Raw genomic sequence first — 62,157 nt, 5'->3', positions numbered from 1 at the left:
TTTGGAATCCCTGGTAAAGAGGAAGGTCAGCTGTATATGCCAAATGGTGTATGTCTTGACTCGGACAGATATGTGTATATCAGTGATAGCAATCATCGCATTCAGAAATTTGACAACAGTGGAAGATTCATATGCCGTGTTGACAGAAAGGAAGATGGGTTGAAATCACCTGAAGGCTTAGTGATAACTGACAGTGTTCCAATGAAGATGATTGTTGCAGACAAATACAATCACTGCATTAAAGTGTTTGTACAGTGAATACCTACAACAGTTGTGACTCTAACACAGTGAACAACACTGAAGAAAACAAACGATCCCAATGAATCAAAGCCATGTCAAAATACAATAGGTTATAGGGAACAAATTTAGACATATATCTTAATTGGCACTAAATGATAAGTCAGAATAGATTGAACCTCATAACACAAAGTTCTAGGACTTTGAATCTCCTAAACAAAACCTCCAATAAGAGAAAATGATGTTCTTAAACAACAGACGCTATAAAAGATATCACATATGCATGCATTATTCCTAATTCTTGCAATTCAGCAACATGACAAAGTTTGTTTGTCTTGCTGTTCTCCTTTCACTCTGGCTGAAAAGTGCCCAATACCACACTGAGTGGCACAGTTTTGAGTAACATGTATTGAATTCAATATTTTCACAGTATCACATGCAACTTTCAATTTATTCAAAGCTGTAAATTGTGGAGATTTTTGTGTTGATAGTTATTACATCAGTTGGAAACATTTCAGTTTATTTTTTAGCACAATGAGACTGAAAACTTTAATATAAGAATCACTTACCCAAACTTGTTATATTTGTTTGTCAAACTACTTGTGTCCATTTTAATGGTCACTATGCATACATGGCATCTCCATGGTGTCTTTGGTTTGTTTCTTCTAAGGTAAATTGATGTTTAGAGATAAACACTTTGCCAGATACCTAGTAAGGGGCAAGCCATTTGATATCAGGGAAGGATAGCCAGTGGATATAAAGCAATATTGTACAATATTTGTGAAAGCAGCTGCTTTTCCCCACTTTTACTACATAGATAAATGTTTTTCCTAGTTTAAGCAAAGAAATTTTTTCAGCAAAACAAACTCTTCAAATTAACACAGTAAATGGTTCAATTAAGCATCTTAACACTGATTAATACTGCTTTCACATAAACATATAAATGATAATACCTATATTAGCATACTTGTGAAAGCTAATTGGAACCAAAAATGTTTGCGTTTTTATTTTGAAATTTAGCAGATAAGGTACAGTGTAGATTTTATGACTATTTCAAGTCAGGATGATGATGTTTTATGTCAAGTTGGACTCCCCTTCCAAGGCATTGTGTACAGGAGCAGTCTATCAGTAAACATACCTGTACTTCCAATTTTACAAGTCTGTATGAGCATCTGCAAAATTCCAGTGTGTAATTATGGATTTTCAGCTGTCTTCTCAAATCAATGTTGATACCCATCATGTTTTTAATCACACGTGTGTATTTTCTCTATGCATTTTCAAACATATTAAGAATAGATATTGGCTCTTATTCAGCTTAATCTCCAGATTGCTAGCTTAATTGAACTTTATCAAACAGACATGAATATTGTTTTCTTATACCTGTATTATTATGTAATAGACTTTACTGTTCAGCACAACACATGATGGCTCACATTTATTGGTGAAAGACTATTTATTTGCTCTGCTAGAAATGCCAAAAGTAAATGTCCTAGATATTATCCACTGCATTATTGCTCTGATTCTCAGTTCAATCAGATATTGTTTTAATATTGATAATACAAACAATTCTGTTAACATAATTAATGATACCAATGATGTTTGATGTAAACAAATTAATCACTTACGCTGTGTTCAAAACACCAGAAGGAGGAGATTTGAAGGGGGCTAGGAAAAAAATAAGGATACATTAAGGGGGACTTTAAAAAAATCGGCGACTGAAAGGGAGACCCCAAAAAATACTACTGGTGATTGGAAGTATCATCATGGACAAATTTTCAACAAAAAGTAACTGAAATATAATGTTAGTAACCGAAAAATAATGTTTTACAAAAGTGTACTATTGTTCACACATATTCATGTATATTAAGAACAGGTACTTTCTCACACTCATACAAATCAGCACAAATAATGTGAAACTTTTCCAGCCACTTTCTTGTATCAAGAGAATGTGGCTTGTCTAGTGTGAACATGGTGATCCAGATTACAGTGACCCTGTTGTTTATTCATGGACATGTACAAACATTCTAAGCTATCACTGGGCAATGGAACCACCAAAATTTACCATGAGTTTACAGAGCGTACAAAACAGATGGCAGCCTACACGTGGTGCTCTCTAAGCCAAACAGATTTGTAAAAAAGCCAGTCACAAGTTACACAACCTCCAATGTATTCATCAATATTTGAATCAAGATGCTACTGAAATTCTTGTTCAGCTCTCATTTGCTCCCATTCAATCTTATATGGCATTCCAAATCAGCTTTTTAGCTCACATTTGGTATACCAACGTGAGGTTAAAATATAAGCTGAAGTCGGTGGCGTCTGTATGTATGTATGTATGTGTATGTATGTATGTGTGTATGTATAGTATGTATGTCAGCATCAAAAACTCCCAAACTGTTGAACTTTTTAGCTTGGTATTTGGTGTGTGGATGCATCCTAGGCTATAGATGGATTTTGTTCAAATGAAGTTTGCATTGCCAAAATTATGCAAATAAGCTTACAAAATGTGAAAATGGTCAAGAATTAATAACTCAAAAACTGCTATTTGGATTGCTTAGAAAATTTGTGTGCAAGTACCTTAGGTAAACATTATAAAGTTTTATGAATATTGTGAAGATATCTTGAATTTTGTATTTTAGCTGAATTTTTTGGTTATTTTTCTGACTTAATAGTAAAAATTCTTCTTCTCTGAAATCGCCACCCCAATGGCTCTCAAATTTGGGATGGATGTTTGCAAGGGTGTTACCCTTCTAAATTGCTGAAATTATGACAAAATTGGAAAAATTACTGATTTGGGGCAATTTTTGTCATTTTTGGTCAACAAATCTCAGAAAATATTTTCTTTTCGGTATGCAGATGTCCAGGGATAACAATAGTTAGATATGTGGAAATTGTCCTGGAATATACAAATTTGCATTTCTTAAGACAATTTTAGTCCCCGCGGACGAAGTCCGGCGGGGACTTATAGATTGGGTCCCGTCCGTGTGTCCGTCCGTCCGTCCGTCCGTCCGTCCGTCCGTCATCAACAGTTTCTCAGACACTGCTGAACCAATTTTGTTCAAACTTGGCACAAAGGCATAGCACTACGACCTACAGATGCACATCGATTAATTTTGCGATACGATCCAATATTTTATTGCAATTTTTTCATGTACGGAGCCATAACTCAGACATGTTTCTACCGATTTTATTCAAAGTTGGTACAAGGACATTGACCAATGTCATAGATATGCATGTCAATTTGTTTTGTGATATGATCCAATATGGCCGCCAGGCGGCCATTTTATTACGATTTTTTCATGTACAGAGCCATAACTCAGGCATGTTTCAACCGATTTTATTCAAAGTTGGTACAAGGACAATGACCAATGTCATACATATGCACATTGATTCGTTTTGTGATACGATCCAATATGGCTGCCAGGCGGCCATTTTATTACGATTTTTTCATGTCCAGAGCCATAACTCAGGCATATCTCAACCGATTTTATTCAAAGTTGGTACAAGGACATTGACCTATGTCATATATATGCATGTCGATTTGTTTTGTGATACGATCCAATATGGCCTCCAGGCGGCCATTTTATTACGATTTTTTTCATGTACAGCGCCATAACTCAGACATGTTTCAACCGATTTTATTCAAAGTTGGTACAAGGACATGGACCAATATCATAGATATGCATGTCAATTTGTTTTGTGATATGATCCAATATGGCTGCTGTGCAGCCATTTTGTTATGATTTTTTCGTGTACAGAGCCATAATTCAGGCATATCTCAACTGATTTTATTCAAAGTTGGTACAAGGACATTGACCTATGTCATACATATACACATTGATTTGTTTTGTGATACGATCCAATATGGCTGCCTTGTGGCCGCTTTTGTTTATAATTTCTCATGTCCTGAACCATAACTCAGACATGTATCAAGCAAATTTATTCAAAGTTGGTACAAGGACATTGACTTATAGTATACATATGTACTTTGATATAAATATGTACTTTGATTTGTTTCTCGATAAGGTCCGATATGACCACATGGTGGCAATTTTGTTATGGTTTTTTTTTCATGTCGAGAGCCATAACTCTGGCAAGTCTCAACTTATTTTATTCAAAGTTTGTAACTGGACATTGAATTATGTCATACATATACATGTTGATTTTTTAAACGGTAAGATCAAATATCGCTGCGTAGCGGCGATTTTGTGACAATTTTCTTATACTGAGCCATAACTCAGATATATTTCCACCAGTATCATTCAAAGTTAGTACAAGGACATTGACATATTTCATACATGCTCGTCAATTTGTTTCACGTCATGTAGCAGTATCATGTCAATTATTGAAGTTTCATAATTAGGCTGATATGTCAAGAAATACTGCATCAAATTTCATGAAACTTTGTACAGATGTTAAGCTCACATTGCTTCAATAGTGAAAAAGACATTTATCAGTGTCATTTTAATTAATTTGTAATTGCATATGTAATGAACTTTCCTAATTAGAGTGATATATCCACAAATACAACGTCAAATTTGATGAAACTTGATACAGATGTTGATCTCATAGTGTTGTAAATACTGCATTAAACTTTATGAAATATGGTACCGGTGATAATCTATTAGTGTTAGGATAGTATGAAAAATGTTTTGCAACATCCTGTCAACTAATTCCCAGTTGACTCATTTAATGACCTTTAGGATAGTGGCCTACATTGGTTTTATGTTTTTCATCAACATGGAACTCATTCTTGGCCATTGAGTGCCATCTGTATCAAAGTATTTTTATCACAGGACCTGTAATCAAAGTACCCATTAGCAAGCGGGGACTGTGTCATCAACGATGACTTGTTGTCATTTTGGTCAAGACAACTCGTTTTCAAAATTACTTGTCTGATAGGTTTGTAATTTGGTATAAAAGTCTCGAGGGATGTTATTAGATAAATTTTCTGCTCAAAGTGTTGGGAAACCCCCAAATTTGTATATTTTAGGTAATTTTCTCGTTTGTTACCTTAAATGACCTACACCAACCCAGGATATGTTGTGAAACAGTTTCGAAGGCTGTGAACATAATTTTGTCATATTTGCTATCAATTTGTTGTAAAATTTGATCCAGAAAACAAAGCTGAGGTTAATTTTTTGCTCACGTGTTGACACACGTGAGCATATGTCGCAGCGATGTCTGTCTGTCTGTCTGTCTGTCTGTCTGTCTGTGTAATCGATATCTCAACCAGATATGAACTGTAAATGCTCACGTGTTTCATTATATATTGCAGTTATGTGTAAATTTGAACCTTTGCCACATGTTTGCAACTTCATTGAAAGTATTATGATCAACATTTATTATGAACAATATTCACCACAGATTAACTCTATAGGTCATTAAGTATTCAAATACGCAATTAGCTGAAATAGAAATAATTAATTTCTTTAACTGCTGTCATTGTATCACCTCTTTATATAGCAAGTGTAATTACCTCTTGTCAAGTCCTTGAAACTATATATTCCAAATTTTGAAATCTCATTAGATATGCAAACTATAAATTAGCTGACATGAAAACTTAAGTGCGAAATGACTTCCAATATTGGTATAACCTGGTATAATCATTAATGTACATAGCATGTTATGCCAGCTTTTATCAAATGAATCAAAGTATATATCCCTAATTAGGAAAGCTCATTAAACACACAAATTAGGAATTAGCTGAAGCAAAAATGCTTAATGCCTTTCAATAATGTTAGCCTACATAATGGTATCTTTAATGTACATAGCAAGTTTCATCAATTTTGGTCATGTACATTCAAATATATATCCCTAATTTCAAAATTCATTAAATATGCAAATTAGGGGCTGCATGAAGTACAAATGCTTAATGACTTTCAATAACGTCGTATCATAGTATCTTTAATGTACACAGCAAGTTTCGTCAACTTTGGTCTAGTCAATACAGATAAATATCCCTGATTATGAAAGTTCATTAAATATGCAAATAAGGAATTTGCTACAGTTCAAATGCTTAATGACTTTCAATAATGTTCTTTCATAGTATCTATAATGTACATAGCCAGTTTCATCAACTTTGGTCTCGTCAATTAAGATAAATACCCCTAATTAGGAAAGTTCATAAAATATGCAAATTGGGAATCGGCTGAAGTAAAAATGCTTAATGACATTTAATAATGTTCTATCATAGTATCTTTAATGTACAGAGCAAGTTTCATCAATTTTGGTTATGTAAATTCAAATATATATATCCTTAATTTCGAAAGGTCATTAAATATGCAAATTACGATTTTGATGAAGTAAAAATGCTTAATGACTTTCAATAATGTTAAATCATAGTATCTTCAATATGGATACCACGTTTCGTCAATTTTGATTGAGTAAATTCAGATATATACCCCTAATTAGGAAATTTCATTAAATATGCAAATTAGTGATTATCTTTCACGTCACCCCTTAATAACTTTCACAGCTGATATATCTTGATGTGATCAACATTAGTAGCAAATCTCATCAAATTGTGTGCAGTCGTTCTCAATATATATCCGTATTTTCTAAAATAATTAATTATGCAAATGAGCCAAAAGTAAGTAAGCCACATCCACAAAAAACTAATCAGTTCTTGCCATTTGCAAACTGAATCTATGTACCAGATTTGATTCTGATCTGACGAGCCAGTTTTGAGATATTGAGCACACAGACAGACAGACACACAGACAGACAGACACACAGACAGACAGACATCGCTGCGACATATGCTCACGTGTGAACACGTAAGCAAAAAACGGCTCATCAGATCAGAATCAAATCGGGTACATAGATTCAGTTTGCAAATGGCAAGAACTGATTAGTTTTTGGTGGGTGTGGCTTGCTTACTTATTGCTCATTTGCATAATTAATGATTTTAGAAAAAACGAATATATTGACAACAACTGCACACAATTTGATGAGATTCGCTACAAGTGTTGATCACATCAAGATATATCAGCTGTGAAAGGTATGAAGGGGTGACATAAAAGGCAATGGATAATTTGCATATTTAATGAACTTTCCTCATTAGGATATATTACAGATACTATGATTTAACATTACTGAAAGTCATTAAGCATTTTTACGTCATCAAATTCTTAATTTGCATATTTAATGAACTTTTGAAATTAGGGATATTGATTTGAATTGACTTGACCAAAATTGATGAAACTTGCTATGTACATTAAAGATACTATGATCTAACATTTTTGGAAGTCATGAAGAAGTTTTACTTAAGCCAAATACTTGTTTGCATATTTAATAAACTTTCCTAATTAGATATATATATCTGAATTGACTTGACCAAAGTTAATGAAACTTGCTATGTACATTGAAGATACTATGATATAACATTATTGAAAATCATTAAGAAGTTTTACTTCAGCCAATTCCCTATTTACATATTTAATGAACTTCACTAATTAGGGATATATATCTGAATGACTCGACTGAGGTTGATGAATCTTGCTACATATATTGAAGATACTATAAAAACAACATTATTGAAAGTCATTAAACTTTTTTACTTCAGCCAATTTCTAATTTGCATATTTAATGAACTTTCCTAATTAGGGATGTTTATCTGTATTGACTAGACCAAATTTGACGAAACTTGCTATGTACATTACAGATACTATGATACAACATTGAAAGTCATTAAGAATTTTTACTTTAGCCAATTCCTTATTTGCAAGTTTAATGAACTTTCCTAATTAAGGGTATTTATATGTCTTGACTAGACCAAAGTTGACGAATTGCTTTTTACATTAAAGATATTATGATACGAGATTATTGAGAGTCATTTAACATTTTTACTTCAGCCAATTCCTAATTTGCATTTTAATGAGAACATTTCAGTCAATTCCTAATTTGCATATTTTAATGAACTTTCCTGATTGGGGATATACTTGGTTTTATAATCTATCTGTCTGGAATATTGTCGTTCGCCCAGTTAAAGCGATGAAATTCGTTTCTTCGCTTCGATAAAATGTGTATGTGCGATGTATGATAGTGAGCAAGCGTGCGTGAGTGCTTCACGAACTCTACAACGTGTTGAGCGGTCTCAGTCAAAAAAATGTAACAAATTAGCCGGCTATTGAACCACTCTTTTTTGGGAGTGGAGATTTAGCCGAGCGGTTCTGTCTGTGGCCTCTCAGCTAGGCGACTGATGTCGTATGTTGTGGGTTCGAATCCGATTGAAAACTAGCCGTATTATTAATTATGTTGATCATAACACTTTAAATGAAGTTGCAAACATCTGGCGAAGGTTCAAATTTACACATAACTGCAATATATAATGAAACACGTGAGCATTTACAGTTCATATCTGGTTTCATTGCGGTTGAGTGACCACAAAGCTAGCACATACCGGTATGTAAAAATCATCCTTCGTGAACTTCCCCTTTAAAGGCATTTTTCGCGATCTCAGGGATTGGGCTTGGCTGGTTGCGTGGCAAATGCAAAATATCAGTCATGCTGAATCAAGGTGTAATCAAGTAATAGCTTATTTATAGATTGAGAAAATCCTAATCCTGACAGTAATGGTGGAATACAAACTTTGTAGAAAGTTGAGAAAATTTGCCATTTCTTTGATTTGCATGTTGTACAGTACTACCTGCATTATACATGAACAGTTTATACACTGGGCAAGTATTTTGTGCTGAAACTACAGAAACGGCCTCTTCTGCTTCATATCTGGACATTTTACTTGAATTTGACTCTAATGGTCACCTTTCTACTAAGCTATATGACAAGAGAAATGATTTCAACATTAGTATAATCAATTTTCCACACCTGATCAGTTATATTCCACTCTCACCAGCTTGTGGGGTTTACATTTCCCAGCTTATTCGATATGCAAGAGCATGCAGTTCATATGGTGATTTTGCAGAGAGACATGGCCATCTCTCTTACAAACTGTTAAATCAAGGTTACACCAGAGCAAGACTTGTCCCTACATTCAAACGCTTTTTTGGAAGGTATCGCAAGCTGGTATTATAAATAGATAAATACAATATCTCTCTTCGACAAATGATCGCTGATGGCATCGGTGACATTGGGCCTTAGTTAGTGACCACTACCTATCTGACTTACAGATTGATATATGGCGGGTGCCACATGTAGGGCAGGATGCGCGCACTATTTTCGAAACACCTGACATCACTTCTTGGTCTTTTGGCTAAAGGTCCATATATCTTTCTTTCATGAATTTGACTTTGTTCTGTTCTGTGCTATTTTGTGTCTATGTTTACTACTATTGTCTTACGAATTCTGACCTAGTGTTATTGGATTATGAATTAGTATGATTGCGATTATTTTGCATAGTTAGGTCCCCGCAGTCCGAGATAAGTCTTTCTAAAGTGTCAACCATTTTCTTCGATTTATACTGTAATCTACTCCAATAAATTGCCACTTAACTCATTTGTATGATTACACATGGAAGCCTATCTTTCACAATCAAAATTTGGGATATTTGACAAAAACATGTATGCAATTTTCATGTTTTTCATAAATAACACACAGGAGAAAGTCATACTCAATGTTTTGTCCAATTGAAAGTTAAATTTTCACCGAAACAAGTAGAGGTGGCCATCTGTAAGCCAAACGAGAATCAATATTAGCAAAGGTGGATATTAATTAGGCCGTACCATGTAGACTTCCCATTTCAGATCCCAGTTACTCATACAACGAGGGTATAAGGGAGATACAGTATCTCCATGACAGCAAAGAGTATCGAATGTGTTGAAACTCAAGTGGCCCCGATTCATTACCACGTAGCTTACAGGTACGCCTTAAAGGCATACTTACCAGGCCAAAATACCGAGTGTTGAATTCCTTCAAAAGTGGCAACACCTGGAAAGACACCGTGGCAACCAATTTGTCACTGTGATCTCTAACTATTTACCTCTACACCCAATAAAGCACCGGGACACAAGACAGTTGTACATCACAAAAATTAAGAAAGAGATGGAAGACACTCACTACACAGAACGCAGGATGGAAGACTGCAAAGACGATTCTTCAAATAGGCAAAAAAGAGGCTAAAAACAACCCAAAACACAAACATTCACAGCAACCACCATAGGTCGGGTTTTCTTCCTATACCACGGTACAAAACCAAACCAAAGGGCATTTCAAAGGCCATCGCACTTCCTTAAATAGCACTATACCGTAACACGATGGCAAAACATGACCACACACGAAATTGTGTTAAAAACTCAGAAACAGAAGGCGTAATAAAACTAAAATAGCAAAAATAACTGCACAAAATAATAAACAAAAGGTCTCAAACACAATATTACAACAAGCCAAACATAAACGAAACACAGTGACCAACAAAAAACGTGCATTTACTAAGAATCTTTCTTCACACAAATCTAACAATTAAAGAAATGAACGCTCTTTGCAAAGGCCTGACATTAATTCCAACACCAAAAGGTCCGAACAGAATCAATCTCCTAGAAGACACAAATAAATTCATACTGAGAATGAGACTCCGATACATAATACGACGAAAAAACTCAGAAAATAAATTCAAACACAAGTCCACACGGACTCCAAAAACAACACAGGAAGCACAAGACACAAAAATTACCTAGAAGCTGCAGTTAACACTAGTTAGCATTTTCTTCCTCAACGCAAGGCTAACTGTAAGTCTATTACAGAGAGGTATGTGACATACTACACATTAAGAAAACATGCTCATGCAGCTTCTAAATCCAAGATATACACTTTAAACAATGTTTTTCTTCTTTATTGCATTAAGTTCTTTAAAACACTATATAAATACCTTGTAAAATTGTTTGGGGGAACATGAACTTAATTATTGGGTTTGAAATTAGGCAAATTTTACAATCTACATTTAATGGCCGATATAAAATCTAATCGATGTTTGAATATTGATTTATTCCCATTTAGTTATATACCAATGGTAAGGGCATTATCTGGGCTTTCTAAGAATGTATTGTTTGTGGTACTTTGTTGTTTTGTTTGCGACTAGCGGTGAATATGTTACCCCTAACCCATTCCTCTTTTACCAGTGAAGGCGTGACAGCCCCCTACAAAACAAGTCGTTTCACTCTTACCCACCATCAGTTAAATGGCAAATAAGCAGATTATGATACCTGAAAATACTAGCTAACAGAAAATCATAGTGGGTAAAATGCCTTAGAGGTGATGCTTTCGATACCTGGCCAACGGACTAACTGTTTTGCGCATATCGTTTAAAAAATCACTTAAAATTGACACAAACTTAAAGGTTTAAATTTTGTAACTTTCAAATAGGCGATTTTTCCCAATAAAACTATACATGTTTAGAAAGGCCCTTTTTCATGATTAATGATTAGATTAATGATTAGATTAATGATTCCAGGCAGAAAGGAAGCATTACCCCTACCCATTATATTATAATTTTGTTTTAAAAAATCACTTAAAATTGGCACACACTGAAAGACTTAAGCTTAGTAATTTTAAAATATGCCACTTTCCCCATAAAACTATACATGTTTAGAAAGGCCCTTTTCAGAGCTATCAATCAATATTCATGGTTCGAGTCAGAAAGGGAAACATTACCCCTGCCCCATATGTTATAATTTTGTTTTTAAAAAATCACTTAAAATCGACTCACCTTTAAAAATCACTTAAAATCGACTCAAACTGAAAGGTTTAAGTTTTGAAACTTTCAAATATGCGACTTTTCCCCATAAAACTATATATGTTTAGAAAGGTCTGATTCAGCACTTTCAAAAAATGTAACATTTTTATGGTTTCATCATTCATAATTCGAAACAGAAAGGGAAACATTACCCCTACCCCTTATATTACACATGGATATGTGGCATACCACGTATTAAGAAAACAAGCTCATGCACCCAGTAAATCTCAAGACATATACTTCTGATGTTGTTTTTTTTGTTTATTACACTAAGTTCTTTCAAAAAGTATATAAATACCTTATGAAAATTTGTTGGAGGAACGGGAACTTAATTATTGTGTTTGAAATTTAGCATATTTTACGATTTACGGTGAATGGTCGATATAAAGTCTAATCGACGTTCGAATATTAATTTATCCGCATTAAGTTATATATCAATGAAAAGGCCATAATCTGGTCTTTCTAAAAATGTAATGTTTATAGTATTTTATTGTTTTTGTTTCCGCCGAGCGGTAAATATGTGACCCCTACCCCATTGTTGAAATCCAAGATGGCGGCCAAGATGGCGCCAAATGAATCTCATGGGACAATATTTGATTTTGGGAATATCAAATTCATTAACTATAGCCCCTAAGGATTACAAAAATGTGGTTAAAAAATATATCCATGGGGTGCATGGGAACCCTACCTTCCGACCCGACTAATTGTTGTACCAAAGATGTCATATATTGTTGCGTACCAAAGTATAATCAGTGAGATATATGTTATTTACATGACATTCCAATCTGTTCATTTTTACCCATCTGCTGGCAATATTGACCAGCTAGTAGTAAACATTTGCATGCTATTTTTCAGTGCTGTTTCTACTATTGTAAATTACTTTGCTGTGATGACTTGTGTTGAATTGTAGCTGGTGCTGTCAGGCTCTACAAACATCTACACTACAGTCACACTCGACAGAGAAAAAGTTTTCTGGCCGGGTTCCATGGACTAGAGTACTTGGGATGTTTCATGTTCAGTCTCCTACATTTGATATTCCTTCGGCAATTTTGGAAAGTCTAGTGTTCGGTTTATCACCACAGCTTGTATCTCTATGGCCATTGTTGTCATCATATGCAAACAAATTTGTCTTTCCCATTTTTTAAGGCATAAAAATACATAAAATTACACCAAAATGTGGTTAAATTTTCAAAGCTTTCCTCACCTAAGATACCCCTCCAAGCCACCCTCCCTCAAAACCAGCAGGCTGCAGGGCACCTATTTCTCTCTCTGTGCCATAGTTTTTACATACACTGATCATATACACTTTTTTGACAGGTGAGAGGAAGTCAACTAGTTTCTAATTTTTTCAGTCTTTTCATAGAACAGTTTGGTTTTCTACAAATAGAGGTGACAAGTGTTTGCCATGTGCAGAAAATTGAAATGTGTAGCATGCCATCACCAATGTGGACAAAAGATATCATTTGATATTATTGTTAGTTGGCAGGGGGAGTAAATTTTGAGGTCATAAGAGGGTTTTTCAAAAGATAATCTCCCATAGTTCCGTACAAGTATATGTGAATGAAGCCTTGTCTACTTTAAAATAAACTTTGAATTGGTCCTAAACCAGCCGCTCTGAAATATCACACTGGCTAAACTGTGAGAGTGGGGAGAAAATATAAACAGTTAGTTTAAATTTGTACAAACTCTCTATGAATTTCACCGTGAAGACTTGCTTGCTGGCACTTTTAGAGGTGCTTATGAAATCAACAGCATAATGAAATCAGTGAAAAGATACAGGTTTTAAACCACCTTTAATCCTCTGAACGCCAAAGTCAATTTTTGTCGCCTTTATAAAATATACCCAGTCAATTATTTCATATGCTTGCCAAAATTTTAATGAAAACTAGTAGCCAATAAAATGTGATGTCCGTTTGGTCCAAAATAATAAAAAAATAATAGAAAAATTCATAAAAATTGTTAAAATGTTGCACTAAAATTTTGGTGGGAAAAATTACAGCACTCAAAGGGTTAATGTAAAAATTTATACATTTCCATGGCATTTTTGAAAACTTATAATCAAGACAAAGTGTTTATTTGCACTCATTTTGTTTTTTTCTTATTATTTACACGTACACAATACCCATGCAGGGCTAATGTTAGAGTTTCACTACATTTTAGATTTAAGTATCTTCACTTCATTAAAAAAATCTGTAAGTGATATGAGAAATATATGTTGACATTTGTGGATTATTGCCACAGTTATGATTTTGATACCATCAAACTCCTCTGTCACAAGTTCTACAAAATTATACTATATTCAAATATGAATATATTCTCATTATCACTAATTGGGTATGATATAAATCAATGTCTACAACGGTGAATTTTGAAAACAGCATTCAATTAGTAAACGCACTTCCAATTTTCAGAACAGAAAACAGAGAGATAGTCAGTTCAGATCTTTTGACAACATTACAGATAATATCAGAAAGATCTTCATCAGGTACAAGCAGAATGCCCAAGTTCAACTTAAAATTCTAAAAATTATCAGATTTGTCAATTCTGACAGAAAATTATAGGTAGAAATCATAAGTACATGTTGATGCAACATTCCCAAAAAGGGACAGAGCCTGATTAATTTGCAGGATTTGAAAAGATGACTTAGGGAGTTCATAGTGTAATAACAAAATCACCTGCATTAAATCATTTCAACTCAAGGTTCTGATTAAGCACAACACTGCAAATGATATATATAGATTTGGGTCTTGATTTTAATAGAAAACCCTATAAACGACAGAAATTTGGTTTGTTCATGTTATTTGATGGATGTCTGAAGTGATGTGATGTGTTACAGAGACATCCATGGATGAACTCTGACCTACAAGCATTTCAGTCCCGCAAGAAAGAATATAGTGATATGATCAAATATTTACAAAAAAATCTAGTTTTTCTCTATGCTTGTTTCAATTGATTTGTGCTAAATCTTTGTAGAATTTAACCATCTTCACAAACTTATCGATGTAAATATCAACTATGGTCATGAAACTATACATTATGTAGAGTTGTAACTCTTTTGTGTGTACTGCCACAAAATTTAGATAAAAACCCTAGCAAATATCTAGTGAAGACAATTCATCGTAATGCATGTTGCCAGGGATACTTTACATTTTCATTGATCATTCCAAGCCCAGACAATATCCATTCATAGACTCCTATACTATCATATGTTACTTTCCTTTAATAAGATCAATACAAGTTCAGGGAATGCAAAGTTGAGAGAAAACTTTATCTTGATGAAGCAATATTCTACCTTCATTGCATCAATGTACATCCATTTCAAAATGCATCAACTGAATATATTTCAAAAGTGGAAATAGATCTCTGTCTTCATTCAAAACAGATTGTTTAGCCTTTATTGTGCATTTTGCATGCTGTCTTTGTAAAAGATTCCACAGAAAACACAAACCAGACTGTCTAAGGGACGGACCATTAGATCTTGGGAGGGGGTGGTCAAAAACAGAAGAAAAAAAATTTTCAGAGCAGAAAGTTAGGGAAAAAAAATCTTCAAACTAGTTTGCAAAATAAAAAAAAAATAAATAAGAAGACAAAGGCGTAAAAAAAAAATCTACAAAAGTCTTTAAAATTTTGAATTTTTTTTAGATTTTACCGACAGAAAGCAACTTTCTGTATTTTTTAGTACATCCTCCCGGCACATTTTTAATTTTAATTTATACATTTAGAGTGACTGTATCCCTTATACTGGAAGTTGTGATGATCTTATCTTTTCAGGACTTTTGTATTCTGATCACTTGAAAATTATGAAATTATAGAGCCTGTTTTCTACTTGTTTCCTGCGTACAAACCAAGCAGGTACAGTAGGTAAAACATTGAAACTATGGTATGGTTGTCAAGACAGAAAGTTGTATTTGCCTTTTAAGATCAAGGTAAACAGATGCAGGCCACATCAGTTTCATTTTTTTCACAGCATTTTAATGCAATGATGAATGCAAGAATGGGTGAACAAGTAGAAACACGTCAATAATGATAAAACAACATATCAAGTCATTATGTATTATTTTGCTTTTAAAAAGGCATTTTCAATTCTTTTTTCTCAAAAAACAGCCTCAAAAAACAACAGCAACACATGTTTTAACATTCAACAATACACTACGTAGAATGCCATCTATCCAACAAATCCCAACACAAAAACACACAAAAGGGTTGAACTTTGAAAGTTTCTCGATAGCAAATACTGAATAAATCTGCATGAATAATCATTTTTGTGTAGCAAATTTCAAAGAAATTGGACAAGCCCTTTCAGAGAATACAGATTTTTTGACCATGAATGGCATAAATTGCCCTAAAAAGACAAATATTGAAATTTCAACACATCTATACACATCCAATCAATTTGGACATGCTGCTACAGAGAAATAGATGTTTTGATCAAAAAAGGGCAACAATTGCTCTAAAAACACAAATATGCAAATTTCACTATATTATTTAGCTTATTTTAGCTTCTCAGCTTGTCAAAATCAATTGTAAATCATGAGATATGCATGATGTTTGGTGGGGTGAATGTAGGCATTTCACCACGCAGTAGAAAGGGAAGCCAGGAAACCAAAATAGTCAATTTTCAAAACTATAGGAAGCTACTGAGGAGCAAGAAGACCATGTTTCAGAGGAAGATGTGTAATCCGAAAAAAATGCTCCCAAAGTGCCACCAAATAACACCATTTTTTCTCTATTTTTCAAAAGCTCCAACAGCAGGAGGGGGGACACCCCCCTCCTGACCTCCCCCTGCAAAAATACTCCCCAAGTGCCACCAAATAACACCATTTTTTCTCTATTTTTCAAAAGCTCCAACGGCAGCAGGGGAACACCCCTCTCCTGACCTCCCCCCCCCCATGACCGCTTGCGTGGTGGCACCACATCTTTGCCCTCTTTATCTTCAGACAGCGACGAACTAAAAAAAATTATAAATCTGAAAATTTACTCTGAAAAAAAAAAATTGCACAGCTAATCTCAATTGGAAAAAAAAATTCAGAGATTTACAATATTCAAAAAGAAATTTCACAATTTCATTGTGACCACCCCCCTCCCAAGGTCTAATGGTCCATCCCTAACAGATGTTACAAAAAGGTAGTGTCACTTTAAGACCACAATCCTCAAAAAAGCAGCTCAATACCTGAGTAAGAGCTATGTAAACTATTATTTCTCAAGGGATTAACTGGTTTATCTCGAGAAATGAATTGACAAAGGCCCTTTGTTTAATGCGTTGTATTATATAGAATAATTAATGGAAGCTTGCATAAAGGTTGATAGCAATGACCCACAGTTCCTCTACCAAGCAAAGGACTGTGGATAACCATATGTTTATAGCTGTTTCTTTCATTGCTTGCACAGCAGGAAAGTAAGACGGTGTTTGCACACAGGTGTAAACTAGTTCAGTTCTATTGTTGAGAGCCCATTTCTGAATGAGTAGAAATGTCTTGCACAGCACAGGTTGAATCTTTCATTAACGCTCGGTATGGTTAACATTGTCAGATGGTTTTCTATTCAACAGAATATTGCACAGAAACACATTCAGAAAGAGCAACAAAACTGGACATATATTTGGACTAAAAGTGACTAAATGCTTCAATAGTTTGCATTTATGTAAATATAATGTGATTAGAGAATGTTACATTTTCTTATCAACATTGTTCCTATAATATAATTTTTTATTAATATAGTAATAACATAAACAATTTAGACTTTTGTTATTACTAAATACGCCTTTAATATAGACCCTGCGTATTCTGATGAAAGCATGAATGCAAAACTAGATATGATGGTGCCAATTTGCGATACGGATGCTGCTCTGGGGCTATGGAAATTAACATCTCATCAAATAGTATGCATGTCTAGCCGGTAGTATGCCAGCCCATGGATGTAAAAAAGTAATGACCAGCAACATACACATGATACAGGTACATCTACAGTCGCTTGTGTTTCGATAGTGACTGTCGTGTATCCAACCACAAGCGACGGTGGATGTACCTGGTCTGCAAAAGTAGGCCTAACAGGTTGATTGAAAGCTCTGTAACATTCAAACACATTGCCACCGGGCCTCACGTCCAAGAGAAATCGTGCATTTTCACATTGATGCATTTTTCAGAGGAAAATGTTGCATTTGGAATTTCCCCATGTCATCAAAAATGCCGGGATATAAGGTCATGAAGGGGTCAATTAGCCAATTTACAGGCCTGGGTACTGGCACCTATCCTTGGGTAAAGAGAAGCAAAGTGAGCTACGTTAAAAACACTTGATCAAGGACATGCTCCCAAGTGGAATACTCTGATCACAATACCATAATGTTGCCTGAAGGCTAATCATATTTTACTGTACAGTATATATACATATTTTATATTTATTTTAAGAGTTGTCATACAAAAAGGTATATTTATGTTTTTCTTCCTTACTGCTAATTGACATAAAAAAACAAAGTCATTGAAACTTTTCACTTACATTCCATCGTTTGTGTTTATTTATCAAGATAAGTTTTGTACACACTAGTCAGGTATTAACGGCATTGCTATGCAACAGTACAAGGGGAGCCTTTCAATGCACGCCAGATTTCAGTTAAACATAATATATTATATTTTGCAACTAATAATTGCCTTACCTCAGTCAAAGACTAATAGGAATTGTTCATTGCCCTCAGCGACAAGAGGAAAGATAACCCAAGGCAAGATGTTCATGTGACAGATAATATATATAATTCTATTCAGATTTACAGTGAAATGACTTCAGAGAATGAAATCATGCAGCGAATCATTTTTATTTCCCAGAATATTTTTGAACACTGAATCTGCTTTTGACTGGATGAATACTTATGGAAATCAAGTGGCCCACCTTTCGTACTGCTTGAAAAAAATACATGACCTACCTAGTCTTGCCGTTTCAACAGTCAAGGTAATCCCCTGGATTTTACCCACCCACCATGTCCCCGGCCGTAATAACTGAACGCTCCCTAAAAAAACTAATGCCCTTGGCCGCACAGGCCAACTGGAAATTAATAGTCTAAAATATGATATGTTTTTTCATAATTATTAAAAATAATAAATCGTAATTATGAAATATTGATATAACATAACCGAGTTAGTATTTCATCAGGATTGAGCTTCCTTTCTGTAGACCATGGGCGCACTCGATCAAATCGTTGTACGTGTTATGTATGACTTGGGTGGCCGGCCGCGGCCGGCCGGGGCATCAAGTATTCTAGGAGAGTATATATATATATATATATATATATATATATATATATATATATATATATATATATATATATATATATATATATATATAGTATATACTCCTAGTATAATAGCTATGTGTTTGTTTGGGAATGCTCCATCGCACAACAACACATACCTGGGGCAGTGGGCTCAACAATAGCGTACAGGTTTGCGACAGTGAATCAGTGTTAATGGTGCTGAATAGGGTAAAGGAAAGTATTTCCACAAAAATATGGCGAAGGGCAGTACTTTCAATATACAATGGGGTGAAAAACATTATTTCCACATCGGAATGAGTTGAGAAATACTTTTATTTCTTCAAACTGGAGTGAAGGACAGAAGTTGTACTGCAGAATAGGGTGAAAGGTAGAATTTTCACAACTGACTGGAATGCAGGACAGCATTTTCAGTACGGAATAGGGTGGAAGACAGTATGAGTATCTTCTCTACAGAATAGGTGAATGGATATTCATTGCAGCATGGATTTAGGGACACACCATTACATCTTGGAACGGCTTGGTCGAAAGCGGAAAAAATCTTAAGAGCGAAAGTCCTTTAAGACATTTTAGATCTGCTGCATTTGATAAAAACATAAGATCGCGTTGCTGGAGAGTGCAAAAAGTTTTCATATTCTGTCAACTCTGGAAAAATATCGGATAGCCCTCCCGAGATCTAATGAATCTTCCCTTTGGACATCGTTATTGCACCGTCTGTTGATAAAGAACAAAATTATCAAATTAGATGAAGGATACAATTTTCACCACACAGCAGCAGGGAGGAGGACAGTATTTTCACTCAGAATAGCACTACGTTATCAGAATATCTTTAGGTGAGGGACAGTAATTTCACAACTTAATGGGTAATTAAAGAGCAGCATTTTCTCGACAGAATAGGGTGGAGGAAATTCATTTTCACCGCAGAATAGGGTTATGTTATCATGGTGGGTTTTGGTGAAGGACAGTGTTTTCAAAAGAAAATAGTGTTACGGATAGTGTTTTCACAAAAGGATATATAGTGCAGGACACCATTTATTCAACAAAAAACTGGGTTAGATGATAGGTTTAGGTGACGGATGATATTTTCACTATAGAATAGGACGAAGGATACCTTAATCTCTAGAATGTCTTTACTTGGTTAATTTTATTGTATTGTTGGAATCGTGATGATTTTATGACAGGGTGACTAGATTTCTGCCACTCGTCACCCATTTGTGATAAGTTGTTGATAGTGCCCTACACCGCAAGCATTACATTTCGAGAGAGTTTCTTCCGACTCTTGCGTAATTTTATAAAGGATTGCATGAAATGTCCACCACCTGGTAGCTCTTGGTTTGAATAGAGAGTATGTGGAACGAAAAAAGATTTGAAATTGCACAGTGATCGCACCTGCTCCATTCGCAAAAGGCTCAAACATGCATTTCTATTGAGGATAACGGTCACGGAAACTCTGATTAAAACAAAACTATGGATATTAAGCGAAAAAGCTTACAAAGGGGAAAATTCTTCTTGTGATTGTCGTTTCAGGTTGATGTATCGAACATTTCATATTACATGAAACGCCATGCGTCACGCTACCAGGTTATGTTCGATGAAGATGTTAGAGACCTATACGCGTAATAGCTTGAAATCCTGCACCTACTAATAGCGCTGATCGCAAATGACATAACTTTTTCATTAATATGCAAAAATAAATATTTGTCCGCATTTTCCGCAAAAGCGATGAAAATAAAACCCGCTAGTGTTACAATGGATACTACATGTAAAAGTCACACTAATTCATATGAATTTATAGCTCAGACTACAATCTGCAACAGCCGCACATGCAACAACAAAATTTATCCGAATTTCAGGCAGCGGTGTCCGATATCACTCGCGTGCATCTATATTTTTTTATTTAGTAACAAACCTGAAATCGGGATCAGCGCGCTATTGTTCATATCAAACAAGTGAACAGAAGCAAATATGTCGCTTTACGATATATGCATGGAGTCAATTGAATATCGAAATTTAGTGTTTAACAGGAAGTTTTGTCTTTTTTCATTGTTTAGTGCTGACCTTGACCTGGCGTCCCAAGTCGGACGTTAAATCCAAACACAATAGCACTTCGCGCCTCGAAAATGAAATACTTAAACTTTTGCTCAAACTTTCCTCAATGAACGTTCTACCTATTCTTTTATCAAATCAAGATACCTGAGAAACAAATTGCCCTACATTTTCGATTTTCGAAAAAAACCAACACGGGTGAAAAATTTTCATACTACACGAGCTTTATGATGTGCCCCACTAAATGATAGATTCGAAAATAATTGCAAAAAAATTGAGAGTCCGAATATCTGTGTCCGAGGCTTTTTCTACCTGAAATGAGCACTTCAACCAATCATATCATTTGAGGAGAAGTGAACACTTCAACCAATCATATCAGTTGACACAAGTGAACACTTCAACCAATCATATCAGTTGAAAACCAATGAACACTTCAACCAATCATATCAGTTGACACAAATGAATACTTCAATCAATCATATCAGTTGACCAAAATGAACATGTTCATTGGTTACAGTTTGAATTACGTACACTTGTCACTCCGGAATTTTGATATTCAACAATCGAAAACACCAATTTAAAGCCGCTTTCACACAAACATTTTTTTATTTAAACCTAAAATAAATCTTTCTGCAAAATGTACACAGTAAAATTGCTGAGTTATTAGGCTACAACGTTTCTTTCCAATAAAACTAAAGTTATGAAATAGAAACAAAATTGAAGAAATTATATCACAAATGTATTGACCTTGTCATGTGTTGACAGATCAAATGCAAACACTTTGTATTGATACAGTGAAGTGTAATGAAACTGGTCGTAAGTGATAAGTGACAACACTCGTCTAACGTATTCGAGATATGCGATACTGATGCGGCACAGGGCATTTTTGCACTTACATGCCTAACATGCCATTATGAGAAAATTTGACGTAAACCTGAGCAGTAAGTGTTGTCCAACCTTTCCTATTTTATATCCTTGACGCTATACAGACACTGTAAAAGACTACAAACAAGTCTGTTCGTGTAGAAGGTGTTAGGTGGGGAAATGAATGCACGGGCATTTTTAGCACCATGGGGGAAATTAGAAAAACACCAGGCCGCGGGAGGGGAGCAGGTTTCGGCTGTTCTGAACAGTTTGCCGAGGAGGAGTGCGGAGGGAACAGTCACTGTGGAAAGCTTTGTAGAGAAGAGAGGGTCAGTTGAGATACGGATGGAGAGACTTTATGGCCTGGGATTTTTCTCAAAAAGTAACTGGAGGGGGAACACACTTTCCCTCAAAAATTGTAAATTTGCTGTAAATACAATGGGATAATGTAAATTTTGCATGCAAAACACCCCTGGTTACTGTTTCTGGAAACCAGCTGCCCTTATCTGAAAAAAAAAACATTAACCGGGATACGTCACGTTTGATATTCAAGTTATATTTTTTAATTGCAGATAAATAGGCATAACGGTGTTGTGTCCTTGAGCAAGGCACTTTACTCCTAACTGCTCCATTTGCCATGGTAGTGGGTTTGGGTACCTCATCCTGTAATTGGGTTTGCCTGTTGGATAATACAATAAAATAAAATAAAAATAACTCAAAGCGCCGCCCATTTATCACTGAGTATTCATTTGGAGAAAAAAGGTAAATCAAATATGTAATAATTTGTCCATGTAGCTTGCGCCATGCAAAGAAACTGTAACGGTCTTTATCAAGTGATGTGATCAACGTAAGAGGATAAGGACCTATATATCTCTTGTTATTACCTTGTCAAATCGTAAATTGGACCCTATAACGACGTACTTCGACTCCTACACTCAGATAACTTTAAGTTGTTTACGATCAATACATCTCGCATGCATCAACGAAAGCTTAATTTCTTTCTTATAAAAACATTATTCATTGGTTTTGGTTGTCCACAAGTGGCAGAAATTATTTTGTTTTCAGTATCGAATGAGCATTTTTGTTGTAGAATCCTGGGTGGACTCTACAAAAAGCCCTAAGGTATACGTTTTGAGTGAAAAAATAGTTGCCATAATACCTAACAACATTGTAGACTCAAGCTGGCACAAAAGATGCACCCTCCTTCAACAGGAAAATAACTTGAAACATTCACATTACAATTTGTAATTTGTTGTGGGAGATGAGGATGGACAATTCCTCAGGGGCGCGGCAGTGGATAATTAAACGCCTGCATAATAAACAATACCCATTGCGTTTGGAGAGGAGGTTTAGCTCTACTTCAACTATTGTTAGCACATTAGCAGAAACAGTAATCCACGATCACACCAAGGAAACTGTGCTTCAAACAGCGTTCAGATTCGTGTTTTTTGAATATTTTGTAGTTCAAAATTTAATGCATCAGATGCATGCAAGCAGTTTAAACAAGACCATGTTTTTAAGCAACTTGTAAGTTCGGGAGAAGTTTAGGCGATGTGGACCGGGATATACATAGACAAGATGGTATACCAGTCACAGTTTCAGGGTTGTGAGGGGCCCGTCAAGGCCCATGGGAAGTATAGGACAGGGCTAGGGAAATATGTTATATTGTAGTATTTCCCTAGTCTATTTGCTGCATCAAGTCATTCAGTAAATTAATGAGTGAACGCTTTGCACTATATTTCTCACGAAGTCTATACTGATGTTTGTAAAGAAGGTTATATTCACATTCTTCTTCAAAATTTCTCCGAAAGCGGTAGTACAGAAATAGGACGGTCATCACCAGGGATGTCATTTAAACTTTTTCTGAGGGTTTGAACTACGCAGACCACCTTTAAAGCATTTAGCTCGATTATTGAACCGATATTTTTTTGAGATTGGGGATTTGGCCGAGCGGTTTTGTCTGTTGCATTCTCCGCTAGGTGATTGAGTACCGTACGTTGTGAGTTCGAGCCCGATTGAAACCATCGTATTCATCATGTGCAACTTTGATCGTTTCATAACTTGTTTTTTAATCTGAACATACAGAGAATTTGTTTTATTGATCGACTTTCTCATTAAATTTTGATTTCGATATCCACGGTTTACGTTTTAAGACTGATTTGATTGGTGCATGTTTGTTACAGTACTCTTTTGAAATGATGAATGATCTTTTGTAAGGTTTGTTAATCTCGTCTGCACACAAGTAAATATAGCTGTGGAAACGCAGCTATCTGCATGTAGGCGGGGTAGCGTGCGTCGCTATGCGGGTCATCAAAAGGTCAACCGTCGCTATGCGGGTCATCCAAATGTCAATTCCGCACGCGACCCCGCAAACAGATAGCTGCGTTTCCACAGCTAAAGTACACATCGTTCCAAGGATGTCTTGATAGATCCTGTCCAAAATCATCGAATGAAAAATTCCTGTACCTTCTATAAAATAATCTTGTGGCTGCTAGATCCCATATTTTAAACGCTCAGATCAAACTGCCATGTCAAAATTAGACTTCATTCCTTTGGAAATACCTAACAGTAAAGTAATGATCAATATTTTGTTTTATATTTTGACTGATCAATGTCACGGTTTCAGGTCACAATACACAACTACCAGTTTGGGAAGATAAATTTCAAAACCTAAACTTTATTGCATATAAAAACCATGTTTGATGACCGTTTACAATGAGCTGTCAGCGTTTGTATTCAGGGTTAAAGGTTCAAATGCTGTCATTCATATAGGTTGGGTCATGAAAGTACGGTCAGCCACTAAGCTTTTCCACACATTTTGTGTCAATAATGTCATGGAAATCATGTGACGTGACCAAATATTAACCGCGTTTCAGGCCCTAGCAGCCATTATATCACATGACATCGATAGTCTCTGTACCAAGTACATCGAAAAAGCGACAGTATGGCGAACCCCATATTAGCAACACCCGAAGAAATTCTCGATGAAATCGGTGAGGATTTTTTAACTTGTCCTATCTGTCTTGAGCAATATCAAATCCAAAAGTTTTGCCATGTCACCATTCCTTCTGCCAACTGTGTCTGGAAAAACTGGTGAGCAAAACTCGGACTTTGAACTGTCCAACTTGTCAGAGGTCGGTACGACTTCCTGGAGATGGAGTGGCTGGTCTTGATAGTAATTTCTTCATGAATTCAATGTTTGAAATTGTGAAGAAGAGAACAGGAAAGGTCTCGGACCAAAGTGAAAGAAAGTGTGAGTTTTGTGAAGAAACTGAAGCTTCAGTGGTTTGTGTGGATTGTGAGCAGTATTACTGTGATGTGTGCTGTGAGAAATTTCACAAGAAGCTGAAACAAGCAGCCACGCATGAAGTGTGGGCGGCAGAAGAATACAAGAAAGGAACAAGCAAAAGACAACATGGAAAAGCGACTGAAAACTGCAAAATCCATCCTAAAAACGAGATGAAATACTACTGTGATACATGTAAGATTCCTATCTGTAGTGAGTGTACCATCATTGACCATCGCATTCCTGACCATAGTCATCGATATCTTCAAGAAGTTGCAGATGAATGCAACAAGGAGTTGTCAGTGCTGGTTGAGAAGTTGAAAGTGAAAGCAAGAGAAGTGGACCAAAGCAGAGCAGAGGTCAAGGATGCATGTAAGAAAGTGACAGAACAGTGTATGGTGAACAAACAGAAAGTCAGGAAACAGAAAGACGCCCTCATTGACAAGATAGAGAAAGAAGAAAGAAAGCTGATAGAAAAGTTAGACACCAACTGTAGTCTGCAGGTCAAAGGTCTTGAAAGTGACATCAGTGACCTTGAATTGAAATATGAGAATCTTATCAGCACTTGTAGTTATACTGAAGCACTGATGCATCATGGGAATCCAGCTCAGCTTGTCACAAAAAGTACTAGTGTGATAACTAAGCTGGAAAAGATGGTTTCCATGGATACCAAACCAAGTATGGAACATGAAGTGGTAGAGTTCTTCCCTTCTGATGACATCACAACAGATGGAATCCTGGGATTGCTGAGATCTGATGTCTGTATCTCACAGTGTACAGTTGACAACATTCCAAAGTGTCTGCTGAAAGGTGAATCCATAAATCTACAGATCACAACCAAGGATAGATCTGGAAAACCAGTGATTCCAAGACAAGCAGTGGAAGTGACATTGACAAAACCAGATGGATCAAAGACAAACCTTGATGTGACAGACAACAGAGATGGCACACACACTGTGACTGCTAACACAGACATGGATGGTAAATATCAAGTTTCCATGACAATAGGAGACCAGGAAATACCAGAATCACCATTTGAAATTCCTGTCATCAAAGATTGGTGAAAACACTGGGTAAGAAAGGAACCAATAACGAGGAGTTTGATCAACCATTTGGCTTGGAAATCAACAAAAATGGAGATATGGTTGTTGCTGACAGTGGCAACAACAGGATCCAAGTTATTGACACTGATGGAAATTTGGTGAAAACTTTGCAATTTAGGGACTTTGACAAGAGCATTTGTCCATTCGATATTGCAGTATCAGCTGATGACAGATACTTCATGACAGATTGGAACAACAAACAAGTTGTTGTAAGTGATGAGGATGGGAAAGCCATCGCAACCTTTGGACAAAATGAACTGAAACACCCTCGAGGTGTCAGTATCAGCCCACTAGATGGCGCTGTTTATAGAAACATTTATAGAAAGTTTAAAACAGATTTTAAAATGGAAAAGTATTTAAGCTGTATCAAAGATAAAAATGACAGAAAATACATTACCAAGCTGAGAATAAGTGACCATAATCTGATGATTGAGAAAGGTAGACACATGAGACCAAAACTAAAAGCTGAGGACAGAATTTGTAATAGGTGTGATACTAACTCAGTTGAGGACGAATTTCATTATATCATGTGTTGTCCATGTCATACACAATCACGAAAAAAATTGTTAGACTCGATAGCAGTCAACAATGAAAACTTCAACAACTGGGATTTGCAAGCCAAATTTTGCTACATAATGAGCAATACAGATAGCATGATATACCTCACAACATTTATCCAAGAAACAGATATTTTTTAAGATTACCAACATTTCATATTCTGCATAAAGTTATATCTTATATTATATATATATATATATATATATATATATTTATTATTTTTTGATAAGTATCCTTTTCTTATTTCAGTAGTATTAGTTCTTGACTATGTTCACCTTTGAGGAATAACGTCAATAAAGTTATTATTATTATTGTTTATGTTTCAGACTGGGATGGAAAGGTGGGCAATGACACTGACAAGGAAGGACACTGTATCAGGAAGTACACACAGGATGGCCAGTACATCAAATCATTTGGTAAATATGGCAAGAGAATGGTGAATTCAAAGGACCATTCATGATGGTTCATGACAAACAAGGGCTGTTATTTGTAGCAGACTGTGATAATGATCGCATTCAGGTATTCAATGCAGATGATCAGTTCCTGTACAAATTTGGAATCCCTGGTAAAGAGGATGGTCAGCTGTTTGGTCCAAGGGGAGTAAGTCTAGATTCAGATAGATATGTGTATGTCAGTGATTGTAATGATCGCATTCAGAAATTTGACAGCAGTGGAAGATTCATATCTCGTGTTGATAGAAAGGAAGATGGATTGAAACGCCCCAGAGGATTGATCATAACCGACAGTGTTCCAATGAAAATTATTGTTGCAGACAGAGAGAACCACTGTATTAAAGTTTTTGTACAGTGAAGACCTACAATAGTTGTGACTCGAACATAGTGAACAACACTGAAAACTCCCTTTGCATCAAAATCATGTCAGATATACATGATTTTTAACAAATTTAGACATTTATCTTAATTGGTATAAAATTATGTCAGAAAAATTTAAACCTCCGAACAAAATGATTCTTGGAGCTTGATTCTCCCAACAAAAGGCTCCAATATGGAGAAAGTTTTTTTTTAATTAAAAGTGCCATAAAATATTCATATCATGAAATATTTATAATTCTTGCAATTAAGTAACATGACAATGTTCATCTTGATATTCACTTTTCAATCTAGGTAATTACATTTATTAATTTGTTGAGTTCCACTGTTTAGAGTTACATGAAGTAAATTCTACACTTTCACAGTATCACATACAACTTTCAATGTATTCAAACTTAGGACGTGATATTTTTGTTGTCAATTACTACATACCTCAACATTTCAGTTAATTTTATCTGAAGTACAATCGGACTAGAAGCTGAAAGAATCACTGTGAACTCACCTTTGGTTGTCATAATACTTTCCGAAACTTATAAAATTTCTTTGTCAAACTACTTCTGTCTATTTTGAAGGTCATCATGCATGGATGGCTACTCCATGAGCACTGTAATTAGTAAATTGATGTTTGGAGATATGTAAATACTTTATCACGTACCTAATAAGGGGAGAACCATTTGGTATCAGAGAAGGAAGCCAACCAGAGAAGTATAAATTCAATTGGGTATAAAAAGCAATGTTTTACAATACTTATGAAAGCAGCTGCTTTTCCCAAGTTTTGCAAGTTTAGATAAAAAATGTTTTAGCAAAAATAAACTCTTCAAACTAACACAGTAATAAGTTTTGCAAGTTTAGATAAAAAATGTTTTAGCAAAAATAAACTCTTCAAACTAACACAGTAAAAAGTTCAATTGAGCCACTTACGCATAAATGAACATACCTGTGTTTATATATTTGTGAAAGCTCATCGGAAGAACTTGACCAATATATATTGATGGCATTTTATGTTAAAATTTAGCAGATAGGTGTATTTTTCATCAGGTACAATGTAGTTTTTAAAAATAAATTTCAGGTCAGGATGATGATGCTGTATGTCAAGTTGACCTCCCCTTCCAAGGCATTGTGTACAGGTGCAGCCTATCGGTAAACATACATGTACTTCCAATTTCACAAGTCTCTGTGAGTATTTGCAAAAATTCCGACGTGTTATCATGGATATTCATCTGTCTTTTCGACCAATTTTGATAATAGATATGTGTTTTAATTGTACATGTGTATTTTCTGTACGCAATTTCAGACGAGTAATGCCGATAGCTATTTTTGTTCATCCTTATCTCCAAATTGCTAGCTTGATGTACATTATCAAACAGACATGTATATTGTTGACCTATACCTGTATCATTACCACTTATATGTTTATGAGAACACTTGATGGATTAAATTGCTTGATGACAGACTGTTTATTTCTTCGCTAGGAATGCCAAAAGTAAATATCCTAGATGGTAGCCTGCTGTATTACTGCGTCTGTTCTCAGTTTAATCAGACAATATTTGATATTGAGATAAAAACAATTCTGTAAACACAGTTAATTGTACTAATGATGTTTGATGTAAACAAATCCCAACAATGGCTGGAGACTAATTAGCATTTGTATATCGGAGAGGCTGATTATTTTTCATTTGTCGTCCAGAAAAACCCGAAAGTCAACAACGATGGACATAAAGACTAAAGTGCTAATATAAAACACATACTGTGTCAGCATTCACTGATTAAACTTTGGTTTTAATTGAAAGATGAGTCCAATGTAACCTGTATAAATAATGCAAGATTTAAATAATGAGTCGTTGTACAGATACGTTGTTTGATTAAAACTTTAAAAACTGACTATAACATCTATTGTCTGTACAGAAGTATTGTACATGTTCACTTAAAATGACTTTGAAGTTCAATTTTTAAGGTTGTATTATCTACCTTGACTTCTCGCGGAGTCAACAAAATTAATTCCTTCACAGTACAAGTGTGACGTCTTAAGTCTAACTCTCACTGTTGTCTACCCGTTAGGGTTCAAAGAAGATTATTGCGTTGACAAAAGTGAACACTATTCTCAAATGAATATAAATACATGTGTTTTGGAAACTGGTTCAATAAGTGATGGTCAGATTGGTTCAAAGATTTAAAGTAAACAATGTCTTGTTGTTTGTATTGTAAGAAGTTGAGAGAGAGAGAGAGAGAGAGAGAGAGAGAGAGAGAGAGAGAGAGAGAGAGAGAGTCCTCTGACACTGTAATTATGCCTATTTATCTGCAATTCAAATTCGTGATTTCACTATCACACGTGACGTATCCCGGTTAATGTTTTTCAGATAAGGGCAGCCCTTAAAGTTACCCGTTGGTGCTAAAAAATGCTAAAAGTGCATGCATTTCCCCGCCGGTTGACGTCAGAAACATTCATTCATCCGGGAAGACAATGCGCGCGAACACTATTCTACAAGAATAAATATCTTGACAGTGTTTTACAGTGTAGGTATAGTGTCGCAGATATAAAGTAGGAGAGGTCGGACAACACTTACTGCTCAGCCTTACGTCAATAGACGCATGTTGGGCACAAAATATCTCTTGTTAGTAAAATATTGATCATCCCTAAGAACTTTAATGTCAAATTTCGAAGCAATCAGTCCAGCAAAGATCTTTATCCATAAAACGTCATATTTATATACGGTAACTGGAAGCTAAAAGAGTTGACAAGTTGGTTTTGATGTGATGTGCAGGCTGACCAAAAAATTATTTTTTTCCTTTCAAAATAGTAGTTTAGTTTACCATGGTTTGTTCACCATTAAAGAATATTTATCGACGAAAAGAGAAAAAATGACCAAAAAATAATCAAAGTTAACCACATTTGAACAAACTTAACTAAGTTTACCCCTTTGAACATGCATACTAAGTTTTAAGACAATGGACAAGCAGCTTCAGAGAAAATGATTTTTGACCAACAACGTGAAAATTGCCCAAAAGTTCAAATATAAAAATTTCACCACAATTTGAAGATAGTCAACTGAGGACGCCCCTAGGAAGATGAATACCAATCAAAGCTTGCCGCCCGTTTATCAGTGTCTATCCACTGAGTTTTCTTTGGGAGAAAAAGTATAAATCAAACTCGTGATTATACAATTATTGACAAATATTTTCACTGATTCTCTCGCAACACCAATAGAATTAGATGTTCTTTTTCACCGCTGATGTTTTCCATTTATTCTCACGTTTTTAATTTGTCCATATAGCTTTGCCGTGTAAAGCACTGTAACCGTCTCCATCAACCGATATGATCTACGTATAGGAGAGGGGCCTGTCTATTGTTATTCTTTTGTAAAAAATCGTAAATTGGACACTATAACTCTTACTACTACGTCGATTCCAAGACTCAGATAATTTTGTTTAACTATCAAAACATCTCTCATGGATTATGAAATCTTAGTTTCTTCCTCATAAAGACATTATTCGTTGGTTTTATTTAATCTACGGAACCTTGAAGTTGCAAACACCAACTTTGATAGTCCTCAAGTAGCGAAAATTGTCTGTGTCCAGTAACGAATGAATACTTTTATCTTATAGTCTTTGATGGACACTACAAAAAAGACCTAAGGTATAAGTTATGGGTGAAAAAGAATCACCATAATAACAGACAGCATTGTAGACTAACGCTGGCACAACAGAAAGATACGTATGCTTCGAAACATGCAAATTATAATTTTCACTTTGATGTAGGTAATGAGGATGGACAATTTTACTTTAATCGGCGTCGTGGCCGTAACGGTTGATCATTAAAACGCCCTCATAAAAACAAAAGTAATTGCCTTAGAAAAGGACATGACGATCGGCTCTACTTAGCTTATCGTGAGCAAATTAGCAAAAACTGTAAGTCACACCACACCAAGGAAACCATGAAATTAAATCAGTGTTCAGATTCGTTTTGTTTTTTTAATATTTTGTTGTTCAAAGAAAAATGCACGCAGTTTTAAACTTCAAGCCACGTATTTTAGCAATTCATGAGTTCGGGGTATTTTTAAGTCATAATCCATCGTTAAATCGGCGATGTGGACTGGGATATACATCTATCGAATCATAGTTTCAGGGGTGTGAGTGGTACGACAAAGCCTACTTGAAGTATAGGACAGTTCTACGGGAATATTTCATATTGTAGTATTACCCTGGTCAATTTGCTGCGTCAAATTATTCAGTAAATAAATGAGTAAACGCTTTGCCTTGTGTTTCTCATAAAATCTATGCTGACGTTTGTAAAGAAGGTTATACTTATTCATATACAAAACTAATTGATTACTTATAATCTTCTCCAAAATTTCACTGATAAGAGGTAGCACAGAAATATCATGGTGATTTTCAGGGATGTCGTTTGAATCTTTCTTAAAGATTTGAACTACTATGGCCATCTCTAGAGCATTTGGGAACAGAGTATATGTAAAAAATTAATAGAAAATGTGACAAATGGGTCCGGAATGTACTCCGCCGCACACTGACTATGAATTTTTACGGAGACATTGTCATAACCAGCAGCTGTGTTCATATCAAGTCTTGCAAATGGATAGAAAACTTAAGCTTCCGTTGTACGATAAAGGAAAAAGGAGTGATTTGAAAGAAATTCCCCATACGATGCGTAAGGATTTTGAATTTTGCACAACTAGAACCAACACCCGTGAAAAACTTGTTAAAACCATTTACAACATCTCGCAGTACGTTAGCGGAGCGCCCTCACCTACGAAGTGATATTATCTGGTAAATAAATGGTTTACTACAGGTGCAGAGCACGTGATTGATGATATTCCTCATTGCTATTGAATTTATATGATTTTCCTTTAAAAAGGAAGCGCAATAATTTCGTTTCGGAACGTTTAATGTTGAATTTCTGTAGGGTTTGTGATTTGCAACTTGATCGTTTCCTAACCTAATATAATAACCACAGCATACAAAGAATGTTTTTTGTTAATCGACTTTCTAATCGATATAGATTTAGGGGATAATCTGTTGTAAGCTTCATTAACATCGTCTATATACAAGTAAACCTCGTTCGAGGGCTGCCTTGATAGATCCTGTCTAAAATCGTCATATGAAAAATTCCTGTAACTTCTATAAAATTATATTTTGGCAACCAGATCAAAGATTTTAAACCCTACATTTATGCTGTCAGGTCAAAGTTAGACTTAACTTTCTTCAAAAATACCTTTCGAGGAAAAAATATGATAAATATTTTTGTTTTGTATTTTTGGCTGATCAATGTTGCGGTTTCAGATTCTTCAATTTATGGGTCAAAATACACAACTGCAAGTTCTGGAAAATAAATGCCGAAACCTCTACTTTATTGAATATAAAAATCCACATGCTCACTTAAGGTTCCAAGACAAGAAATTGAAATTCTCTAGTGTTTAATAAGCTCAGAACCCCCGTAAATTGTATATTTTCAGAAAGTCTAGATATAGAGGAACATTTTGGTTACCATAGTGTCACCACTGTTTACATAACTATCACGTGACAGGTAATTTGCATAACCTTTCAAAAATCGGTTTTCCCTATGTTTTGTTTCAATGCTTTGAGATACGTGGCTGAAATTCATGTGAGTGCAAGCTATCCTACAGGTCTTCAAAAGTGTGTCTCAGAATTTTTTTAAACCTCCTTAAACAGTTTTTATGCCAGAAAAACTTCCAGAGCAGTGAATTTTACCATAGTTGATTTCTTTAAAATTGTGCTCCAAAAAAACTAAGCAAGATATAAAAAATCTGAGACACTCTTTGAAAGAGCATTGTGACAGCTTGCATTCCAGCAAGTTTGAGTCAGATATTTTGAAGTATTGAGACAAAACATAGGGAAAACCGACTTTTGAAAGGTTATGCAAATTATCTTGTCACATGATAGTTATGTAAACAATGGTGACACTGTGGTTACCAAAATGTTCCCATATATGTAGGCTTTCAGAAAATGTATACTTTACGGGGGTTCTGAGTTTATTAACCGTTAGAGAATTGTTAGATTAAAAAGGTCACATTTCTTGTCTTGGAACCTTAAACAGTTTTCAAAAGACGTAATTTTAGTGATTCCATATGTAGACGTCTACTGTCCTTCATTTTAGATGACATTTACAATGAGTATTCGGCGTGTGTATTTAGGGTTCAAGGTTCCGATGCTGTCATTCATATGCCGGTAGGTCGCGTCGGGTCATGAAGGTACGGTCAAAGGGGGTCAGGGTCGGGTTAAGCTTTTCTACGAATTGCGTATCATGTGACTTGACCGTAAGTGAAGTGCGCTTCAGGTCAGAGCAGCCATTGTGTCACATCGACAGCCTCTGTACGGCGGAGTCAGACAAAAGCAACAAGCTATGGCAACCCCGACACAAGCAACGCCTGAAGAAATTCTCGATGAAATCGGTGAGGATTTTTTAACGTGTCCTATCTGTCTGGAGCAGTATCAAAATCCGAAAGTTTTGCCGTGTCACCATTCCTTCTGCCAACTGTGTCTGGAAAAACTGCTGAACAAAACTCGGACTTTGAACTGTCCAACTTGTCAGAAGTCAGTACAACTTCCTGGTAATGGTGTGGCTGGTCTTGACAATAATTTCTTCATGAACTCAATGTTAGAAGTTGTGAAGAAGAGAACTGGAGAGGTCTCTGACCAAAGTGAAAGAAAGTGTGAGTTTTGTGAAGAAACTGAAGCTTCAGTGTTTTGTGTGGATTGTGAACAGTATTACTGTGATGTATGCATCGGAAAAATTCACAAGAAGTTGAAACTTGCAAGCGAACATAAAGTCTTCACTGTAGAAGAATACAAGAAAGGAAAAGGCAAAAGACAAATTGTAAAAGGAACTGAAAACTGCAAAGTTCATCAAAAAATGAAATCAAATATTACTGTGATACTTGTAAGATTCCCATTTGTAGTGAGTGTACCATCATTGACCATCGCATTCCTGACCATAGTCATCGATATCTTCAAGAAGTGGCAGATGAATGCAACAAGGAGTTGTCAGTGCTGGTTGAGAAGTTGAAAGTGAAAGCAAGAGAAGTGGACCAAAGCAGAGCAGAGGTCAAGGATGCATGTAAGAAAGTGACGGACAGTGTATGGTGAACAAACGGAAAGTCAGGAAACAGAAAGACGCCCTCATTGACAAGATAGAGAAAGAAGAAAGAAAACTAATAGAAATGTTAGACACCAACTGTAGTCTGCAGGTCAAAGTTCTTGAAAGTGACATCAGTGACCTTGAGTTGAAATATGAAAATCTTATCAGTACTTGTAGTTTTACTGAAGCACTGATGCATCATGGGAATGCAGCTCAGCTTGTGTCCAAAAGTACAAGTGTGATAGCTAAACTTGAAGAGCTGGTTTCCACAGATACCAAACCAAGTATGGAACATGAAGTGGTAGAGTTCTTACCTTCTGATGACATCACAACAGACGGAATGCTTGGATCGGTGAGATCTGATGTCTGTATCTCACAGTGTACAGTTGACAACATTCCAAAGTGTCTGCTGAAAGGTGAATCCATAAATCTACAGATCACAACCAAGGATAGATCTGGAAAACCAGTGATTCCAAGACAAGCAGTGGAAGTGACATTGACAAAACCAGATGGATCAAAGACAAACCTTGATGTGACAGACAACAGAGATGGCACACACACTGTGACTGCTAACACTGACATGGATGGTAAATATCAAGTTGCCATGACAATAGGAGATAGGCCAGTACCAGGATCACCATTTGAAATTCCTGTCATCAAAGGATTGGTGAAACGCTGGAAGAAAGGAAACAAGAAAGGAGAGTTTAATACACCAAACGGTTTGACTATCAATAAATATGGAGATTTGGTTGTAACTGACGTACTTAACTACAGAACCCAAATTATTGACTTTGATGGAAATTGGAAGAAACTTTTTGAATATACACAGTTTGAGGAGAACTTTCTTCCAATCGATGTAGCAGTATTAATTGATGACAGATACTTCATGACAGACAAGAAAAACAAACAAGTGGTTGTAAGTGATGAGGATGGGAAAGTCATCACAACCTTTGGACAAAATGAACTGAAATACCCAAGAGGTATTAGTATCAGCCCACTAGATGGCGCTGTTTATGTGTCAGACTGGGATGGAAAGATTGGAGATAAAACTGACAAGGAAGGACACTGTATCAGGAAGTACACACAGGATGGCCAGTACATCAAATCATTTGGTAATATGGTGAAGAGAATGGTGAATTCAAAGGACCATGGATGATAGTTCATGACAAACAAGGGCTGTTATTTGTAGCAGATTATGGTAATGATCGCATTCAGGTATTCAATGCAGATGATCAGTTCCTGTACAAATTTGGAATCTTTGGGGAAGGGGATGGTCAACTGTATAGGCCATGTGGCATATGCCTTGACTCAGACAGATATGTGTATGTCAGTGATCGCAGTCATCGTATTCAGAAATTTGACAGCAGTGGAAAATTCATATCTTTTGTCGATAGAAAGGAAGATGGACTGAATCATCCCAAAGGATTGGTGATAACTGACAGTGTTCCAATGAAGATGATTGTTGCAGACAGAGACAACCACTGTATTAAAGTGTTTGTACTCTGAACACCTACAACAGTTGTGACTCCAACACAGTGTAACAACACTGAAGAAAAAAAGGTTCCCTATGAATCAAAGTCATGTCAACATATGATAAGGAATAAACTTAGACACATATCTTAATTGGCACTAAATGACAGGTCAGAATAATTTAAACCTCATTACATAAAGGTTCGGGAAGTTTGAATCTAAAAAAAACTCAAATAAAGAGAAAATGATGTTCTTAAATTACAAGCACACTGTAAAAGATATCACATATGCATCAATTACTTATAATTCTTGCAAATCAGCAACATGACAAGTTTGTTCAACTTGCTGTTCACTTTTCACTCTGGGTAAAAAAGCACCCATTATTACACTGAGTTGCACTGCTTAGAGTTCCATGTAGTGATTTCTACATTTTCACAGTATCACATGCAACTTTCAATTCATTTAAAGCTGTAAACTTGAGGAGATTTTTGTCTTGATAGTTGTTTCACACCTCATGCAGTCAGAAACATTTCAGATTTCAGGCGACTCCATGATTTTTTTTGCCTTACAGTCAAATGTCTGAGCGTTGTTATCAGTGAACTGATGTTTAGAGATGTAAAACGCCTTGCCCTAAACCTTACAAGGGGAGAACTTTTGATATTAGGGAAATTGCCAGATTCGGTATACAAGCAATATTTTACAATATTTATGAATGCAGCTGCTTTTACATGTTTTATTTATAGTTAAATGTTTTGCCTAGTTTGGGCAAATAAATTTTTCAGCAAACATTTACATATAAATGAAAGTACCTGTTTGCATATTGTGAAATGTCATTAATGTCAATATCATTGGTATATTATTTTAAAATTTAGTACATAGGTTTATTTTTCATCAGGTAAATGTACAGTGTAGATTTTTGTGACAAATTTCAAGTCTGGATGATGATGATGATGATGATGATGGTCTCTGTGAGCATCTGCAAACTTCCAGTGTGTTATCATGGATATTCAGCTGTTACGTTTAGTACAACACATGATGGTTTAAATTCATTGATGACAGACTGTTTTATTTGCTCTGCTAGAAATGCCAAAAGAAAATATCCAAGATATTAGCCTGTAGTATTACTGCATTGATTCTCAGTTCAATCAGACATTGTTTTAATATTGAGTTATGGGGTATACATTTCCCAGCTTATTCTATATGCTAGAGCATGCAGTTCGTACGGTGATTTTGTAGAGAGACATGGCCATCTCTCTTACAAACTTTAAATCAAGGTTACACCAGAGCAAGACTTGTCTCTACATTCAAACGCTTTTTGGCGGGTATCAAAGCTGGTAGATAAATACAAAATCTCTCTTCGACAAATGATCACTGATGGCATCGGTGACATGGGGCCTTAGTTAGTGACCACTACCTATCTGACTTATAGATTGATATATGGCGGGTGCCACATGTGGGGCAGGATGCACTTACTATATTCGAAACACCTGACATCACTTTTTGGTCTTTTTGCAGAGGTCCATATATCTTTCTTTCATGAACTTGACATTGTTTGTGTACCGCTTACTGTCTGTTCTGTGCTGTTTTGTGTCTACATTTACAACTATTGTCTTACGAATTCCGACCTAATTGTATTGGACTATGGATTGGTATGATTGTGATTATTTTACAAACAATTCTTTTAACACAGTAAATTATACCAATGATGTTTGATGTAAACAAAACAACTTAGGCTGTTTTCACAAACATCTCCTGGGTGAGAGTGATAGTTGCAGGGGCCAGGGGCTGGAAAAAATTGAGTATACATTAAGGGGACTTGAAAATCCAGTGGGAGTGAAACGGGGACCCCAAAAAATAATACTGATGATTAGGAGTATCATCATGGACAAATTTTGAACATAATGTAAAAGGAAAATAATGTTTAACACAAATGTTTGAAGATGTATACTATTGTTCACTCAGGTACTTTTTCACACCCATACAGATCAGCACAAATCAAGTGTATTTTTTCCAGCAACTTTCTCATATAAAGACGGTGTGGCTGTTTAGTGTGAACATAGTGATCAAGGTTACAGTGACCCTGTTGTTTGGAAAGTATGTTTATATTCCAAACAGGATAATTTGCTTTATTTTCAAGCATAGACATAAAACCAAAGGTGTGTGTTAAGTTGCCAGACTGATTAGTACCTGTTGGTTCTGACAGGTCATGTTGGAACCCCTTATATACATTCGCAATCAACAAAAGCTAATAACATTATGTGGAACACTTTGTACATGTTGACTGGCTAAATGAGTATTAGCTAAACATAGTGTTCCCCTTGGACCTGTAACCCAAAACAATTGTCTGATACAATCTGGAGAAATTCGATTTCTTGTGAGATTCAGTGACAGGTCAAAGGAAAGTAAGATGTTATTAATTGTTGTACCAAAATATAACCAGTGAGAATATGTGTTATTTACATGACATTCCAATCAGTTCATTTTAGCCAGCTGCTGGCTATAATGACCAGCTAGTAGTAAACATTTGCATGCAATTTTCCAGTGTTGTTTCTACTACTGTAAAATACTTTGCTGTATTAATGAAAATTGAAATGTGTAGTGTGCTATCACCAATTTGAACCAAAGATATCATTCAAACTTTGCCAGGGGGACTAAATTTTGAGTTTATGAGAGGGTTTTTTCAAAAATTATTGAAGCTCCCATGGTTCCCTACATGTATATGTGAATAAAGCCTTATCTACTTTAAATAAACTTTGAATTGGTCCTAAACCAGCAGTTCTGTAAGCAGCTGTTTTAAATTTGTAAAATTTGTATGAATTTTACCATGATGACTATGCTTGCTGGCGCTTTACGAGAGATGCTTATGAAATCAGGTAAAAGATACGGGAGTGGAACTACCTTTAATATGAAAATTAAAACATTCTCATGGTATTTTGTATTAATTTGGATACTTGTAATCAAGACAAAGTGTTTAATTTCAGTCATTCAACGTTTTTCTCATTATGTACACATACACAGTACTCATGCTGACTTATTATTAGAGATTTCACTAGATCTGTTTCTTCACTTCATTAAAAATATAGATTTTTAATATTTTTAATATAAATGAGAATATATATGTTGACAATTGTGATTGCCACAGTGGATGATTCTGATATCTTCAAACTCCCGAGTCATATGATTTGTAAAATTATGCTCTAAGCATTATTCAAATATGAATTATATTCTCATAATCATCAGTTAGGTATGATATAAATCAACTGGGTACAACAGTAAGTAAAGGCACTAATTCTAATTTTCAAAACTGAGCAGCCACTTCAGATTTAATTATTTTTGACAACATCATTAGTCATAAAGATCTTAATGTGTCAACCATAAGTAGAATTCCATAGACATAGTAAGCGGAGCTTAAAGTCCTAAACTCATCTTATTTGTCAATTCTGACAGAGAATTTTAAGAAATCATAAGTAAATCTTTGATGCACCATTGCCAAAAAGGGCAGAGTCTGATTAATTTGCAGAATTTGAAAAAAAATGACCAGCGGAGTTTGTCATATAGTAACAAAATTACACTTTGTAAATCATTTTCACCTGAAAGTTCTGAGTAGATACTACACACTGCAAATGACATCTATAGGTTTGATTGTTGATTTTAATAGGCCACCCTACACAGGACATAGATTTGATTTTTTGTTTGATGGATGTCTGAAGTGGGTGCATGACTTGTGACTTAGGCATCAAAGGATGAACTCTGACCTGCAAACATTTGAATCCTGCAAGAAACAATGACAATAGTAATATAAACAAATAATTTTTAAGAAAATCTATTTTTCTCTGTGCTTGTTTCAACTGATTTCTGCCAAATCTTTGCAGAATTTAATTTTCTTCACAAACTTATCAATGTAAATATCAACTTTGGTGATGAAACTGTAGAGAGTTGTAATTCTTTTTATGAGCACTTCCACAAAATTTAGATAAAAAACCCAGCAAATATCTAGTGAAGACAACCATTGTAATGCATATATATTACATTTTGACTCATCATTTTAAACCCAGACATTATCCATTCATAGACTCATATATTATAATATGTTACTTTCCTTTAGTAAGACCAATATAAGTTCATGAAATGCAAAGTTGAGGAAAAAACACTATCTTGATGTAGCAAATATTCTACCTTCATTGCATCAATGTACATCCATTTCTAAATGCATCAACTGAATAAATTTCAAAAGAAATATTGGAAATAAATCACTGTCTTCATTCCAAACAGATCGTTTAGTCTTTATTGTGCATTTTGCATGCTGTCCCCTGTAAAAGATTCAATAGAAAATACAAACCACACTGTTGAACAGATTTTACAAAAAGTTAGTGTCGCTTTACAACAACAATCCTCCAAAAAATCAGCTCAATACCTGAGTAGAGCTGTGTAAAACTACTAGCTGCATCTATAAGGCTTATCTGGTTTACATTGCCACTACAAAGGTGTTTCATATTGTCAGCACGGCTTGTTTTATTCTTGCCAGGTAGTTTTATTTGGCTGATGAAATTCAAAGTGTGAGTTTAAGTTACCTTGAGAAATGAATTGTTGACAAAAGCCCATACATTGTTAGAATAATTAAAGGCAGCTTGCATAAAGGTTGATAGCAATGACCCTTAGCGGGGGACTGTGGATTACCATGTATTTATGGCTGTTTCTTTCATTGATTGCACAGCAGGAAAGTCTTTCTGTGTTTGCACACATGTGTAAACTAGTTTCATTTCTATTGTTGAGAGTCTCTTTCTGGGTGGTGAATGAGTAGAAATGTCTTGTGTGAGGCACAGGTTATATCTTTCAGTACTTTGTCAGATGGTTTTCTATTCAACAGAATATTACAGAAACAAATTCAGAAAGAGCACAGAACTGGACATATATTTGGACTAAAAGTGACTAAATGCTCCAATAGTTGGCATTTATGTAAATATAATGTGACATATTCTTTGTGAGATTTTTTCAACTATATGTAGCTCTTCTGTAAGTTTTTATTTTTATTTCAAGTGCCCAGTGTAATTTGCTGCTTCTGTTGTTTTCATGAGCCCCTGCTTTAAAAGGGTTGCAACAAATAAATAAATAAATAATTAATTAATAAATAATAAATGTGATGAGAGAATGTTACATTTTCTTATCAACATTGTTCGTAGTATAATTTTGTAATAATATAGTAATAACATAAACAATTTAGACTTCTGTTATTACTAAATACGCCTTTAATATAAGACCCTGTGTATTCTGATGAAATCATGAAACTGGATATGATGGTGCCAAAATAAGCTGCTCTGGGGCTATGGAAATTAACATCTCATCAAGTAGTATGCATGCCTAGCCGGTAGTATGCCAGCCCTTGGAAGTAAAAAAGTAGTGGCCAGCAACATACACATGATACAGGTACATCCACAGTCGCTTGTGTTTCGATAGTGGCTGCCGTGTATCCAACCACAAGCGACTGTGGATGTATCTGGTATGCATTAGAAAAAGTGGCCTAACCACAGGTGCCCGGAGTCGCCGGTGTGCCCTTCTCTCTATGTATACTTCACGCAACTCCACAGACCTGTGGGCCTAACAGGTTGATTGAAAACTGTAACATTCAAACACATTGCCACCGGGCCTCACTTCCAAGAGAAATCGTGCATTTTCACATAGATGCATTTGTCAGAGGAAAATGTTGCATTTGGAATTCTCTTATATCATAAAAAATGCCGGGATATAAGGTCATGCAGGGGTCAAATGGCCAATTTACAGGCCTAGATACTGGCACCTATCCTTGGGTAAGGAGAAGCAAAGTGAGGTACGTTAAAAACTCTTGATCAAGAACATGCTCCCCAGCGGAATACTCTGATCACAATACCATAATGTTGCTTGAAGGCTGATCATACTTTACAATATAGTATATTCACATGTCTTATATTTATCTTAAGAGTTGTCATACAAAAAGGTATATTTATGTATTTCTTCCTTATTGTACTTTTATTCAGATTTACGGTGAAACGACTTCAGAGAATGAAATCATGCAGAGAATCATTTTTATTTCCCAGAATATTTTTGAACACTGAATCTGCTTTTTTACTGAATGGATACATATGAAAATCAAGTGCCGCCTCCTTCCGTACTGCTTGAAAAAATACATACCCCTCCCCCCCCCTTTGCCGTTTTCATTCATTCAAGGTAATCCCCCTGGATTTTACCCACCCAGCATATCCCCGGCTGTAATAACTGAACGCTCCCTAAATTAAATAAACTAATGCCCTGGGGCCGCACAGGCCAACTGGAAATTAAAAGTACAAAATATGATATGTTTTTCATAATTATTAAAAGTAATAAATCGTAATTATGAAATATTGACATATGTGACAGTAACATTGGAAAGGCTTTCCCAAGGATCCCCTCTCCCTGGCCTTTTCTTTTTAGGAATAGGTTGAAGAACATCATAATGTGTTTTGGCTGAAGATCAGTGTTAATGGTGCAGAATACAGAGAATAGGGTAAAGGAAAGTATTTCCACAAAAATATGGCGAAGGGCAGTACTTTCAATATACAATGGGGTGAAAAACATTATTTCCACATCGGAATGAGTTGAGAAATACTTTTATTTCTTCAAACTGGAGTGAAGGACAGAATTTTCACAACTGACTGGAATGCAGGACAGCATTTTCAGTACAGAATAAGGTAGAAGACAGTATGAGTATCTTCTCTACAGAATAGGTGAATGGATATTCATTGCAGCATGGAGTTAGGGACACATAATTAGGCCTACATCTTGGAACGGGTTGGTTGAAAGCGCAAAAAATCTTAAGAGCGAAATCCCTTTAAGACATTTTAGATCTGCTGCATTTGATAACAAAATAAGATCGCGTTGCTGGAGAGCGAAACGTTTTCATATTCTTTCAACTCTGGAAAAAATATCGGATCACCCTCCCGAGATCTACTAAAGAACAAAATTATCAAATTAGGTGAAGATACAATTTTCACCACACAGCAGCAGGGAGGAGGGCAGTATTTTCACTCAGAATAGCACTACGTTATCAGAATATAGGCCTATTTAGGTGAGGGACAGTAATTTCACAGTCAACTTAATGGGTAACAAGTCATCGTTGATGACACAGTCCCCACTTGTTAATGGGTACTTGATTACAGGTCCTCAGAGAGGATAGAGTCCTCTTCATTAGGTCTGTGATAAAAATACTTTTGAATGAATTGGCTTGATACATGTCTGAGTTATGGTTCAGGACATGAAAAAATCGTAACAAAATGGCCGCACAGTGGCCATATTGAATCGCATCACAAAACAAATTGATGTGCATAGCTATGACATTGGTCGATGTCCTTGTACCAACTTTGAATAAAATCGGTTGAAACATGCGGATATGCCTGAGAAATGGCTCTGTACATAAAAAATCGTAATAAAATGGCCGCCTGGCGGCCATATTGGATCGTATCACAAAACAAATTGACGTGCATATGTATGGCATTGGTCAATGTCCTTGTACCAACTTTGAATAAAATCAGTTGAAACATGCGGATATGCCTCAGAAATGGCTCTGTACATGAAAAAATCATAATAAAATGGCCGCCTGGCGGCCATATTGGATCGTATCACAAAACAAATTGATGTGCATAGCTATGACATTTGTCAATGTCCTTGTACCAACTTTGAATAAAATCGGTTGAAACATGCCTGAGTAATGGCTCTGTACATGAAAAAATCGTAATAAAATGGCCGCCTGGCAGCCATATTGGATCGTATCACAAAACAAATCGACGTGCATCTGTATGACATATGAAGTAATCCTTGTACCAAGTTTGAATGAAATCGCTCCAGGCTTCTCTGAGATATCTGCGTGAACGGACGGACACGCACGCACGCACGCACGGACATGACCAAACCTATAAGTCCCCCCGGACGGTGTCCGTGGGGACTAATTAAAGAGCAGCATTTTCTCGACAGAATAGGGTGGAGGAATTCATTTTCACTGCAGAATAGGGTTATGTTATCATGTGGGTTTAGGTGAAGGACAGTGTTTTCAAAAGAAAACAGTTTTACGGATAGTGTTTTCACAAAAGGATATATAGTGCAGCACACCATTTATTCAAAAAAACTGGGTTATACAAAAGGTTTAGGTGATGGAAGATATTTTCACTACAGAATAGGACGAAGGATACCTTAAGCTTTAGAATGGCTTTACTTGGTTAATTTTATTGCATTGTTGGAATCGTGATTTTATGACAGGGTGACTAATTTCTGCCACTCGTCACCCATTTGAGATTTTTTTTAAGTTGTTGATAGTGTCCTGCACCGCAAGCATTACATTTCGAGAGAGTTTCTTCCGACTCTTGCGTAATTTTATAAAGGATTGCATGAAATGTCCACCACCTGGTAGCTCTTGGTTTGAATAGAGAGTATGTGGAACGAAAAAAGATTTGAATCGCACAGTGATCGCACCTGCTCCATTCGCAAAAGGTTCAAACGTGCATTTCTCTTGAGGATAACGGTTATTGAAACTCTGATTAAAACAAAACTATGGATATTAAGCGAAAAAGCTTACAAGGGGAAATTCTTCTTGTGATTGTCGTTTCAGGTTGATGTATCGAACATTTGATATTACATGAAACGCCGTGCGTCACGCTACCAGGTTATGTTCGATTAAGATGTTAGAGACCTATACGCGTAATAGCTTGAAATCCTGCACCTACTAATAGTGCTGATCGCAAATGACATAACTTTTTCATCAATATGCAAAATAAATATTTGTCCGCATTTTCCTCAAGAGCGATGAAAATAAAACCCGCTAGTGTTACAATTGATACAACATGTAAAAGTCACACTAATCCATATGAATTTATGGCTCAGACTACAAGCTGCAACAACAGCCGCGCATGCAACAACAAAATTTGTCCGAAATTCAGGCAGCGGTGTCCGATGTCACGCGCATGCAGTTATATTATGTAACAAACCTGAAATCGCGATCAACGCTATTGTTCATATCAAGCAAGTGAACAGAAGCAAATATCGCTTTACGATATATGCTTAGAGTCAATCGAATATTAAAATTTAGTGTTGAACAGGAAGTTTGTCTTTTTTCATTGTTTAGTGCTGACCTTGACCTGGCGTCCCAAGTCGGACGTTAAATCCAAACACAATAGCACTTCGCGCCTCGAAAATGAAATACTTAAACTTTTGCTCAAACTTTCCTCAATGAACGTTCTACCTATTCTTTTATCAAATCAAGATACCTGAGAAACAAATTACCCTACATTTTCGATTTTCGAAAAAAAAACACGGGTGAAAATTTTTCATACTCCACGAGAATTATTATGTGCCCCACAAAATGATAGATTCGAAAATAATTGCAAAAAAATTGAGAGTCCGAATATCTGTGTCCGAGGCTTTTTCTACCTGAAATGAGCACTTCAACCAATCATATCAGTTGACACAAGTGAACACTTCAACCAATCATATCAGTTGAACCAATGAACACTTCAACCAATCATATCAGTTGACACAAATGAACACTTCAATCAATTATATCAGTTGACAACAATGAACACTTCAACCAATCATATCAGTTGACACAAATGAATACTTCAATCAATCATATCAGTTGACCAAAATGAACATGTTCATTGGTTACAGTTTGAATTACGTACACTTGTCACTCCGGAATTTTGATATTCAACAATCGAAAACACCAATTTAAAGCCGCTTCACACAAACATTTTTTTATTTAAACCTAAAATAAATCTTTCTGCAAAATGTACACAGTAAAATTGCCGAGTTATTACAAAGTTTCTTACCAATACTACTAAAGTCATGAAATAGAAAAAAATTAAAGAAATTATCTCACAAATGTATTGACCTTGTCATGTGTTGACAGATCAAATTCAAATAATTTGGTTCCATATATATATATATATATATATATATATATATATATATATATATATATATATATATATATATATATATATATATATATAGTGATAGAGTGAAGTGTAATAAAACTGGTCGTAAGTGATAAGTGTGACAACACTCGTCTAACGTATTCGAGATTTTGCGATACTGTTGCGGTACAGGGCAATTTTTGCACTTACAAGGGATGTTTTATGCCAAACATGCCATTTTTGAGAAAATTTTACGTAAGCCTGAGCAGTAAGTGTTGTCCAACCTTTCCTATTTTGTATCCGCGAATTCCGACACTGTAAAACACTGCAAACAAAGCTGTTCGTGTAGTAGGTGTTTCCGCTCCCGGTCTTTGAAGATGGATGAATGTTGCTGACATCAACCGGTGGGGAAATGAATGCACGGGCATTTTTAGCACCATGGGGGAAATTAGAAAAACACCAGGCCTCGGGAGGGGAGCAGGTTTCACCTGTTCTAAACAGTTTGCCGAGGAGGAGTGGGGAGGGAGCAGTCACTGTGGAAAGCTTTGTAGAGAAGAGAGGGTCAGTTGAGATACGGATGGAGAGACTTTATGGCCTGGGATTTTTCTCAAAAAGTAACTGGAGGGGGAACAGATTTCCACTTTCCCTCAAAAATTGTAAATTTGCTGTAAATACAATGGGATAATGTAAATTTTGCATGCAAAACACCCCTGGTTACTGTTTCTGGAAACCAGCTGCCCTTATCTGAAAAAAACATTAACCGGGATACGTCACGTTTGATATTCAAGTTATATTTTTCAATTGCAGATAAATAGGCATAACGGTGTTGTGTCCTTGAGCAAGGTACTTGCTCCATTTGGTAATAGGTTATGGGTACCTCATCCTGTAACTGGGTTTGCCTGTTGGATAATACAATACAATAAAATAAAATAATTCAAAGCGCCGCCCATTTATCACTGAGTCTTCTTTTGGAGAAAAAAGGTAAATCAAATATGTAATAATACAATTATCGATATATATTTTGACTGTTTTCTCTCGCAACAACAACAGAATAAGACGTCCTTTACCTCTGATTTTGTTTTATTTATTCTCGTCCACGCTAATTTGTCCATGTAGCTTGCGCCATGCAAAGAAACTGTAACGGTCTTTATCAAGTGATGTGATCAACGTAAGAGGATAAGGACCTATATATCTCTTGTTATTACCTTGTCAAATCGTAAATTGGACCCTATAACGACGTACTTCGACTCCTACACTCAGATAACTTTAAGTTGTTTACGATCAATACATCTCGCATGCATCAACGAAAGCTTAATTTCTTTCTAAGGCTTATAAACACATTATTCGTTGGTTTTGGTGTACACAAGTGGCAGAAATTATTTGTTTTCAGTATCGAATGAGCATTTTTGTTGTAGAATCTTGGGTGGACTCTACAAAAAGCCCTAAGGTATACGTTTTGAGTGAAAAAAGAGTTGCCATAATAGCTAACAACATTGTAGACTCAAGCTGGCACAAAAGATGCACCCTCCTTCAACAGTAAATACCTTGAAACATTCACATTACAATTTGTAATTTGTTGTGGGTGATGAGGATGGACAATTCCTTAGGGGCGCGGCAGTGGATAATTAAAACGCATGCATAATAAAAAAACTCATTGCGTTTGGAGAGGAGGTTTAACTCTACTTCAACTATTGATAGCACATTAGCAGAAACTGTAAGCCACGATCACACCAAGGAAACTGTGTGCTTCAATCAGTGTTCAGATTCGTGTTTTTTGAAATATTTTGTAGTTCAAATGCATGCAAGTAGTTTAAACAAGACCATGTTTTTAAGCAATTTGTGAGTTCGGGAGAAGTTTAAATCATAATTTCATCGTTAGACAGGCGATGTGGACCGGGATATACATAGACAAGATGGTATACCAGTCACAGTTTTCAGGGTTGTGAGGGGCCCGTCAAGGCCGGCATGGGAAGTATAGGACAGGGCTAGGGAAATATGTTATATTGTAGAATTTCCTATTTGCTGCATCAAATCATTCAGTAAATTAATGAGTGAACGCTTTGCACTATATTTCTCACGAAATCTATACTGATGTTTGTAAAGAAGGTTATATTTACGGAAATACAAAATTAATCGATCATTTACACTCTTCTTCAAAATTTCTCCAAAAGCGGTAGTACAGAAATAGGGCGGTCATCACCAGGGATGTCATTTAAACTTTTTCTGAGAGTTGGAACTACTCGGGCCACCTTTAGAGCATTTAGCTCGGTTATTGAACCGATCTTTTTTTGAGATTGGGGATTTGGCCGAGCGGTTTTGTCTGTTGCATTCTCCGCGAGGTGATTGAGTACCGTACGTTGTGAGTTCGAGCCCGATTGGAACCATCGTATTTATCATGTGCATCTTTGATATAAGCATACGGAGAATTTGCTTTGTTGATCGACTTTCTCATTAAATTTTTTATTTCGATATAAACGGTTTACGTTTTAAGACTGATTTTAGTGACCGAACTATTGGCGTATATTTGTTACAATACTCTCTTAAAATGATGAATGATCTTTTGTAAGGTTTGCTAATCTCGTCTGTAAACAAGTAAACATAGCTGTGGAAACGCAGCTATCTGTTGGCGGAGTAGCGTGCGTCGGTATGCGGATCATCAAAAGGTCAACCGTCGCTATGCGGGTCATCAAAAGGTCGACTCCGCACGCTACCCCGCAAACAGATAGCTGCGTTTCCACAGCTAAAGTAAACATCGTCCCAGGGATGTCTTGATAGATCCTGTCCAAAATTGTCGAATGAAAAATTCCTGTACCTTCTATAAAATAATCTTGTGGCTGCTAGATCCCACATTTTAAACGCTCAGATCAAACTGCCAAACTAGACTTAATTTCTTTAAAAATACCTTAACAATCAAATTATGGTCAACATTTTTGTTTTATATTTTGACTGATAAACGTCACGGCTTCAGGTTCTTCGATTTATGGATCACAATACCCAACTACAAGTTTTGGAGATAAATGTCAAAACCTAAGCTTTATTGCATATAAAAACCATGTTCGATGACCATTTACAATGAGCTGTCAGCGTTTGTATTCAGGGTTAAAGGTTCAAATGCTGTCATTCATATAGGTTGGGTCATGAAAGTACGGTCAGCCACTAAGCTTTTCCACACATTTTGTGTCAATAATGTCATGGAAATCATGTGACGTGACCAAATATTAAAAGCGTTTCAGGCCCTAGCAGCCATTATATCACATGACATCGATAGTCTCTGTACCAAGTACAACAAAAAAGCGACAGTATGGCGAACCCCATATTAGCAACACCCGAAGAAATTCTCGATGAAATCGGTGAGGATTTTTTAACTTGTCCTATCTGTCTTGAGCAATATCATAATCCAAAAGTTTTGCCATGTCACCATTCCTTCTGCCAACTGTGTCTGGAAAAACTGGTGAGCAAAACTCGGACTTTGAACTGTCCAACTTGTCACTGTTGTCAGAGGTCGGTACAACTTCTCGGTGATGGAGTGGCTGGTCTTGATAGTAATTTCTTCATGAATTCAATGTTTGAAATTGTGAAGAAGAGAACAGGAAAGGTCTCGGACCAAAGTGAAAGAAAGTGTGAGTTTTGTGAAGAAACTGAAGCTTCAGTGGTTTGTGTGGATTGTGAGCAGTATTACTGTGATGTGTGCAGAGAGAAATTTCACAAGAAGCTGAAACAAGCAGCCACGCATGAAGTGTGGACGGCAGAAGAATACAAGAAAGGAAAAAGCAAAAGACAAACTGTAAACGGTACTGAAAACTGCAAAATTCACCCTCAAAACGAGATGAAATACTACTGTGATACATGTAGGATTCCCATCTGCAGTGAGTGTACCATCATTGATCATCGTATTCCTGACCATAACCATAGATATCTTCAAGAAGTGGCAGATAAATGCAACAAGGAGTTGTCAGTGCTGGTTGAAAAGTTGAAAGTGAAAGCAAGGGAAGTGGACCAAAGCAGAGCAGAGGTCAAGGATGCATGTAAGAAAGTGACAGAACAGTGTATGGTGAACAAACAGAAAGTCAGGAAACAGAAAAACGCCCTCATTGACAAGATAGAGAAAGCTGAAAGAAAGCTGGTAGAAAAGTTAAACACCAACAGTAGTCTGCAGGTCGAAGGTCTTGAAAGTGACATCAGTGACCTTAAATTGAAATATGAAAATCTTATCAGTACTTGTAGTTACACTGAATCACTGATACATCATGGGAATCCAGTTCAGCTTGTGTCTAAAAGTACCAGTGTGATAACTAAACTGGTAAAGATGGTTTCCATAGATACCAAACTAAGCATGCAACATGACGTGGTAGAGTTCTTACCTTCTGATGACGTCACAACAGACGGAATGCTGGGATTGCTTAGATCTGATGTCTGCATCTCACAGTGTACAGTTGACAACATTCCGAAGTGTCTGCTGAAAGGTGAATCCATAAATCTACAGATCACAACCAAGGATAGATCTGGAAAACCAGTGATTCCAAGACACGCAGTGGAAATGACACTGACAAAACCAGATGGATCAAAGGCAAACCTTGATGTGACAGACAACAGAGATGGCACACACACTGTGACTGCTAACACTGACATGGATGGTAAATATCAAGTTACCATGACAATAGGAGATCAGCAAGTACCAGGATCACCATTTGAAATTCCTGTCATCAAAGGATTGGTGAAAACACTGGGTAAGAAAGGAACCAATAACGAGGAGTTTGATCAACCATTTGGCTTGGAAATAAAAAAAAGTGGAGATATGGTTGTAGCTGACAGTGGCAACAACAGGATCCAAGTTATTGACACTGATGGAAATTTGGTGAAAACTTTGCAATTTGAAGACTTTGACAAGAGCATTTGTCCATTTGATATTGCAGTATCAGCTGATGACAGATACTTCATGACAGATTGGAACAACAAACAAGTGGTTGTTAGTGATGAGGATGGGAAAGTCATCACAACCTTTGGACAAAATGAACTGAAACATCCAAGAGGTATCAGTATCAGTCCACTAGATGGCGCTGTTTATGTGTCAGACTGGGATGGAAAGATTGGAGATAAAACTGACAAGGAAGGACACTGTATCAGGAAGTACACACAGGATGGCCAGTACATCAAATCATTTGGTAAATATGGTAAAGAGAATGGTGAATTCAAAGGACCATTCATGATGGTTCATGACAAACAAGGGCTGTTATTTGTAGCAGACTTTGATAATGATCGCATTCAGGTATTCAATACAAATGATCAGTTCCTGTACAAATTTGGAATCCCTGGTAAAGAGGATGGTCAGCTGTTTGGTCCAAGGGGAGTAAGTCTAGATTCAGATAGATATGTGTATGTCAGTGATTGTAATGATCGCATTCAGAAATTTGACAGCAGTGGAAGATTCACATCTCGTGTCGATAGAAAGGAAGATGGATTGAAACGCCCCAGAGGATTGATCATAACCGACAGTGTTCCAATGAAGATTATTGTTGCAGACAGAGAGAACCACTGTATTAAAGTTTTTGTACAGTGAAGACCTACAATAGTTGTGACTCGAACATAGTGAACAACCTTAAAAACTCACTTTGCATCAAAATCATATAAGATATACATGATTTTGAACAAATTTAGACACTGATCTTTAATTTGGCATAAAATTATGTCAGAAAGTTTAAACCTCCAAACTGAATGATCCTGGAGCTTGATTCTCCCAACAAAAGGTTCAAATATGGAGAAAGGGTGTTCTTTCATTACAAGTGCCATAAAAGATTCATATGCATGAAATATTTATAATTCTTGCAATAAAGCAACATGACAATGTTCATCTTGATACTCACCTTTCAATCTAGGTAATAACGTTTATAAATTTGTCGAGTTCCACTGTTTAGAATTACATGTAGTAAATTCTACATTTTCACAGTATCACATGCAACTTTCAAAGTATTCAAACTTTTTTTGTTGTCAATTACTACACACCTCAACATTTCAGTTTATTTTATCTGAAGTACAATCGGACTAGAAGCTTCAAGAATCACTGTGAACTCACCTTTAGTTGTCATAATACTTTCTCAAACTTATAATATTTGTTTGTCAAACTACTTCTTCCTTTGAAGGTCATCATGCATGGATTGCTACTCCATGGTTTTTTTTGCCCAGCAGTCCATGGTCTGAGCACTGTAATTAGTAAATTGATGTTTGGAGATATGTAAACACTTTTCTCGTACCTAATACGGGGAGTACCATTTGGTGTCAGAGAAGGAGGCCAACCAGAGAAGTATAAATTCAATTGGGTATAAAAAACAATGTGTTACAATACTTATGAAAGCAGCTGCTTTTCCCAAGTGTTGCTTCAAAGTTAAATGTTTTGCCAGTTTAGATAAATAAATGTTTTTAGCAAAAATAAACTCTTCAAAGAAATAGAGTAAAAAGTTCAATTGAGCCACTTAAGCATAAATGAAAATACCTGTGTTTACATATTTGTGAAAGCTCATAGGTAAGAATTGACCAATATATATTGATGGCATTTTATGTTGAAATTTAGGAGATAGGTGTATTTTTCATCAGGTACAATGTAGTTTTTAAAATAAATTTCAGGTCAGGATGATGATGCTGTATGTCAAGTTGACCTCCCTTTCCAAGGCATTGTGTACAGGTGCAGCCTGTCAGCAGACATACATGTACTTCCAATTTCACAAGTCTCTTTGAGTATTTGCAAAATTGTAATGTGTTATCATGGATATTTATCGGTCTTCTCAACTAATTTTGATAATATTAATTAATGTTAATTATACATGTGTATTTCAGACGAGTAATGCCGGTATCTATTTTTGTTCAGCCTTTTATCTCTTAATTGCTAGCTTGATGTATATTATCAAGCAGACATGTATATTGCTGACCTATACCTGTATCATTACCACTTTTATGTTTAGAAGAACACTTGATGGCTTAAATAACTTGATGACAGACTGTTTATTTCCTCTGCTAGAAATGCCAAAAGTAAATATCCCAGATCGTAGCCTGCTGTATTACTGCATTTGTTCTCAGTTTAATCAGACAATATTTTATATTGAGATACAAACAATTCTGTAAACACATGATGTTTGATGTAAACAAATCACAACAATGGTTGGAGACTGATTAGCTTTTGTATATCGGAGGGTCTGACTCCTTTTTATTTTTCGTCTAGAAAATCTGAAAGTCAACAACGATGGACATAAAGAGTAAAGTGCTAATATAAAACACATACTATGTCAGCGTTAACTGATTAAACTTTGGTTTTAATTGAAAGATGAGTCCAATGTAAGCTGTACAAATAATGCAAGATTTAAATAATGAGTCATTGTACAGATATTTTGTTTGATTAAAACTTTAAAAACTGACTATAACATCTATTATCTGTACAGAAGTATTGCACACGTTCACTTAAAATAATTTTGAAGTTCAATTTTTAAGGTTCTATTATCTACCTTGACTTCTCGCGGAGTCAACAAAATTAATTCCTTCACAGTACAAGTGTGACGTCTTAAGTCTAACTCTCACTGTTGTCTACCCGTTAGGGTTCAAAGAAGATTATTGCGTTGACAAAAGTGAACACTATTTTCAAATGAATATAAATACATGTGTTTTGGAAACTGGTTCAATAAGTGATGGTCAGATTGGTTCAAAGATTTAAAGTAAACAATGTCTTGTTGTTTGTATTGTAAGAAGTTGAGAGAGAGAGAGAGAGTCCTCTGACACTGTAATTATGCATATTTACCTGCAATTCAAATTCGTGATTTCACTATCACACGTGACGTATCCCAGTTAATGTTTTTCAGATAACGGTAGCCCTTAAAGTTACCCGTTGGCGCTAAAAAATGCTCGTGCATGCATTTCCCCACCGGTTGACATCAGAAACATTCATCCATTCGGGAAGACACTTCGCGCGAACACCATTCCACTAGAACAAATACTTTGACAGTGTTTTACAGTGTAGGTATAGTGTCGCCGGTATAAAGTAGGAGAGGTCGGACAACACTTACTGCTGAGCATTACTAAATAGACGCATGTTGGGCACAAAATATCTCTTGTTAGTAAAATATTGATCATCCCTAAGAACTTTAATGTCAAATTTCGAAGCAATCAGTCCAGCAAAGATCTTTATCCATAAAACGTCATATTTATATACGGTAACTGGAAGCTAAAAGAGTTGACAAGTTGGTTTTGATGTGATGTGCAGGCTGACCAAAAAATTCTTTTTTGCCTTTCAAAACCAGTCACTGCAGTCCAGACAAAATTCGCCCACAATTTTATTACAGTGCACAGATGAGTTAACTGTCCCGCTCTGCATTATTTTAATAAGTCTCTCAGTGCTGGCTATTTTCCGTCTGCCTTTAAAATCGCGAATGTTGTTCCGATTTTTAAGTCTGGTGCTAGGAACGATGTCACAAATTACAGACCAATATCTCTTTTGCCACTTTTTAGCAAGATTTTTGAGGGTTTAATTCACAAGTATATTTACAATCACGTTAAAAGTACTATTCACGATTCTCAGCATGGGTTTCTTCCACGCAGATCAACAGCCACTAGTCTTCTGTCATACAACAAGTTTATTACTGAGGCTGTTTCCACTGGTTTTCAAGTAGATACCATTTACACCGATTTTTCAAAAGCTTTCGATTCAGTTAATCATCAGCTTTTGGTTTACAAATTAAATTATTACGGCATACATGGAAACCTACTCTCTTGGTTTTATTCGTACCTAGAGGGTAGGAGACAAAGGGTTGTCATCGGTGGGCACGAGTCTGCGGAGATGTGTGTTCCCTCTGGTGTTCCTCAAGGTTCACTACTGGGTCCGCTTTTATTTATTTTATATATTAATGACCTGCCCATGTCTATCCATCATTCGACCATGTTTCTGTATGCCGATGATTCGAAATTTTCTCGGATCATCAAAACTGAATCGGATTGCAGGCTACTGCAATCAGATATTTCTCTTGTTGGTAATTGGTGCAAAGCATGGAAAGTTAAACTAAATCTTAAAAAATGTTTTGTTATTTCATTCTCCAACAAGCGTATTCCGGTTAATTCCAATTATAAGCTTTATAAGCAATCAATCACACGTGTTGATGTCATCAAGGATCTTGGTGTTTATTTCTCCAAAAATCTAAGCTTTGTAAATCACATCAATTGCACAATCAAAAGAGCACATCAATTGGTCGGACTTGCTGCGACTTCACTTATACCACTGCCATCAAAAGTATTTAATTTGCACTTGTTAGGAGTATCCTTGAGTATTGTTCGGAGTGTGGTCTCCACACCAGAAGTCGTACATTGATAGAATTGAACAAGTTCAGAAGAAATTTATTAAATTCTTTGTTTTAAGGAGGGGATGGAGTACAATGCTGATAATTGTTTTACATTATGTTCTTATTTTAAACTTTCGCCTCTTTTTATTCGTCGTCAAGTTTTAGATCTTTGTTTTATTCACAAGTGTGTCAATTTCATCACCGATTGTCGGCCAGATATTAATAGCTCCTTCAATTTCTTTGTGCCCCCAAGGCGTCTCAGGTCTTCTGACCTTTTCCGGATACCAAATCACCGCGTTAACCTGTCTAAATATTGTTTTTCGTCTCGGGCAATGTCACTTTTAAATAGTGTCTATCGTTTAAGTGTCATCTGTATTATTATCTCTTGCTGATAGTCATTTTACTACCGTGAGTTTCTGATGTTTGTCAGTCTCTGTTGTTACTTGTTTAGTGCCTTTTTTAAGTTAGTTTGTGCATGTTGTAATTTGTCTTTTTCATATTTTAATTTTTCTCTGTTTGCATCCAGTTATTGGGCTATGACTGTTGGATGTCAGAATGAATAAATAAATAAATAAATAAATAAATAAAACCGTAGTTTAGGTTACCATGGTTTGTTCACCTTTAGAGAACATTTATCGACGAAAAGAGAAAAAATGCGCCCCCCCCCCAAAAAAAAACAAACAAAAAACAAAAACCAAAAAACAAAAACAAACAAATTAGCAAAGTTAAACAATTTGAACAAACTTAACTGAGTTTACCCCTTGGAACATACATACTAAGTTCCAATGCAATCGGACAAGCAGTTTCAGGGAAGATAATTTTTTTGACCAAAAGTGTGAAATTGCCCAAAAATTCAAATATAAAAATTTCACCACAATTTGAAGATACTCAACTGAGAACGCCCCCAGGGAGATGCACACCAATCAAAGCTCCGCCCATTTATCAGTGTCTATCCACTTAGTTTTCTTTGGGAGAAAAAGTGTATATCAAACTCGTGATTATACAATTATTGACAAATATTTTCATGAATTCTCTAGCAACAACAATAGAATTAGACGTTCTTTTTCACCGCTGATGTTTTCCATTTATTCTCACGCTTTTAATTTGTCCATGTAGCTTTGCTGTGTAAAGCACTGTAACCGTCTCCATCAACCGATATGATCTACGTATAGGAGAGGGGCCTGTCTATTGTTATTATTTTGTAAAAACTCGTAAATTGGACACTATGACTCTTACTACTACTTCGATTCCAACACTCAGATAACTTTGAATATCAAAACATCTCTCATACATCGATGAAATCTTAGTTTCTTCCTCATAAAGACATTATTCGTTGGTTTTATTTAATCTACGGGACCTTGAAGTTGCAAACACCAACTTTGATAGTCCTCAAGTAGCGAAAATTGTCTGTGTCCAGTAACGAATGAATACTTTTATCTTATAGTCTTTGATGGACACTACAAAAAAGACCTAAGGTATAAGTTATGGGTGAAAAAGAATCACCATAATAACAGACAGCATTGTAGACTAACGCTGGCACAACAGAAAAATACGATGCTTTGAAACATACAAATTATAATTTTCAATTGATGTACGTGATAGGAGGGACAATTTTATTTAATCGGTGTAGTGGCCGTTGATCATTAAAACGCCCTCATAAAAACAAAAGTCATTGCCTTAGGAAAAGGATTGATGATTGACTCTACTTCGCTTATCGTGAGCAAATTAGGGGTGGACCATTTGATATCCTGGGGGGGGGGGCTTGGAAGATTGGTGGAGAGCCATTATTTTTTTTCCCACGTGCTTCACCATGAATTATTTTTTTTCTACAGGGCATATGCTGGCAACTTTTTTTTTCACTTTCCTTCTTCGAGATATATATTTTTTTTACCAAATTTCGGTGCAATGCTTGTTTGCTTGGTTTTCACACCCAGTAACAAGATGCTGTTGTATCGCACACAGACTATATTCAAGAAACTAAATAAAGATATGTAAATACATGTACATTTTTTATTCACTTTACCAAAACATATTTGTAAATCATGTACATTTATGGCATTACTTGTCAGTGTTGTCCTTACATTGAAAGTAGCCGGGTAATTTAAGAAAGTAGACGGATGGACTGCGAGGGAGCGAAGCGACTGAGTGCCGAGTGAGCGTAGCGAACGAGGGGGGGAGAGCGCGAGAGGGGGGGTGTTCCCCCCTCTCGCAAGGCAAAAAATGACATTTTGGAGTGGAAATGGTTTTCTCTGGTAGCATCTGAGATGACATTTACAGACTGAAACAGTACTTTTGTTGTGTGTCTTAGACGTGGCTCACATACAACAAAACAAACAAACATGATTTTGTTTTGTTTGTATTATTATGACACACTTATGGTTTTATTTGCAGTGAAGATGTAACATTTAATCTTAAATCACCTGCTGTCTGCTCATTTCATTGCCCATTCCCATTTCTTCATTACCAACATTTAGAGAACGAAGGGGGGAGAGCACGAGAGGGGGGTGTCCCCCCTCTCGCAAGGCGAAAAATAAAATTTGGAGTGGAAATGGTTTTCTCTGGTGGCATCTGAGGTGACATTTACAGACTGAAACAGTACTTTTGTTGTGTGTCTTAGACGTGGCTCACATACAACAAAACAAACAAACATGATTTGTTTTGTTTGTATTATTTATGACACACTTATGGTTTTATTTGCAGTGAAGATGTAACATTTAATCTTAAAATCACCTGCTGTCTGCTCATTTCATTGCCCATTTCCCATTCTTCATTACCACATAGTAGTTTCCCCAAAACCATCAAACTCATTCAATTCTAATCAAAACACATTCGCTTTTGTTAAGAAAAACATTGGTAAGATAATTCACTATAACAGTGTTCGCATTTACGAATAAAACATGCGTATATAGAAAACTCATGACAATGAAAAAATGTGTAGAGAGTCGATCCAATGGGAATAATATTACGCATTGGATTGAGTCTCTACGCATTTTTTCATTGTTATGAGTTTTCTATACGCAAACGATAATATAAATGTTTGCAGGCTGTCTCTCTTCTTGTGGTATTTTGACAAAATCCATACATTCAGATTTACACATTTCTGGAAAACACTGGTGAGCAATTTCAATTTCAGCATACTTCCTCTAATCAGAAGGTCATGTATACTGTAGCTACAATTGTTCATATTCAGTTATTGTTCCTCAAGCTTGAAATGGTTTATGCTTTATAAAACTCCAGAGCTACTGCTTGATTTTTATTGATGCTGCAGTGTGCATCGAACAATTGCCAAGATTTTTTTTTTCCGAGTCGCAATGGTCCATAATTTTTTTCCCATCAGCCACTTAAAGCCAGATTTTTTTTTTCGAGCAACTCCACCTGGCATCTTTTTTTTCCCCAAATCTTCCAAGCCCCCCCCCCCCCAGGATATCAAATGGTCCACCCCTTAGCAGAAACAGTAAGCCAACGACCACACCAAGGAAACCATGAAATTAAATCAGTGTTTATATTAATATTCGCGTTTTTAAATATTTTATTGTTCAAAAACATGCACGCAGTTTTAAACTTCAAGCCACGTCGTTTAGCAATTTGTGAGTTCAGGGTCTTTTTAAATCATAATTTCATCGTTAAATCATAGACCTTAAAAACGGAGGTCTATGGTTAAATAGGCGATGTGGACTACTTGAAGTATGGACAGTTCTAAAGGGAATATTTCGTATTGTAGGTTCAAGGTTCCGATGCTGTCATTCATATGCCGACAGGTCCCGTCGGGTCATGAAGGTACTGTCAGGCACATAGGGAATGAGGGTCGGGTTAAGTTTTTCTAAGAATTGTGTATCATGTGACCTGACCATATATGGACTGCGATTCAGGTCAGAGCAGCCATTGTACGGTATCACCTGACATCGACAGCCTCCGTACGGCGGAGTCCGACAAAAAGCAACAAGCTATGGCGACCCCGACACTAGCAACGCCTGAAGAAATTCTCGATGAAATCGGTGAGGATTTCTTAACTTGTCCGATCTGTCTGGAGCAATATCAAAATCCAAAAGTTTTGCCGTGTCACCATTCCTTCTGCCGACTGTGTCTGGAAAAACTGGTGAGCAAAACAGGGACTTTGAACTGTCCAACTTGTCAGAAGTCAGTACAACTTCTTAGTGATGGAGTGACTGGTCTTGACAATAATTCCTTCCTGAACTCAATGTTAGAAGTTGTCAACAAGAGAACAGGAGAGGTCTCCGACCAAAGTGAAAGAAACTGTGAGTTTTGTGAAGAAACTGAAGCTTCAGTGTTTTGTGTGGATTGTGAGCAGTATTACTGTGATGTATGCATCGAAAAAATTCACAAGAAGTTGAAACTTGCAAGCGAACATAAAGTGTTCACTGTAGAAGAATACAAGAAAGGAAAGGGCAAAAGACAAATTATAAAAGTAACTGAAAACTGCAAAATTCACCCCAAAAACGAGATGAAATATTACTGTTATACATGTAAGATTCCCATCTGCAGTGATGTACCATCATTGATCATCGTATTCCTGACCATAGTCATCGATATCTTCAAGAAGTGGCAGATGAATGCAACAAGGAGTTGTCAGTGCTGGTTGAAAGTTGAAATTGAAAGCAAGAGAAGTGGATCAAAGCAGAGAAAGGTCAAGGATGCATGTAAGAAGGTGACAGAACAGTGTCTTGTGAATAAACAGAAAGTCAAGAAACAAAAAGACGCCCTCATTGATATGATAGAGAAGGAAGAAAGAAAGCTGATAGAAAAGTTAGACACCAACTGTAATCTGCAGGTCAAAGGTCTTGAAAGTGACATCAGTGACTTGGAGTTGAAATATGAAAATCTTATCGGTACTTGTAGTTACACTGAGGCACTGATGCATCATGGGAATGCAGCTCAGCTTGTCTCCAAAAGTGCCAGTGTGATAGAAAAATGGTAAAGATGGTTTCCACAGATATCAAACTAAGTATTGAACATGAAGTGGTGGAGTTCCTCCCTTCTGATGACATCACAACAGATGGAATCCTTGGATTGGTGAGATCTGATGTCTGTATCTCACAGTGTACAGTTAACAACATTGTTCCAAAGTGTCTGCTGAAAGGTGAATCCATAAATGTACAGATCACAACCAAGGATAGATCTGGAAAACCAGTGATTCCAAGACAAGCAGTGGAAGTGACATTGACAAAACCAGATGGATCAAAGACAAACCTTGATGTGACAGACAACAGAGATGGCACACACACTGTGACTGCTAACACTGACATGGATGGTAAATATCAAGTTGCCTTGACATTAGGAGATCAGGAAGTACCAGGATCACCATTTGAAATTCCTGTCATCAAAGGATTGGTGAAAACACTGGGAAAGAAAGGAAACAATAAAGGAGAGTTTGATGCCCCATATGGCATGACATTGAACAAAAATGGAAATGTTGTTGTAGCTGATAGTAATAATCGCAGAATACATGTTCTCGATCATGATGGAAATTGGAAGAAATCATTTGAATATACAGAGTTTGATAAGAGCTTTCTTCCACTTGATGTAGCAGTATCAGCTGATGACAGATACTTCATGACAGATTGGAACAACAAACAAGTGGTTGTAAGTGATGAGGATGGAGAAGTCATCACAACCTTTGGACAAAATGAACTGAAAGACCCAAACAGTATCAGCATCAGCCCACGAGATGGCGCTGTTTATGTGTCAGACTGGGATGGAAAGGGTGGAGCTGAAACTGACAAGGACGGACACTGTATCAGGAAGTACACACAGGATGGCCAGTACATCAAATCATTTGGTAAATATGGTAAAGAGAATGGTGAATTCAAAGGACCATACATGATGGCTCATGACAAACAAGGGATGTTATTTGTAGCAGACTGTGATAATGACTGCATTCAGGTATTCAATGCAGATGATCAGTTCCTGTACAAATTTGGAATCCCTGGTAAAGAGGATGGTCAGCTGTTTGGACCAAGTGGCATATGTCTTGACTTAGACAGATATGTGTATGTCAGTGATAGCACTCATCGCATTCAGAAATTTGACAGCAGTGGAAGATTCATATCTCGTGTTGATAGAAAGGAAGATGGATTGAATAACCCCAGAGGATTGATGATAACTGACAGTGTTCCAATGAAGATGATTGTTGCAGACAGAGACAACCACTGTATTAAAGTGTTTGTACTCTGAACACCTACAACAGTTGTGACTCCAACATAATGAGCAATCTTGAAGCAAAAAAAGGGATCCCTGTGAATCGAAGTCATGTCAATGTACAATGAGGAACAAATTAGACCATATCTTAATTGGCACTAAATGATACGTCAGAATAGTTTGAACCTCATAAATAAAGGTTCGGGGAGTTTAAATCTCAAAACAAAAAGCTCCAATAGAGAGAAAATGATGTTCTTAAATTACAAGCGCTATAAAAGATATCACATATGCATGAATTATTGATAATGCTTGCAATTCAGCAAC

At 36.1% G+C, this 62,157-nt stretch overlaps 6 protein-coding genes across 6 annotated transcripts in view; all 6 read left to right on the top strand.

Moving 5' to 3' along the window:
- Positions 1–2,809, top strand: part of LOC139133970 (tripartite motif-containing protein 2-like) — a 4,882-nt gene extending 2,073 nt beyond the window's left edge. The window contains exon 1 of the mRNA XM_070700793.1: positions 1–2,809. This exon is cut by the window's left edge and continues 2,073 nt beyond it. Within this exon, the coding sequence (XP_070556894.1) occupies positions 1–258 (258 nt within the window). The 3' untranslated portion in view covers positions 259–2,809.
- A 19,491-nt stretch (positions 2,810–22,300) lies between these two features.
- Positions 22,301–26,444, top strand: LOC139133734 (tripartite motif-containing protein 2-like). The gene is made up of 2 exons (XM_070700500.1): positions 22,301–22,423; positions 25,227–26,444. The coding sequence occupies exons 1-2, from the start codon at positions 22,301–22,303 to the stop codon at positions 26,442–26,444; spliced, it is 1,341 nt and encodes a 446-aa protein (XP_070556601.1).
- Positions 26,445–34,983: 8,539 nt separating this feature from the next.
- On the top strand, positions 34,984–36,138 carry LOC139133726 (tripartite motif-containing protein 2-like). The gene has a single exon (XM_070700492.1). The coding sequence runs from the start codon at positions 34,984–34,986 to the stop codon at positions 36,136–36,138; it is 1,155 nt and encodes a 384-aa protein (XP_070556593.1).
- Positions 36,139–49,631: 13,493 nt separating this feature from the next.
- On the top strand, positions 49,632–52,068 carry LOC139132622 (tripartite motif-containing protein 2-like). The gene has a single exon (XM_070698896.1). It carries the CDS (start codon positions 49,668–49,670, stop codon positions 51,921–51,923), a length of 2,256 nt encoding a protein of 751 aa, XP_070554997.1. The 5' UTR covers positions 49,632–49,667; the 3' UTR covers positions 51,924–52,068.
- Positions 52,069–59,578: 7,510 nt separating this feature from the next.
- LOC139133969 (E3 ubiquitin-protein ligase TRIM56-like) lies at positions 59,579–60,745 on the top strand. Its single transcript, XM_070700792.1, has one exon. The coding sequence runs from the start codon at positions 59,624–59,626 to the stop codon at positions 60,611–60,613; it is 990 nt and encodes a 329-aa protein (XP_070556893.1). The 5' UTR covers positions 59,579–59,623; the 3' UTR covers positions 60,614–60,745.
- Positions 60,616–61,869, top strand: LOC139133725 (tripartite motif-containing protein 2-like). The gene has a single exon (XM_070700491.1). It carries the CDS (start codon positions 60,616–60,618, stop codon positions 61,867–61,869), a length of 1,254 nt encoding a protein of 417 aa, XP_070556592.1.
- The last annotated feature ends 288 nt before the right edge of the window (positions 61,870–62,157 follow it).

The sequence above is a fragment of the Ptychodera flava genome, chromosome 5 (assembly GCF_041260155.1).
Source record: "Ptychodera flava strain L36383 chromosome 5, AS_Pfla_20210202, whole genome shotgun sequence".
Classification (NCBI taxonomy): domain Eukaryota; kingdom Metazoa; phylum Hemichordata; class Enteropneusta; family Ptychoderidae; genus Ptychodera; species Ptychodera flava.
Note: the sequence above shows the minus strand (reverse complement) of the source record. Positions and strands in the feature narration are given on the sequence as shown.

What these genes read in the sequence shown, in the direction of transcription:
- LOC139133734 (XM_070700500.1), top strand. Translation starts at nt 22,301, where the DNA reads ATGGGGGAAATTAGAAAAACACCAGGCCGCGGGAGGGGAGCAGGTTTC. An exon ending in AGCTTTGTAGAGAAGAGAGG is followed by an intron (nt 22,424 to 25,226) that starts GTCAGTTGAGAT and finishes CCAACTTGTCAG; the next exon opens with AGGTCGGTACGACTTCCTGG.
- LOC139133726 (XM_070700492.1), top strand. Translation starts at nt 34,984, where the DNA reads ATGGTGAACAAACGGAAAGTCAGGAAACAGAAAGACGCCCTCATTGAC.
- LOC139132622 (XM_070698896.1), top strand. Translation starts at nt 49,668, where the DNA reads ATGGCGAACCCCATATTAGCAACACCCGAAGAAATTCTCGATGAAATC.
- LOC139133969 (XM_070700792.1), top strand. Translation starts at nt 59,624, where the DNA reads ATGGCGACCCCGACACTAGCAACGCCTGAAGAAATTCTCGATGAAATC.
- LOC139133725 (XM_070700491.1), top strand. Translation starts at nt 60,616, where the DNA reads ATGGTTTCCACAGATATCAAACTAAGTATTGAACATGAAGTGGTGGAG.